The 71,877-nt window shown below is 43.5% G+C and overlaps 5 protein-coding genes and 1 pseudogene across 5 annotated transcripts; 4 read left to right on the plus strand and 2 right to left on the minus strand.

Annotated features, from left to right (window-relative positions):
- The first annotated feature begins 12,150 nt into the window (after positions 1-12,150).
- Positions 12,151-15,401, plus strand: LOC125546667. The gene is made up of 6 exons (XM_048710841.1): positions 12,151-12,161; positions 12,790-12,882; positions 14,534-14,586; positions 14,804-14,913; positions 14,979-15,183; positions 15,277-15,401. Exons 1-6 carry the CDS (start codon positions 12,151-12,153, stop codon positions 15,399-15,401), a joined length of 597 nt encoding a protein of 198 aa, XP_048566798.1.
- A 1,698-nt stretch (positions 15,402-17,099) lies between these two features.
- On the plus strand, positions 17,100-20,773 carry LOC125542902 (F-box/LRR-repeat protein At4g29420-like). Its single transcript, XM_048706129.1, has 2 exons — positions 17,100-17,637; positions 19,592-20,773. Exons 1-2 carry the CDS (start codon positions 17,145-17,147, stop codon positions 20,431-20,433), a joined length of 1,335 nt encoding a protein of 444 aa, XP_048562086.1. The 5' UTR covers positions 17,100-17,144; the 3' UTR covers positions 20,434-20,773.
- A 1,256-nt stretch (positions 20,774-22,029) lies between these two features.
- On the plus strand, positions 22,030-25,092 carry LOC125547982 (annotated as a pseudogene).
- A 177-nt stretch (positions 25,093-25,269) lies between these two features.
- Positions 25,270-26,379, minus strand: LOC125546668. Its single transcript, XM_048710842.1, has 2 exons — positions 25,640-26,379; positions 25,270-25,561 (listed from the first exon to the last, which is right to left on the minus strand). The coding sequence occupies exons 1-2, from the start codon at positions 26,377-26,379 to the stop codon at positions 25,270-25,272; spliced, it is 1,032 nt and encodes a 343-aa protein (XP_048566799.1).
- A 23,146-nt stretch (positions 26,380-49,525) lies between these two features.
- LOC125547983 (cysteine-rich receptor-like protein kinase 6) lies at positions 49,526-53,256 on the plus strand. Its single transcript, XM_048711705.1, has 7 exons — positions 49,526-50,360; positions 50,993-51,130; positions 51,356-51,486; positions 51,817-52,027; positions 52,118-52,355; positions 52,438-52,588; positions 52,663-53,256. Exons 1-7 carry the CDS (start codon positions 49,526-49,528, stop codon positions 52,966-52,968), a joined length of 2,010 nt encoding a protein of 669 aa, XP_048567662.1. The 3' UTR covers positions 52,969-53,256.
- Positions 53,257-58,082: 4,826 nt separating this feature from the next.
- Positions 58,083-59,611, minus strand: LOC125547984 (dof zinc finger protein 4-like). The gene has a single exon (XM_048711706.1). It carries the CDS (start codon positions 59,594-59,596, stop codon positions 58,505-58,507), a length of 1,092 nt encoding a protein of 363 aa, XP_048567663.1. The 5' UTR covers positions 59,597-59,611; the 3' UTR covers positions 58,083-58,504.
- Positions 59,612-71,877: the final 12,266 nt, after the last annotated feature.

Consider the following 71,877-nt stretch of genomic DNA (forward strand, 5'->3'; position numbering starts at 1 on the left):
AGCGCTATCGTTTAACGCCCCTAGCTAGGCATAAAAGCGAAGATAGATCTAGGTATTGTCATCTTTAGTTGGAAAATCTTTAATGAGACATATATCACCCTTAGGAGTTTCTTTATTTTTATTCATTATCAAACTTCTAGGCACAAAATCGAAAAAATCATTTGTAGAAAATGGTTCCTTAATGATAGCAAAAAGATTGGGATGAATACTTAGAGATTTGAGATCCGCAGTTTCCTTGCTAGAGGATTCACCCTTATTTTTAGGAACATGCATAAGCTTGGCAATTTTAGTTGGAGGACTTGGAGTATTCTTTACGGAAGAAAAAGTGGTTCCCAAGTTGGTAATGATACCCTCAAGCTTATCGATTCTAGTGGAATCCTGATTTATTCTTTCATTAACTATGGGCCTTCTCCTTAATATTTTTCAAACTGACTCCTACTTTAGATCCATATTGGGTAATTTGGTTGTGGATCTTTTATCCAAATTTTCAATTAACTCTACGGTAGCAACTTTATTTTCAATAATTTCAAGTCTTTGCATTACATGCTCCAAAGTTAACATAGTTCCATTAACCGAAAGAGGGGGTGAGCCAAACAAATCTATCATAGCATTATAAGAATCAAAAGTATGGCTACCCAAGAAATTCCCTCCGGTAATGGTATCAAGGATATATCTGTACCAAGGAGTAACGCCTACATAAAAATTGCGGAGAAGAACGGAAGTAGATTGCTTCCTGGTAGATCTATTTTGAGCATTGCAAATTCTATACCAAGCGACTTTTAGATTTTCTCCTTCCCTTTGCGTAAAATTAAGAACTTCATTTTTGGGAGACAACGGAGAAAATAGGGGACTAGCCATAACGACAAGTAAGCAATCAACACACGAGCAAACAAGAAGCACGCGAAAAAGAGGCGAACGGAAAAGAGAGGGCGAATAAAACGGTAAGGGTGAAGTGGGGGAGAGGAAAACGAGAGGCAAATGGCAAATAATGTAATGCGGGAGATAAGGGTTTGTGATGGGTACTTGGTATGTTGACTTTTGCGTAGACTCCCCGGCAACGGCGCCAGAAATCCTTCTTGCTACCTCTTGAGCACTGCGTTGGTTTTCCCTTGAAGAGGAAAGGGTGATGTAGCAAAGTAGCATAAGTATTTCCCTCGGTTTTTGAGAACCAAGGTATCAATCCAGTAGGAGGCCACGCACGAGTCCCTTGCACCTACACAAACAAATAAAATCCTCGCAACCAACGCAATAAAGGGGTTGTCAATCCCTTAACGATCACTTACGAAAGTGAGATCTGATAGATATGATAAGATAATATTTTTGGTATTTTTATGATATAAAGATGCAAAGTAAATAAAGTGAAATAAAAATGGCACCAGAAATAGCTTGTTGACGGGAGATTAATATGATGGAAAATAGACCCGGGGGGCATAGGTTTCACTAGTGGCTTCTCTCGAGAGCATAAGTATTACGGTGGGTAAACAAATTACTATTGAGCAATTAACAAAATTGAGCATAGTTATGAGAATATCTAGGTATGATCATGTATATAGGCATCACGTCTGAGACAAGTAGACCGACTCATGCCTGCATCTACTACTATTACTCCACACATCGACCGCTATCCAGCATGCATCTAGAGTATTAAGTTCAAAAGAACAGAGTAACGCTTTAAGTAAGATGACATGATGTAGAGGGATAAACTCATGCAATATGATATAAACCCCATCTTGTTATCCTCGATGGCAACAATACAATACGTGCCTTGCTGCCCCTACTGTCACTGGGAAAGGACACCACAAGATTGAACCCAAAGCTAAGCATTTCTCCCATTGCAAGAAAGATCAATCTAGTAGGCCAAACCAAACTGATAATTCGAAGAGACTTGCAAAGATAACCAATCATACATAAAAGAATTCAGAGAAGATTCAAATATTGTTCATAGATAAACTTGATCATAAACCCACAATTCATCGGTCTCAACAAACACACCGCAAAAGAAGATTACATCGAATAGATCTCCACAAGAATCGTGGAGAACTTTGTATTGAGATCCAAAGAGAGAGAAGAAGCCATCTAGCTAATAACTATGGACCCAAAGGTCTGAGGTAAACTACTCACACATCATCGGAGAGGCTATGGTGTTGATGTAGAAGCCCTCCATGATCGATGCCCCCTCTGGCGGAGCTCCGGAAAAGGCCCCAAGATGGGATCTCACGGGTACAGAAGGTTGCGGTGGTGGAATTAGGTTTTTGGCTCCGTGTCTGGTAGTTTGGGGGTACGTAGGTATATATAGGAGGAAGAAGTACGTTGGTGGAGCAACATGGGCCCCACGAGGGTGGAGGGCGCGCCTAGGGGGTAGGCGCGCCCCCTACCTCGTGCCTTCCTGGTAGCTTTCTTGATGTAGGGTCCAAGTCCTCTGGATCATGTTCGTTCCAAAAATCACGTTCCAGAAGGTTTCATTCCGTTTGGACTCCGTTTGATATTCTTTTTCTGCGAAACTCTGAAATAGGCAAAAAAACAGCAATTCTGCATGGGCCTCCGTTTAGTAGGTTAGTCCCGAAAATAATATAAAAGTGTATAATAAAGCACAATAATGTCCAAAACACAATATAATATAGCATGGAACAATCAAAAATTATAGATACGTTGGAGACTATCACTGCTTCCCTTCAATCATAAGAGCCTTGTCTACCAGCTCCTGGTAGTTGTTAAATGTTGCCACCATCAACTGCATGCTCATCTCATCATTAAGCCCTTCCATAAACTTCTCTTGCTTCACGGCATCTGTGGCCACATCATCAGGGGCATAACGAGATAGCTTACTAAACTCATCTACGTACTGGGCCACAGTACGATTTCCCTGGCGCAAGTTGCGAAACTCACGCTTCTTCGTGCTCATAGCTTCAGTTGAGACATGGGCGGTGCGGAATGCTTGCTGAAACTGCTCCCAGGTAACATTGGCTATGGGAAAAGTGACTGTGTAATTCTCCCACCATGCGGCTACAGGTCCATCCAATTGGTGTGTGGCAAAACGCACCTTCTCAGCATCTGTGCAACCGGCAGTGGTTAACTCCCTTCCAATCCTACGTAGCCAATCATCCGCAACTACAGGCTCGGTGCTACTGGAAAACACCGGCGGCTGTAACCTCAGAAAGCGGGCTAAGTTGTCAACTAGAGGTGGTGGCGGTGGGTTGTTGTTATTGTTGTTGTTGTTGTTGTTGCCCTGATTTTGAACTAGCAACTGCATCAGTGTATTCTACTACTGGATCAACTGAGTGAGCTCCGGTGGGAAAGCAAAACTGGGGTTACGTCTCAGAGGCATCTGATGGGTTTTAGGGGGGAGAGATTAGAATAGAATGAGGTCTAAGGAGAAAAGCACTATCCATATGCACATGAGACAAACACAATCATATCATATCACTCAATCAAGCAAGCAAGGGCATACAATCGATCTAACTATCGTTACAGTGCTCGGACTATTCTATATACATGGGGAAACACTACTGATCATATGGTGGTCTACTAGAAATTTTGATCGGTGGAAGACTCCATGATATCTGCTCCAGCTTCGTCTTCATAATGATCATCACTATCGTCGGGGTCGGAGTCGGTGTCGTTGATGATGATGTAGTCTTCAGAACGAATTTCCTTGGGTTCTCGTCTTCTCCTCCTGGTGCGAGGTCTCCCATGAAAACTCCTAGCTTCCTTGTCATGTCATCATTCTTCTCCACAAGTCTCATCATTTCCTCCTCATATCCATCGCGTGTAGACTTAAGCTCCTCTTCTAGCTATGTGATCCTGGTCATCGCCTTCTTCAAATCTATCATGCTTGCACACATCTGGTTCTCCTGGCGACGAATATGATGGTTTAACTCCTGGATGAAAGCTGCTATGGACCTGTCCCTCCTGGTGCTGACTATCTCCCATTGCTCATCTCGGCGCCCACATATCTGGTAGATAGTGTCCTTAAGCTCCTTGTGGTAAACTTCGCCGATGCGTCCTATGGCGATGTGGGCTGCCATGCTCTTGCCTAGACTCCAGGTTGGTGCGTCAAACGAAAACTCTATGGGGTTAGTGACTGGCGTGAATGTCCTTCCTGGAACTTGAACTCGAATCAACCAACGCTCCTCTTCTGGTAAAGTGGCGGTGTAGGTCCCGGTGAAGCTTGGTATTCCGATGTTCAGGTACCTGGTGACTTCCTTCAAATGTCGTCCAAACGGGGTGTCTTCATCCGGCTGTGTATACTTGTTCCTCGAGTCCGCCATCCTAAAGAGTAGAAAATGGAGAGGAGTCAGAAATGAGTAGAGAAGAGTGTCATATGGTTCATCTTAGTGGTCGTGTCCTACATTCAGCGTGTGCTCTGATACCATCTTGTAGCGACCCGACCTCAGGCGGTCAAGTCTCTGTGTTTAGTGTCATCCCTGGATCGGTAATACTGACACACACAGTACTCGAAGGATTTATAACAGAGTAGCAATCACACACTTATTACATCGAATGTCTCACAAGAGAACTTATTATAATGAATATGGCTTAAGGCCATCTAAATAAGATAACAGCGGAAGACTTGGAAGATAAAGTGAGTCCATCAACTCTAACGGCATAGCTGAGTGCATGACAAACGACCTATCGCATCTTACTCCTCGTCTGAAAAGTCTGCAACATGATATGTTACAAACCGACAACGGGTCAGCACATGGAATATGCTGGCAATATAACACAATAGAGCAATGAACAGGTAAATGCTATCACTACATGCATTTTTGGCTGGTGGAGGCTCTATGGTTATAATGTTTTTGCAAAAAGCCAATTTTTTCCTACAACAAAGGAATATACTTTATTTAACTATCATGATGGTTGAAACATTGAGAATGGTACCCCCATCTCAATCCTAATTAAAAGTAATTATCAACCCAACAAATTAATTTAGAGTGATGAGATCCATATGATAATCCAAGAACCAGATACTCAAGTTGTCCATAACCGGGGACACGGCTAACCATGATTAGTTTGTACACTCTGCAGAGGTTTGCGCACTTTTCCCCACAAGACTTGATCTCCTCCATTGGATTTCTCACACTACATGGTGTTTGAGAAACGGATGACCGAGACACAGTCTCTCAGAAGCATTAACTCGAACCCCGGGTAGACAGTACCAACCTACATCCCCTACATCTGCTAGCCTACCACTGGAAGAGGTCATGCAACCTACTCAACTATGCTAGAGCCCATAATAGCTTGTGGCTGCACATGGAAGTTTCTAGCATGAATAATCTAATGATCCCTTTGTGCCTGGGCGGCGGACCATAGGAGGATCACACGATATAACCCCGGGATCTCCTAGGACAACACTGGTATAACCCCAGGTGCCCAAAACCAACAATCCACTCAGATGTGTATTAAAGTTGCCATCTTAGAATTGAACCATTAATTATACACTCACATATGTCATGGATACACTCAAACCCAATCCACGTCTACTAGCATAGCATAACAATATAAGTATAGCGTAGAAGTAACTCCCAAGGGTTTGATAATGAAACAGGTAATAGGTTCTACCTCATCAACTACTTCCCAATACCCACATGTTAATCACATCCTAATCATGTAGTGTTTGAGGATTGTAACTAATGCATAAAAACTGGGTATGAAAGAGTATGATCAATGTGTTACTTGCCTTGCTGACGATCTGCAAAACCTAGTGACTCGTAGTAGCACGCTTCGCACTCCGGGTGTTCTATCGCAAACAAATAATAGCATACATAAGCAATCAAGCAAAGATGCACGGGGAAAACTCAAATAAGAAGATCTAACCAGAAAGTTCAACTGAAGAACTCCGATTTGCAAAAAGAATCAAATCAAACGGAGCAACGAAACTCAAACTACGAAAGAAACAAGACCCGATTACTAATCTGGACTAAAGTCAAATTTTACAGTATCAAAGTCTTGTTCAAGTTGGTTAAACAGAAAGAGGGCTTCGAGACGAAGATCTAGGCGCTTGTTTCACCTCATTTGGATAAACGAGCGAAAAGATATACTAAAACGAAGATTGGGGCAGAAATCGTGATCGGAAATAATCCCGAAAAAACCCTGGAAAAAACTGACGAACAGGCTAGCGAACGAATGTTCGCTGTCTGCGACTAACCGACGAACAAGTTCGTTACAACGAACGTACGGACGGACGTCCGCTAAATAAATAAGCCGACGGAAAACCGAACGAATCGATCTGTTTAAAAAAAACTAGATCTAGGGTTTTCTAAAAACACAACGGTTTTCCCGAGAAAACCAGACGGCGGCGGCGGCTACCTCGGCGTCGGCGGGCGGCGGCTCCGGCGGCGGGGTCTCCGGCGGCGGCGGACGAGGTCGGCGGCGGCGGGATCGGCGGCGCGCGAGCGGCGCTAGGGTTCGGGCGGGGCTGGCAGCTTCGCAGGCCTCGGGCCTCGCCTTAAAAAGCCGGCCGAGCAGTGTCCTAGTCGGACACGGCCCGTTAGGTTGGCGCTCTCTCTTTTTTTAAAAAAACCTGACGTAGCAAAACAAATAAAAGAAATACTAAACGGACTCCAAAAATTCTGAAATAAATTTTCACGGTCCTCTAATAATATTACGGACAAATTGAACATTTATTTGGGCCTATAATGCAATTTTGAAAAACGCATATTTTTTTCCTAATTCAAATAAAATTGCAATAAGATCCAAAAAAAATTATTCATTTGATTTAATATTTTTACTCCAATATTTCACTTTTTTGGAGAAGTCGTATTATCTCCTCTCATATATTTTAATATGAAATATTTTCGGAGAGAAAAATTATTAAAACCAAAATGATCCTTGCCTCAATATTTGATAAAATTCAAATATGAAGAACGTGAAATCCCCTACTCTCCCTGCGGGTCCTTGAGTTGCTTAGGATTTTCAAGGATCGCGAAACGAAATGCAATAAAATATGATATGCATGAATGATCTATGTATAACATTCCAAATTGAAAATTTGGGATGTTACAAAGTGGGGCTTAATTCCATATTGTTCGGCCGAAACATCAGGTAGTGTGAATGTTGCATGCATAAAGTTCTCATTTGGACCAGTAAATTCTTCAAGTTTTGGTGCCATGATATTTTTTATTTTTTTCCGATACAACACAACTAGAAAAACAAAGAAAAGTCAAGAAAAAAACTCAAATAAAAACTTTAACAATAACTCTACTTCAATGACTAGTGACACGACGCCTCCCCGGCAATGGTGCCAGCAAAGGTGATTGATGCCCTCCGCGATCCGGTTTGGATAGCAGAAGGTTCTCTTGCCTTTTCCGCCAGGAGTGACCCTGGGTTATCAAACCCATAAGGGAATGTGCACTACAACAAAGAGGTCTGCCAAGTTATTGCTAATGAATTAATTTTTGTGAACTTTTCTTAAAAAAATCCTAGAATTCATGAACTTTTCCCCCTCAAATACATGATTTTTTCCTTCAAATTTGTGAATTTTTTCAAACCCGCGGAACATGTGATTTTTATTTTCAAATTCACGATCTTTTTTTTAAATACACAAGCTTTTTAAAATTCAAGAACACATGAACTTTTTTCAAATTCACAGAATACACGAACTTTTTCTGAAAGATCAACGGCCAAGTCAACAGTCAATGGACTTTTGAAATTTACAATTTTTTAGATTCATATATTTTTTCCAAAATCAATGGTCAACCCTCAACTGGTCAACCAGTCTTTTTTTAGGGATAACTGGTCAACCAGTCAACCGGTTAACCGAGCGAGCGATGCGTAGTGGCGACCGTTGCTGGGCCGGCCCACATCGACGTGGCTTTGAAATTGGTTTCAGGTTTAATTCGAGTCGGTTTACAAGTCGATGTTGATCTCGATTGTTCGCCGCTTCCTATCCTTCTCTTCCCTCGCTATATGTAAGAAGATCCGTCTGTATAATATAGAGACAAGTACGTCTCGTCGACTAATCTCGGTATAGAAACACATCGCATTGATTCGACCAGTGACCAGCGGGCTAACGATCGATGGAGCAGAGACCTCGTCGTCGTCGTCGAGCTCCACGTCCACCAGCTATGGACCAAACGCTGACTCCTTCATCTGCTTCCAGCATCCATGTCCCTAATCCAAGGTACTCCCACCTTGCCAAATTACATCACGTTTTAGTTTCTACCAAGGTTGAGAGAAGTTGTTTTTCTTCGTGCATTGGCTCATGGAGCCGCTCGTTATAGACGTTTCTACGTGTACCGGCTTGTTTTCTCTTGATTCTAATACGTGGTGCAATATAAAAAAGTACTCCCTCAGTCCTATAATGTAGGATGTTTTTTGACACTACACTAGAGTCAACAAACGTCTTACATTATGGAACGGAGGGAGTATTTCATTCGTCTTTGAATACAAGGCCACTTTATATTTGTGGCGTGCTACGTCGTCGTCCATCTTCACGTCACCGCCATCCCCAAGGGATAGGGGCGTCCATGGCTATCGCCTCCTTGAGCACTCAGCTGCATGCAACCACGGATGCGGCTAAGTAACATTTCATGCAACACTCTCGTTGTTTGCATAAATTTTCTGCAACATGACCTTTTGTCGCAAAAATAAAACTACGGATGTTCTGGAAAAATTTCTGCAACACAACCAATGTTACAAATGTTTCTGCAACAATCTCTCTTGCAAAGAGTTCTATAACAATACTTTTGCTGCAAGCTTGTCCCCCCAATCTCTCCTCCACTGAGCGGAGCCGGGACGGGGTCGTACAAGAGTCGGGCTTCGGTACCCCCAAGCTCTTCAAGCTTGTCCTCCTCTCGACGCCCTTCATCGATGTTGCGAGCTCTCCACCCACCACCAATGTTGAGAGCTCTGCGAGCTCTTCTGTTCCTTTTGCAACAAGGATCCTGTTGCAATGAAGGTTTGTAACAAGGGTCTTGTTGCAAGCATGACTGCGAGGCGGACATCCTTTTGCAACAAGGGTCCTGTTGCAATGCGATGACACGGCCGTGAGCCGGAAATGCTTTTGCAATAAGGGGTCATGTTGTAGTTGCAACAATGCAACACCGGGTCTTGTTTCAGCGGGAAAAAATGGTTCATAGATGACTCTATTCGTTCATTACTGTTGTGTGAGCCCCTTGCCCCTTTTACGAGCAGCTAAAAAAAGTATCTTTTGATCATAAGGGCAACACAACACCAGCTTAGAGATGATTTTCTTTTGATTAGTTAGGTTGCACATGTGTGCGGAGGATTAAAGAAAAAAAGTTAGGTTGCACATGTGTGTGTGTGGGGGGGGGGGGGGGGGGGGGGGGGGTTAAAGAAAAAGTTTTGGTGGTCTCTTTCCAGGCCCGTATGTGGGCAGGTGCAACCGGAGCAGCTGCACAGGGCCCCCCAAATCTTGGGGCCCCAATTTTTTAAAGTACTGCTACGTTATCACTACTCATCAGGTGTATTAATAAGAGACTAAGCAAGTCATGGCCACACTTGCCCACGGCCCAGTCATGTCACAGCCTCACCTTCACGGGAGTCAAAGCAGTCTGCATGCGTTGCAACCCTTCGTCTCCTCGGCTCGTCCCTCGATTCTTCTCCAGTGGATTCATAATTTTTTGGAAACAGAGCCATTGATGGCTATGAACTGCTGCTTCGTTTGGCTATACGGTGCTACTACCTCATAGGAGTACTTATAAATTGGGTGGATTTGTATTGATTCCGCGTTCTCTCTTTCAAAGTCTCATCCCTCAGAGCAGATCAACCAGACTTTCTTTTCTTTCTCTTGGTTGAGGTGCAGAGCAATCGGAGTATTTGTCCCTTTTTGTTTTGTACACCCCTTTTCTTAAGTTAATTTGCTGCTCTTTCATGAATTTATTCATCCGGCTGGCATTATAATTTTCTGAGACATCTTTTAGACATGTAGATTAAGGCCATGTTTGGTTCATAAGTCCTAGGACTTTTTTTAGTCCCAACTTATAAGTCCCAAGTCCCTAAAAAGTCCCTGCATGTTTGGTTCCCGAGACTTATAAGTCTCTATAAGGCCATATTACAATTATAAGTTCCTATAAGTCCCTCCTTGAGAGTCTTATTCCATAAGTCCCAAATACTCACTTTAAGTCCCTATAAGTCCCTCCTGTTTGGTTTAGATGGGACTTATAGGGACTTATTTAAGTCCCTAGACCAATAAGTCCCTGAAAACAAACACCCTCTAATAGTTCAAAGTAATAAAGATTTTCTTTTGGCCTGTAAATGGGGCCTAAAATGTGATTACGCACCGGGGCCTGGATTTCTGAGGTACGGCCCTGTCTCTTTCTCATATATGTTTTACATCAGTGGGTTAAAAATACATACCAATCGCAGTTCCTATAATTATGGGGTGGTGATAGCCTACCAACTATACATCAATAAGATCTTAGCAAACCTAACTTCAGATCTTTCAAACTTTGCAGGTCACCCGCAACGGCGAGAGGACGAATTCGTCAGAGCCTTCTCTATTCAGATCGCCCCAGGCGATCCAGGATACCTACTTCAGATAAGCTACCGTAAGTGTGACTCTAGATGTTGTTTTGTCTGTTTCCATTATGGTTATCACAAATGTGTCTATTACTAGTCGGTAACATATTAGCTATTTAATATTTACACTAGCCTTCTGTCCTTGTAGACAAACTAGAATGCCATGGTCATTGTTAGCTATTGCAGCACCTCACATCATTTCTAATCAGTGATGAGTGAGCATATTGCCGTCCTTGTTTTGTTTAGGGTTGAGGAGCATGCGGATGAGGTAAGAAGCAGGGAGTTTGAAGCCCTGAAACTTGATCAATCACGCCCTACACCTGAGTCAACTCATAGGTATGACTAATTTATGTTGGTACTTCTCTTAATTTAATGATGGGTGCTTGCTCCCATGGATTTCTGTGCAAGTGTAATCTATAAAGCTTGATGCGCTTCCAAGGTTTAGAAAAATCTATCTTGGAACTCTTGAGTAATTTTTATTGCTAACACACGCATAAGTTTTCCAAATTGTCTACATCTACATTAACATGCGTGGAGCTCCTTAGAACCATGGCTTAATATATCGATTTGTTTTTCTTTTTTAAATCTCCAGGTTTATCTTGTTTATTGTTACCACTTACAAGTTATAAATTTGCAAATGTAGCATACGCCACATATATATTAATCAAGTGTGATACATGAATGGAATAATGGAGAAATTGGCAACCGATCAATATGTAATTAGTGTGCCGTGAGCCTGTGGCACCACAATGTGTAGGCGTTATGAATTGACATTTAATTTATAGATAATATTTCGGGGGGATTTGCATCAACTGCTATTACATTTAGCAAATTAAATTTATAAACCCATAAAGCACAATATAATGATCTAGGTTGTAACTCGTAACACCACCCGCACATGAGTAGCCAAGAGGGTTGCTGCTGTTCCTTTAGGGTAACCAAGGTATTTTTCTTTCTTTAGAGAGATGAATTCACCCATTCAATACTTGCAGGCAAGCTGGAAATGTAACCCATGTTCAGCAAAGTGTTCTATATTCAGGCCGCCTCAGGCGGTCCCGTGGCAGACGAGAACAAGAACCATCACCGAATGAGCTACTGTAAATTTTCTTAGTTATTTATGATATTCTTTGTGTGCCTTTTTTACATGAGCATTTGATAAAGGACCTGTTTTAGCTATCATCTGTACTCTCATAGAATAAATAGTTTTCTATTGCTAGTTTCTTTTAAAGAAGCTGGCAATTCTTTCCCTTACTTCCGTAGTCACTGACCAAAACATGTTTTAATCCGGGTTGAGAAGAATGCTAGCAAGGTGAGTGGCGGTGAGGGATCTATAGTTACAGATCTACATGAATTAACTCATAGGTACGACATTGTTGTTTAGTTATTAACTTATTATTAATTGGGATCTGGTTAGTTGAAATGAGAGGTGCTTATTATGACCTGCATACATTCTGCATATAATTCAAATACGTTTGATTCCTCAAGTTGATAAAACTTGTTACGGAAGATTATTTATGTAAAATATCTGTTTTGGCTATTATTTGTACTGCAGTTCTCATTGAAGAAATAATATTGCATGGAATGCTACTTTAGTTTATAGATGCTAGTATAATTATTCCCACACTTCTATAATCACCAACCAACATGTTTTGGTCAGGGTTGAGAAGAATGCTGGCAAGGTGAGCGACATTGAGGGTCCTACAGTTAAGGCTCCACCATAAGTGTGCCTCTAATAAATACAACATATCATTTTTCCACGTTGCCTACATTGGTCTCTACAGAGCTCCTTAAAATGAAAAACGAGAATGCGTGGTTATTATTGCAATACCTCCATCATAATAGTCACTAGCTAATGAGCATATTGGTTTGATTATCAGTTTGCTTAGGGTTAAGGAGGATGCTAGTGAGGTGCGCAACAGGGAGTTCAAAGCACCGACACTCGGTCAGTCACTTCCTACATGTAACCCAACTCAAAGGTATTGCGTTGCCCTCTTTTTTGCACAGCTCGAACCGTCAGTCAATTATTGATTGATTTTTATTACTTCTAGCTTTATCGTGTTGTTTGTTACTCCCTCCATCCCAAAATGTAAAACGTTTGCATTTTGGGACAGAGGGAGTACCATTTACTGTTTAGAAGCCTCGAAGCAATAAAAATGGACCTATAACATTCTTTCATGAGTTTTAATATCATTCAAATATGCTTAATTCATCATCAACTTCACAAAAAATTGCCGAAGAAGATTATTTATGTCAAGTAATGATAGCTTTGGAATAACCATTGGTTGTGTGGACATTTTTTTGCTCTAGGTCCAAGGAATGGTGTGATTATTATGCTGCCGACGACAGTGAGACTCGCTCAGAAATTTTTGAGGAGATGCTCAAAGATGTATCAGAGCCTTGGTATGTATGATGATTTTGCTTTTGTTCGTCTCATATTATATTTGTTTTGTACTTTGTAAGTCTTAAATGCATTTCTGTAGCAAGACGCCTCAAAGTACCACAATTTTACTTATTTATATATACATGGATCAAGTAAGGAAACAACAACAAAACAACATGTCATTAGTGTAGTGTGGCGTATAAACCTAGATGCATGACGAGATAACCACTGCATTGAAGATAGCCAGACACCATGGCCGCAGGAGGCTGTACAGACATATACTAGCTTAGAGAATATGTGCGGCAATATATTTATTCTTTCTTGCTTGATTCAAAGTTTCAAACATAGATCGGGGAATCACACCTGAGAGGCTGAGATCGTGGAATCACCCCAAAGACAGAGCCACCTACACATTCTCCTCACTCACCCAATCTCTCCCCGTCGCCATCCTCCACTAGACCACCACCCTCCATGCTCTACTTTGTCTCTTCCGTTCCTACCATATCAACTCAGTCACAACCAAGCGCTATGGCTCATGGATGTCTGGAGGTTCCTGTGTCACCGACCCTGGCACCTGCTTCCTGCACATCTTGGAGCTTCCATTTATTTTGATGGAGGATTGGGAGGTGTGAGATTGAGATTTTATTTTTGACAACCAAGGCAGTCTTGCTTGATTATGAAAATCTATATCGTTGTTATTGGCTATGTCCTTCCCCTTCCTAAAATGATGGCATGTGATGGTTCTCTCAAAGTGTAAGTTGGTCTGGGAGAGAGAATTTGACAACCTAGTTTCTCTCACCCGGATAACTTGTTATGTCCATTCCTAAGATACAAACAATGCTAGATTCCTAGGGGTGTCCGTTAGTTCTTGTTAAGTTACAAAAATGTTTATACAATTTTGTTTGTGAAACTCAGTAACTATTACTCCTCCCGTTCCACAATTCTAGTAACTACATATTCTAGTAAAACTTAGTAACTATCACGGAACGGAGGGAGTACTACATATTCTAGTAACTATCACTACATATTCCGGATAACTTGATATTTTGTTGGTAATTGTGTATTGGATATATAACCCGGTAACTGTTACTAGACCAGTTGTTGGTTATTAATCATGTGTTGGATGTATAACCGGTAATTGTTACTCCCTCTGTTTTTAAATACTTGGAAGTTTTAGGTTTGTTCTAAGTCTTATCTTTAAGTTTGACAAAGTTTTACAGAAAATATACCAAGATATACAACGCCAAATTAGCTTCATTAGATTCATCATAGCATATGTTTCCATATTATATATACTTGATGTTGTTGACATTAGCAATCTTTTCTATAAAGTTGGTCAAACTTACATAAGTTTGACTTAGCACAAACCTAGATGAGTAGAGTATTTTGAAATGGAGGGAGTACTAGACAACCTGGTTACTAGACAACCCTAAGTGCGTGTAAGTCATCAGGACTCATGATCAATATATTGATCATTTAATGGCATAATTAATTAGAATTTTACTCGTTGCACTTGCACTTTAGAGAACAGTGTATATGTATATGGAGTTCAATGCTATTTAACAAATTTTCAATATGCATGACAAAACGTTTGCTGTATATTGTTTCTTAGACTCATGTGTGTGGTATTATTCTGCAATTTGTTCATCCTTTGGGTTTTTTCTGATTCAGGGCACAAACATGTCGTGATATACATAAGAACTTGGAAGAACATACATACACCTGTATGGTGGAGGCTATGATTGCAGCTAAACATGGCTTTAGCAACCCGGCCCAGCATAAACTGGATGCTCAAGCATTTTTGGCATCAGAAGGGGCATTTGTATCTCCTGAAGTCCCTGAGTCCTTTGCCTCTCCAAGAGAGAATATAGCGCAGTATGTTCTGATATGATTTTCATATAAAATTTTGAAGCATGCAACAATTTTAATGTATTATTGCAGGGGTGAAGTGTCTACCGAAGAAATCATTAAGAATGGTAAAAAGTGGATGGGTGAGGAAGTCATGCTGGCTTTTGAGAAGTACAAGGAAGGAAAGAGCCAATTCGAAGTACGTGTGGTTTCCTGCTATTTTGTTCTTTTATCTGAAAGCAAGTTTGTTTATAAGGTGCTTTTTCAGGACATGGTGGATTATGGCCTAGATGAGCTTCAACATCAGTGCTTCAGCATGGATAGCGATGGCCATACCTTCCATCACTTCAACTTCACCGTTAAGATGAAGAAGTCAGACGGTGATTGGTCATCCACGCCCTTTTTTGTTGAAGTGAAAGAGATCTACGGAAGAAAATATTATTCCTGCTACGAACTAAGTTCATATGATGATGGTATGTGCCCTTACTGTCTTCTCTTTCGTCTTATTAAATATGAATCTTGTTTAGTTTGCTTGCTACAAAATTACGGTTTTGATCTTTGTTTAGGTCACTGCAACGCATGCAAAAATCAAGGAATGCATGCACTGAAGCACCCTATTTATCTAATGGGGTATGCCAGTGGTCATGCTGATATGGAGTTCTCCTTTATTTATCTTAGTGATGACGAATAATCTGATCTCGAGTGGGTGACAGTATTGGCTTCGATAGCGGGGAGAAGTATGTGGTTTGTTTATGGTTATTACATCTTCTGATCTGCATGTAGTCCAGTAGTGCAGTTGTGAATTATGTTGATATTGGACATGTACTAAGAAGTTCTAAGGAGCGAGTTTTTGCATTGATGACCATGCTTTTCAATGTTTCTATAAAGCAGACTATATTTTTCTTGGAGTAAATTGTCAAACACCACCATAATTGTGGTCTCGTTTTAAGAAAAACATTATGCTACATGTTTTTGTTGAAAATATCACTGGCATCGTTTCATCGTTGGCCGTGTACCGAAAAATGGAACAAGAAAGGCAGGTGGCTAAACCTTCCACCAGTTACCAATGTAGAATAGCCATTTGTTGCTTCGTTCTCACACACGTCTGGGTACAACCATGTGTACGGGTATGTGATTCTTAAGACAATGTGTGGTCATGAAGACGATTTGTAGGCACCATAGTCAAACTTTCATCCCTGATTAGCAGAAGATGTGACAAGAAGGGCGGATAGTTAAACCTTGTGTAGATTCCCAACGCGGAAAGCCATAATGGCCTTTTGGCAAGCGAACCCCCAAGGGATGGAATAATGACAGGTACTTGCAGTATTTGTCAGCCGGCCTGGCGAAAAAGTGAACCCCCCCCCCCCCCCCCGCGGTTGTACCTAATGCACTAGTCGGTCCTAAGGAGGATAGATCAATCAAGTCTGGCTCCATTCAATACATAATGAGAAATGCTGGTCGTTTGTTGATTGAGATGAGAGGATTGCTTCGAGCGGATGCTTGCATTGCTCATTCCCAGGGTGTGCGGTTGTCAAGAAAATATAATGTAGAATATATGCACGGTTGTTTGCGTTGTTTAAAGTTTTCAACACAAGTATTTTAAGATTGGTAGCGCGTGGTGGGCCAACGAATAATTAAGCATGTATGTCGGTTGCTTGGTGATGCTGGTTGGCAGCTGAGCTTTGTAAGCCATGCCATGGTCTTTTCTCTGGACCATGGCTCGGTCTTTTCTCTGGACAATGGCATGATCTTAGCGGCGTAGAACTACCAGTCTTCTATATGAAGCTAAGCAACTTATGAACATCACGTTTTATAATGACCTCGAAGGTTTTCTGGTCCTTGTATGACTTGTTCATATTGGTCGGCCACGCGCTTCCTCTTACCGGCTTGTTCATGCTCGGCACCTACCCACGACCTGCATGCTGGAAAGGCCAAACACAACACCCCTTAAACCATCCTTAACCAGGACCTTGGGGGTGAGGAAGTATCCGAGCTTGGAATGGGTCCATAGGAATTAAAAGCACACGAGAACAATTAGACCAAAAAAACGTAAATATAAAAATTCTAAGGAAGAAGAAAGATGACAACAGGAGCCAACCTCCAATGTTCATAAATATAAGATGTTCTAATTTTTTTTTGTGAATCAGATGTATATAAACACATTTTAGTGTGTTTAGTCACCCATTTTACTTCATATGTAGTCCATGTTGAAATACTCAAGACATCTTATATTTGCAAATAAAGGGAGTAGAATACACTGGAACTAGTTGCAGATATTTTTGAAACATTTAGAGTATCTCGAGATTTTTTAGAAACTCTTAAAGTATTTTAAAACAAGTGGAGCTGCTTTGACGCTTCTGCTTATCAGAGTGATGAAAAATAAAAATCTTTAAGCATTCACTCACCACACCAGTCTCTGGCTCTCGGCATCCACATGTCGGACGTCGTCGATCCCCTCGACTCCCTCCCCTCGGCGATCCTCGCCGATGTCCTCGGCCGCGTCGCGGACGCCGGGGACATCGCGGCTTCCCGCCTCGCCTCGCGCGCGCTGCTCGCCGCCTCCTACCACTGCCCCCGCGTCCGCCTCAGCGCGGCCGCCCGCGCGCGCCGCCTCCGCGGGCGCGGGGGCGGGGACGGCGCGACCGCCTTCCGCTTGGCCGCCGCGAACGTCGCCTCGCTCCTCGGGACGCACCTTCGCTCCCTCGCGCTCGACGCGTCCCAAGGGCATGGCTGCTCCGATCAAGCGATTTGGGCGAAGCACGCGGAGTTCGACGAGGCCAACGACCTGCACCTCACCAGCGGCGAGTCCGTGGCGGCGTGGGCGGCCACTGCCGCTGGCCCCGTCCTCCGCGAGGTGGACATCGCCGACTTCTGGCCGCAGTCGTGCTGGCGGAAGGCGGAGGCGCTCCCCGTCATCTCCCGTTTATGTCAGTCTCTCCATCTTATCTCAAAATTAGAAGTACATTTCAGTTGCAAATCCAAATTTGAGCTAAGTTAACCTGTTTATATGTTGTATGATACGCCGAGTTGCTCTAAAAACTGGTTTCTTAGAGATCAGAAAGTTGAGTGAGAAGTGAGAACATGTTGAAGAATTGATTTGCTTGATTAGTAAACTCTGTTTCTGGCTCAATTGTGTAGCTATTTGTGTTGTGTAGAAATAATGCGGGCACTGGGAACAGGAGAATTTTAGTCTTGTATAGTGCATATAATCACGGAGCCGAAAAACTAACCAAATGGTTTAGAAATACGGAAACACTAACGCCCACACGTGTGGAACGTCTCCAACTCGCCCACACGCCTGGATCGTCGTTGGTTGTTTTTTGCACGAATCCTGACACCAAAAGATGGATTTGGTGTGCCACGTAGGACAAGCCCGGTGTGTGGTGTGTAGGTAGTTCGCCCGCACGCTGTTTCTCCCTCGGACGAGACCGGTTGCGACTCGGGGCGTGCGGTGGAATTGCTGTCGCGCCCGCACGCCGCGCACGACTTCTGTTCCCCATCTCCCATGACTGCCCTTTTTCCCACTCTCCCACACCAAGTTGTCATTTGCCATGTTTTCTGCAGGGTACATGGCAACTGCCCTATTTGTGATTGTAAACAGATGGCAACTCTCTTTACCCCGAACATGTTATTGTTGCCACGTCTGTTTTTGTAGCGCTAAATGGCAACTGTCCAGTGCTAGTGCGTGGCAACTGCCCTATTTGTGATTATAAGCAGATGGCAACTCTCTTTACCCCGAACATGTTATTGTTGACACGTCTGTTTTGTAGCGCTACATGGCAACTGTCTAGTGTTAGTAGGTGGCAACTCCTAAAGATACCACCGTCGCCCACATGCCCGTCTCCTCTCCCACACACCAACCCTAGTGTGCTTGTAAGCAGATGGCAACTCTCTCTTTTACCCGAACATGTTTTTTGCCATGTTTTTGTAGTGCTACATGGCAACTGTCTAGTGTTAGTAGGTGGCAAATCCTAAAGTTTTCAAATCATGGCAACTGTAGTAGACCAGACCATACATGGCAACAGCTACAGTTGCCCAAAAATGGCATCCGACACTTGACCTGAGATGGCAACTGCAGTTGAGCAACCATGGCAACTGTAGTTGTCAGACATGGCAACTGCAGTTCAGCAACATGGCAACTACAGTTAAACGAACATGGAAGAGGGTTCGGACCATGGCAATCGCGGCGGGACGCGTGGTTACTGCCACGCGGGGCGTGTGGCTCGCAGGCGGGGAGGGGCGAGGGCCGAGACGGGTCGTGCGGGCCATGAGGTCGCTCGCCCGGACGTGCTAGTGTGGGCGATTGCGCCGCACACCGAACGTGCGGGCTGTGGTGGGGTGCGCGCGGACGTGCTCGTGCGGGCGGGCATGTGTCGATGCCACACGGGGCGTGCGGCACATACCCCCTAGATGCCACACGTGTGGCAGTTATCGTCGTCCTAGAAATAAGGAGATTTGGTGGAATCACCTCTCTTGTGCAATATGAGGCGAGCAGTTTATGTTAAGACTGTTGATCATTGATTTGAGTCTTGTAGGCTGTTAGTTTCAGTCAAGGACATTGCTTGATTTTGATGTGACACTGATGTGACACTGGAGTAGTAGATAACATTGGCAGGAATTTAGCTTATTCACATCCATTCCCAGTTTTAACCAGAAAGTAGAACTTGTTTGGTTCGTCGTAGCTGTATGGGAATTCCACTAACTAAGCAAATGTTGCTTGTTTCAGTATCTAGTAAATCATGATGTAATCAGATATATATGCGATTCGCACATTCAAGACGACACCCGCCATACGCACAGTCTTATAATCTGTTTCATTCTACATATTTAACTGTTTAGCTTGACACTGCATGCATCTCAGACTAAATTTTGGCTACGCAGGTCATAATCTTTCAACACTGAGGCTGAGAAAGGCATGGCTATCTGTTGATGGGCTCAGGATAATGCCAAATCTGACTCATCTGGCACTTGAGTCCATTAGATTAGATGACGAGAACCTCAGCACATTGAATGAGTGCTTCCCTTGCCTTCATACTCTCAATCTTATTGGAGTTGGGGGGCTCAAGGACCCCAAGATTCACCTTCCTCAGCTGAAGAATTGCCACTGGGAGGTATCAGATGTTCCACGGTCTTTAGCTATCCATGCCCCTAACTTGGTTTATCTTGAGTTGAAGTGTGTTCGACCAGGAATCCTCATTCTAGATACTCCATCCGTGTCCACTCTCAAACTCACCATAGATAAACTTGGCCCTACCGTCCAAGTCGATGGCCTTGTGAATCTGAAAAACCTTCGGATAGAGTCATCGGATCTAAATTCCCTCTTGAGGCTGTTTTCAGAGAGTCGAGATGTCAGGACACTAGATCTTGAGCTACCTGCTTCTGCAGGCCTCAGTGAGCTTTATGAAGCGGTGGAGCCTGAGCTGTTTTCAAGAGCCACCGAAGTGAAGCTGTCGCCGAGGTTTTCATATGAACTGATGAGGCGCATTGTGTTCTCCATGACCAGTTATGACTGCCGAAGCTGTCTGAGGAAACTTCTGGTTCATATGCCGCCATCCATCCTTACTGCTTGCCCGTTCATACCCTTGATCAACAACTGCGCGCCGTTGTGCGAGGTGACTGTTCTTTTCCATGCGGATTCCAGTGATGCCACTCGCCAAGCTGCTGCATCCTCTTGGCCGCTGCGTTTTCCAGACATCACTTGGCAATGGGGTACTTGGCAGTAATCCTGTATAGATACTTCGTTTCAAGATGATCAAGAGTCACAGAACTAGAAGTGTCTGAAACTGAGTTTGGTCATGGCACATTTGTTGATGGCCTAAAAATGCCTAATGTGTGCATATGTATGTTATGGTAGAAATTACTCCCTCCGTTCCGAATTACTTGTCGCAAGTATAGATGTATCTAGATGTATTTTAGTTCTAGATACATCAATTTCTGCAACGAGTAATTTGAAACGGAGGAAGTAGAAACCATGGATATGCTTATGTACTGGGCCTGTTTGGCACCACTGTGTACAGATGTTCCAAGATAAGGAAATATATATAGTTTCTGGGTGCTAGCTTATGGAACAGAAACAAAAATGATCGGTATCATGCTTTGTCCTAACCAAAACCATACATATTTGCACTTTGACCCTAAATCAGCTGCTAAGCTGGTGCGAGGTTAAGGTACGCTACTACCGTTACTTCCAAAATTCCTGTTACTTCCAAAATTCCATAGCAGGCTCTGGTGTGCCGGTTTTCTCACAGCCGGAGGTGGAGGCACTAGTTGTGGCTTATCATTTGGTGCACCACTTAATGATTCTTTCGATTTCGATCGTTCACACGACATAGGTCATGGAAAAGATCCCAGGCAACTCATCAAAACATGAAAGCCAGTTAGGCAATAAATTCTTGATTGTCACTAGTTACCTGTTGATATCAAGCAATATAGCTCAAGATGCTTGATTGATGCTGGTTCTTTTCTGAATTGTTTTGTAGGCAAGTGTAACCCATGTATGCAAGGATACATTTGGTCCATGTCCCATGTAGCCCTACCAAATCAAATGTGGGGCAGAATTGTTCTTTTTTTTATCAAGCAATCCTTCATCCTCACTTGACCAACTATTTGGTGAGAATATGTGAGAGGGATGAGTAAATACGTAAATGCTAAATGAAACTTGGGCTCCAATGTTAAACAATTAAAAAAATCATACTTTTTGTTTCAAAAAAATCCGAAAACACATATACCCAGATATGTAATGTACATGTGTGTAAGTTACTAAGTTTTAATGATGAAATAAGTTAAAACGAGGGCTACAAAAAAACAAAAACAAATATGTGAACTTTAGCACATGCATTGTTCATTCTCAAAGTTCACGGTTTTGTTTCTCAGTGTGCACAACTTGCAATTCAGGGTTTTTCATCATGAAATTTACACATATAACTACCTCCGTCCGGGTTTATTATGCCTCCTTTCAGTTTGGGTTAAAATTTGACCATAATTTTAACTAATACTCCGTAAAATGTAAACGGTATACCATAAAAATTATACTATAAAAGCTATTTCAAATACAAATCCCACAGTATATTTTATGTATCATATAATTTATATCGTGTTAGTTTTAGAGATGATCAAAGTTTACCCCAAAATACGAAGGGGCACAATAAACCCTGACGGAGGTAGGACATTACATCCTACATACATTCATATTGTTAATGGATTGAATACGCGCCTCCTTCCCAAAAGAAGTTTAGGGTCCCTCCACCTCCCGCCGGCGCCGCCTTTGGTCCACCTCGTCTCTGGTTGCCTTAGGGCCATGTGGGCACGGTGGATCCTTAATGGCAGCCGACATTTCTGACGCTATTTCATCGCTCGTGCGCAACTGCCAGACTGATGTGGATGCTTCTTCCCGTCAAGTTCGAGACCAGCTACATCCTGTTGGTACAACTGAATATCAAGTTCCACGTCCTGATCAAGCTCCTGTCGATCTGGTCCGAGATCAGCAGAATCCTGCTGTTGCATCTGAAGGTCAGGTTCCAGAGGTTGTTCTAAATTCAATGGATGCTAAAGAAAGTCAAGCCAGAGTGTCGGATGATAATGTACATGTCTCTCCTGTTCTAAATTCAAAGGATGCTCAGGACACTCAAGTGAACGAGAATGTTGGCACCGAGGGTCTAGTCTCGGGTGATATCGCACGTGTCTCTCCTGATCCTATTGAAGATCAGTCTCCCAACTTTTCAAGAGGCATATGTGCTACTATCAGCGATGATCCTTCTCACTCGGAGAATGTTGCCGCTCCAACACCTACTGATGCTAATCTCATTGGTGGATCATTTGTAACACGAACCGTTGATAGAAACTCAAAACGGAAACATGATGAAACGGGAAACGGAAATGATGGGAAATGGAAAAGAAAAAAGAAAAGAAGCTGTTCAGCAATCCCACTTTGCAAACCTTCATCTGATCCCACCCTATCCGATACCTCCATGGCCCACATGTCAGAGGCTGGCGACCCGTTCGAATTTCTCCCGCTATCAATCCTCGCCGACATCCTCGGCCGCGTCGCTCATACCAGAGACATCGCATCGTGCCGCCTTGCCTCGCGCGAGCTCCTCGCTGCGGCTTACCAGTGCCCCCGCATCCGCCTTGACGCCTCTGGCCGCGCACCCGGTCTTCGGAAGGGTGGGGGAGGGGTCGAGGGCACCGCCTTCCACACACTCGCTGGAAACCTCGCGTCACGCCTCGGGTCGCACCTCCGCTCCCTTGTGATCATTGCGTCTGAAGGGCAGGGTTGCCCCGATGAAGCGACGTGGGTGGAGGAGGGGGAGTTCGATGAGCCTGATGATCTGCATGTTACCAGTGGAAACTCCGTGCGGGCGTGGGCTACAACAGCCGCAGGACCTGCCCTCCGGGAGGTGGAGATTTGCTGACTTCTGGCCACAGTCATGCTGGCGGAAGGCGGAGGCGCTCCCTGTCATTTCGCACTTCTGTCAATCTCTCTCTGGCAGTATTTATGTTCTCTGCATTGAAAAGTTGTTTCATTTCAAGGAATGTATTATCCTGCTAGAGTTAGCTTGTCACGTCGGAACAAGTTATTTAGCTGAAGTTATGCTCCTTATTCACAAAGCTTACTGTTTCTTCGTTGAATTATAATCTGTAATGCTCTAAAAAGGTTGTCTTTTAACCTGTGCTGTTCTAGAAACTTACCCGTTTGCTCATTTATCAATTTTGGGCTCTAGAAATAATAATTACATTAGGGGGCTTGGTTTTTGTTAAAACTCTATTGCTCATTGGTTTGAAGTTCTGGGTCTCTTAGATGTCAGTTGTAGATTTTACATTTTTTTAGGGGATCATGTTGATTTTGCTTTGTCTAAAGCTTGAAACCGATATTTCGGTAGATTACAGTGGCTTAAGATTTGGCTTACTCTCGTCCTGGCAGAACGGCAAAAACACAATTTTAATTAGAGAGAACTTTCCAACCATTTTATTATCTTTGAATGAAGATACACAAGTAGAACATTTTGGGGTCATAGATGAAAACATTTTTGGGTGATAGCGCTGCAATGTGGAATCTCACCAAGTAGTGCTATTATCAGTTTATCACCATATTCAGATATAAATAATTTGTGTAGTTAAGGCTGCATCTGTCACGCTGAGTTTATGATGGTCTATTTGGTTCCAGATATTTACCCAGTTAATTAAACCCTGCTTGTAATGATCTGAGATTAAATTTTGTGTATGCAGGTCATAATCTGCTCAAACTGGGGCTGAAAAATGCATGGCTGTCTGTTGATGGGCTCGAGATAATGCCTAATCTGACCCATCTGACTCTTGAATTCATTAGACTCGATGACGAGGACCTGAGCAAGCTGAATGAATGCTTCCCTTGCCTTCAGATTCTCAATCTTATCGGAGTCGGGGGTCTCGAAAACCCCAAGATTCACCTCTCTCAAGTAAAGACTTTCCGCTGGGAGGTATCAAATGCTCCGTGGTCCTTAGCTATCCATGCGCCGAACTTGGTTCATCTCGAGTTGAAGTGTGTTCAACCAGATATCCTCATTTTAGACACTCCTTCCGTGTCTACTCTGAAGCTGACCATTGATGAACTCGGTCCAACTGTCCAAGTTGACGGCCTAGCGAGTTTGAAAAATCTTCGAATCGAGTCCTCGGATCTGAAGTCCCTCCTGCAGCTGTTTGCAAGTGATCGGGATATCAGGACATTAGATCTTGAGCTACCAGTTTCTGTGAACTGCGTAGACCTTTACCATGAGGTGAAGCCAGACTACCTTGTCCAATTGTTCTCCAGAATCACCGAAGTGAAGCTGTCACCAAGGTTTTCATGTGTACTGATGAGCCTCCTATGCCTCTGTACGAATCATGCGTCTGCAGGCCGTTTGGAGAAACTTCTGGTCCATCTACCGGCATCGGACATCACTGCTTGTCCGTTCGTGCCGTTGCTTAGTGTGAGCGCGCCGTCGTGCGAGGTGGCTGTTCTTTTCCATGCTGATACCAGCGATGCTGTTCGTCAAGCTGCTGCATCAGTCTGGCCATCATCCATTCGGGGACTCCCAAGGTTTCCGGAGATCATATGGCGATGGGGTACTTGGCAGTAACCCTTGTACCCATACTTCATTCGAGGCTATCATGAATCGCAGAGCTAGCAGTGCCTGCGACACTTTGGTCGACGCATCACCGTCTTCGACAGTTTCTGAAGGCTGTTGGTTTGGTCATGGCACATTTGCCGATGGCCGGATGTGTGCCTACTATGCGCCGCAGCACTGTGGAAAAAATGTTCCAACATGAAGAACTATATATGGTTGTCTTGCTAGATTATGTGCTTGTATGATGCATATGACCTGCTAAATACTTTCTGAAAATCCTTTTGCTTTGTCCTAACAAAACAGTACATGTCTGCACTTTTCATCCCCTGTCAACAATGTACTACACTGCATCTCTGAATCCCTTTTACCCCGCTGGTTCCCTACTCATCTACTGTTCCTTCACAACACCTATGGTTTTTTTGAAAGATCAGCTCTGTGTTCTCTTCCCGCCATTTCTAGTGTGGCTCTCGCCACCTCTCAGAGGCACCAGCTGCACTGGCAGCAGGTCGGACAGGAGCACGAGCAGGAGCAGCACCGCCACCGCCATTGGCAGCAGCAGGAGGGCCAGGAGCAGGCGAACCAGCAGCAGCCGCAGCACTCCCCGCACCAGCACCACCCGGCCTTCTGCGGCCGCCGCTCCTCCTCCGTCGTCATCTCCTCGAACTGCGACCTGCGGTTCGAGGGCGTCGGCGGCGACTGCTCGTGCTCCTTCTGCAGCTGCTGGTAGCCGCCCATGCTCTCCTTCGTCCCCGTCGACGGCTCCGCCAGTCTGCGTATGTAAAGGTATCGATCAAGCACGGTCGGTCATGGCAGAGAGAAAATCGTGCGTGCGGCGGGGCGTACGTACATTGGGAAGGCGAAGGAGAAGTTGCTGGAGCTGCCGATGGAGCCATTCTCGTGCCGCCGGATCGCTCTCCCCTCGCTCGCGTCCGACATCGCGCTGCCCGGCACCTCCTCGAGCGGCGGCAGCTTGCCGTCTGGGTACCCGCCGCCGCCGGCCGCCATGGCCTCGTCGTAGAAGTAGTCGAAGTGGGACCTGCTGGGGGCGTACAAGTCGTCGGAGATGCTCAGGCTGGCGCCGTGGATGCTGAAGAGCGACTCGTTGGACGCGATGCTCCAGTCCGCCTGCGCCCCCGGCTTGGGCTGGAAGATGGACGCCGGGATCCTGTCCGGGTTGAAGCCCTCGACCGCCGGCTTGGCCATCGTCTGCGCCTCCGGCGCCGCCGACACCGTGCTTCCGCCGGTCGACCGCTCCGAAAACGACGCCCAGTCGTCGGGCAACTTCGGCGGCGCGGCCGGACCGGCGTCGGCATGGTCGTCGTCGCCGTCCGCCGCCGCCACGACCAACGGGGTGCGCATCTCGGACGCGTCGACCTGGAAAACGCACCCGGGCGAGGACGCCCTCGACGAAGAAGAAGACGCCGATGACGTCCGCCGGTCGGGCTTGACCGCGGCGTCCTCGTCCGGCGCCACGTCCAACGGCCGCATCTCCGCATAAGGCTCGGGCAGCTCCGGCGCCGACGGCTTCCCCGGAGAGGCCGGCGAGCCGCGCGACTGGGGCTCCATGAGCACGTCCTGCCGAGCCATGCATGGCGATTATGCGAATTGAGTTCTCTGCCTAAGATCAAACGAAAAAGAAAGGAAATTGCAACAAAAATCCAAGACCTGGAGATTAAGCGGAACCCCAATTCGAGATGGAGCTAGTCGGATGCAGCCGTTGCGGCAAAAGAGAGGGCACTGCCGCCGTGCCCCAATTCGAGATGCTGCCTCGTCTATTTTTGGTTGACTCGCTGATACACTGCAACGGGAGGCGCGAGGAGGCCGGGAAGCCACCCAATTGGGAGCACGAAACCACACCAAATCAAGGCATGCGTGCATGCCCAAGTGCAGAGTACCGGTGATCCAGAGCACGGCCGCAATGCTTGTATGCTAAGAGCATCTCCAACAGCCGCGCTAAGCGCCGCGCGCAAAAAATCTGTTTACCGCGCGCGCTGCGCTGGCTCCAGCAGCCGCGCTATAATGCAGCGCGCGCGCGCCGCTCCAGCAGAGCGCAAAAATACAGCACGCGTGACTCGCCGGGCATTTTGCATATATGATATTTTAAACAAAAATAAACATGTGAAATTTGACACAAACAAGTTGATGAATAAAAGTTCATGCCCACAAGTTCATCCAACCAAGTTCAAATGCAAACTAAAGTTCAAGACATGAAAGACACATCAATCTTCATCTTCCTCGTCTTCGTCTTCGTCCTCATCTTCCGAAGACGACTCTTCCGCCTCCGAAGATGAATCTTCCTCCATCTTCTCATCACGCACCGCATCATGTGAAGCTCCGACGGTGTTGGCAAGATCTTCAACGGCATCTTCATAAGAATGTGTGTGAGAAGGCACATCGAAAGACATTGCACCCATGGCGGCCGGAGGTGCACCCATGCCTCCCATGAGAGAAGCAAAACTCATGCCTCCCATGGCGGCCATAGCGTCGGAGGGTGCTCCAAAGCCACCCATGCCTCCCATGGCGGCCGGAGGTGCACCCATGCCTCCCATGGCGGCCGGAGGTGCACCCATGCCTCCCATGGCGGCCGGATGTGCACCCATGCCTCCCATGGCTCCGAAGCCACCCATGCCTCCCATGGCGCCGAGGCCACCGCCACCGCCACCCATGGCGCCGACGGCACCGCCACCCATGGCGCCGAGGCCAGCGCTTCCCGCGCTAGGGTTTCCGGCGGCTGCGGCGGCGGCGGCGGGGGGGGGGGGGGCGGGGGGGGGGGGGGGGGGGTCGCGGCTGTACAGCGGGGTGAGCGGGGCGCCGGTGTGCGCGTCCATGGGTGGGTGGCAGGGCGCCGGCGCCGGCGTGCGCGGGGCGTAGGACGAGGAGAGGAGAGAGTGCGGTGCGAGCGCTCGAGTGTGCCGCGCGCTGTAGCTGACGCCCGAAATACGCCACGCGGGTAAGTGTTTTCAACCGCGCGCCCAACCCGTTATAGCGCGCGCGCCGTTTTTGTGCGCCCGCTGGAGCGACCCGCCGCGTTGCGCGCGCGCTAAAACGGCCTAATTTGCGGCGCGGCGCTAGTTTAGCGCGGCTGTTGGAGATGCTTTTAAAGCGTGTTTTGCTAGCACGAGTGGTTTTTTGGGGGTGACTGTGGCTCAATCGATTTAGAAATAGTTATCACGTTTGCTAAATCACGTCTACTAGGTGTGAAATAAGTATGTCAGAGGATTTACCACTGGAGCTCTCAAAGCTGTCCCCAAACGCCTGGGTGGGCTGCCTAGTCAGTGCCCAGACGCGAAATTGCCACCCAACCGAACCTCGCAAATCCGATACAAACGCCTGGACTAACCGACAACCCCATACCTGACTCATATAAGACGGATAGGGGGACACTCGAACGCGCCCGCCACTTAGTACTGACCTCTAGGGCCCACACGGTCAATAGCGTAAAGCAGCCCGAGCGCCTCCTTCGTTTGTTGGTAAGGACACATTCATGGTGCCTATCAAGTTGGGCTATTTAAGTCGGATGAGAGCAGACCAACCCTAGCCCGCTCCAATTTCTTCCTCTTTCTCACCTCCGCTGCTCGCCACTTCCAATCCATCCGCTGCTAGCCACCTATGCAATGCTTACTTTGGAGAGGCGGATGCAGCTGCTGGAGGAGATCTGGACCAGGCGCGAGGCTCGGTTCGCAGCCGACCTGCTTCCAGATTGCCCGCGGCCATCTATCCAAGGATGTCCAAAAAAACACTATGTTCAACATAGGGTGTGTGGGTAGGTTAGAAGGCTCCGTTCGAGAGCACGTTTTTTAGACATCCGTCAAGTGGCCTCAATTTTTTCATGGCCTTATATGACCAATTCAAGGCATCCTGCCAAGCTGCTTGGGTTTTCGCAAGTTTTGTATTTTTTGAAGTTTTCTCGGTAAAAAAATCAATAAATGTCCAAACATGCCGTAACTTGCATATGGTGTTAGAAGTCATTCAAACCTGACATGGATGCCTATTATGGGCATGCTCTTGCAAAAGTTGGGGTCATTTCAAGAATGTCCAAGACCATGTTCAACAGAGAATGTTTGTGTAGAGGTCAAAAGGCTCTGTCTGAGAGCACGCTGTTTCTCGACATCCGTCGTATGACCCCAATTTTTTTAATTGGCTTGTATGACAAATTCAAGGCATCAAGCCAAGTTCTTTTGGTTTTCAACAAGTTTTGCATTTTGGAGTTTTCTGTGTCAATAAAGACTGATATTGGTTGGACGTGTCGAAACTTGCAGACTGATGAGTGATATTTTTACACTTATTCACCATTTGTTTAAACCGAGATATTTTATTAAAATTGAGATATTCGCTCTAATATTGCTACTAATGACTAATGAATACAAATGATTATACAAACCCTCTCTTTGATGTGTTTCCACAGGAATTGGGCTAAAAAGGGAAGAAATTACGTGTGAACATGAAAAGGAGTGGAAATGAAGAAATAAGGAATCACCCATTTATGATCTTAATTTATGCGCTTGAAGTCACCCATCAAGTCATCCTCCACTTTGGTTTGTAACAAGCACATCTTGATGGGTAACTTCAAGCGCATAAATTAAGATCATATCTGGTCTCAACACAAATGCATGGTTGTAAGCATTAAGACCTCATACTCGTACCTCTTTTTATTACAAGTGTTTGAATCACTATTTGCTTGATTGATCTGGTCAAAAGCTAGAATTGATCCTTTAATGAAAGCTTGCTAGAGACCATCGCTTCAAGGGAACCTTCTCTCATGGGTTCGATAATCCAGGGTCAGCTCTGGGGAAATAGGTGCAAGATACTTTTCTGTTCCTTTATCGGATCACTAAAAGGAGCTGTCACAGACATTGTCGGAAATCGTTCAAACATGGCATGGATTCTTACCATGGGCATGCTCACTCGCTTGAAAATGCCGGGGGTCATTTTAATAATGTTTCAAAACAGACCATGTTTAACACAGGGTGTCTCGCTATACCAAAAGGCTATGTGTGAGAGCACGTTGTTTCTCGACATCCTTGAAATGACCCTAATTTTTTTGTCATGGCCTTTATGATCAATTCAAGGCACCATGCCAAGTTGTTTGATTTTTTTTGACAATTTTAGCATTATCAGGAGTTTTCCTGGTGAAAAGGGCTGATAAATGACTGGACATGTCGCAACATGCATACGATGTTAGAAGCCGTTCAAATCAGACATGAATGCCTAAGATGGGCATGTCCACCTGCTTTCTAAAGTTGTGGTTGTCTTGAGACTTAAAAAACCATGTTCAATGTAGAGTGTTCGGGTAGGCCGAAAGGGTCTGTTTGGGAGTACCTTGTTTCTCGACATCCCTTAAATGACCCCAATTTTTTTTCACGGATTTTATGATGAATTCAAGGAACCATTTCTAGTTGTTTAACTTTTCGACAAGTTTTGCATTTTATGAAGTTTTCTCGGTTAAAAAAGATAGATAAATGATCGACGTGTCACAACCTGCATACACTGTTCAAAGTCATTCAAACCAGGCATGGATGCCTATCATGGGCATGCTCACCTGCTTGTAAAAGTTGAGGCCATTTCAAGGATGTCAAAAAAACAACCATGTTCAACGAAGGGTGTTCGGGTGCCTTGACAAGGCCATGGAAAAAAATTATGGCCATTTGACGGACGTCGGAAAAAATGCTCTCCTACGAAGCCTTCTAGCCTACCAAGACACCTCACGTCAAACATGGTTTATTTTTGGACATCCCTTAAATGACTCCAACTTTTGTAAGAAGGTGGGCATATGCCCATTGTAGGCATACATGCTAGGTTTGAATGACTTCGATATCTTATGCATGTTGCGACGCGTCCGGCCATTTATCAGCCTTTTATTCACCGAGAAAACTCGAGAAAATGCAAAAAATTGTCAAAAAACCCAAACAACTTTTGAGGAGTTTCAAATCATGTCTGTGTTATCAAAATTTGTTTGGAATTTACAAAATGTTCCGGTTTTCACAAAAAATCTACACAAATACAAAAAATGTCTGGGGAAATTTTAAAATATGTTTCAAAATTTCTTCGTATTTTTTTAAATTCCAAAATTGTTAGTGTTTTCTTAAAAATGTTCGAGAAAATCAAAAAACTATTGTGTTCAAAATTTTAGTCGCTCATTTAAAAAAATGTTCGTGTTTTGACATCCTGAGCAATTTTGAGTGATGGCATTTTTTTATATTTCGGTACAATATGAAAATGCAAATATTTTTATTTTATTGACAATATAAAAAACATTTTTTTGAAACTTGAAAAAAATTAAAAGCCCAAGATTTTTTAGAAAATGAGAAATAAAAAGAAGAAAAAAAACAAATTAGAAATTAGAAAAGGACCAATTCAACAATCGACCGGCCCAGCGAAACCGGGGGCTTCCGCAAACTAAAGAAGAAGTAAAGAAAAAAAGTAAATAGGTACAAAGTTGTTCTAGTTAGTTAGTGTGGTTCTCTTTAAACGAATGGTTGATTTGTAAAGGTCCATATTACCCTTTGTACGTTTAACGATGTACCGACGCGGAGCTCATTTTGCATTTAGAGATGCTCTTAGAGCATTTTCAACAGATGCGCTAAATAAGCCGCGCGCCGGATAAAACGGCTATATAGCGCACGACTGAAAGTAGCGCTCCAGTAACCGCGCTATAATCCCGCGCGCGGTAAGAAAGCGCCAGCGCACTAGGAAAAACTGCATCGCGCGCCAGCTCTACCGCGCTGGGTATTTTGTACTCCTGCTCCAAGCGCGGGCCAGGCGGGCGTGCTGGGTTTTACCACGCCAGATGAAGCGCTACAGCGGCGCGCTAAATTTACAGCGCCTCGAAAAGCAACCACCCTTCCACGCGCCTTAAAACGCTATTTTGATGCTGTAAATTTTTTTTAGCGCATCACGCTAGTGCGCATCGGTTGGAGATGCTCTTACGTGACTGTTTTAGTACTCCCTCCGATCCTTTTTAGTTCGCATATAAGATTTGACCGAAGTCAAGCCTCGTAAAGTTTGACCAACTTTATAGAAAAAAGTACCAACATTCACAATCTGAAATCAATATCAATAGATGTGTCATGACTTAAAGTTTCATACTGTATAACTTTAGCATGTCAGATGTTGATATTTTTTTATATAAATACGATCAAACTTTGTAAGTTTGACTTTAGAGAATTCTAATATGCAGAGTAAAAAGGAGCGGATGAAGTACTAAGTTACATCAGCCTCCGGTGGACACGCAACCGCCGCAGGTTCAGGAAAGGGTCAATATACGGCCCGTGTTGCCGCAGGCACTCCTGGCGGCCGTCGTGACGTGGTTGATCCAGGCCCATAATAATCGCAGGGGTGCATCGGCCGCGCCGGGTGGCCTCGGTCCAAGACCACGAGACGGCGTTCCGCGCGGCCATCAACAACCGCGGGCAGCTCCGGTGGCACTGCCGGGGGAGTACTTGGGCAACTCCGTCGGCGCCGTTAGCAAGGAGCCCGCGCGTGCGTCATTCCCGCTGGCGTGCGGCGAGTCCCGTTCCCGTCCAATGGAGTTAATTGCACAGAAGTACCACAATTCGGGCATCACATGAAGATTGGTACCATGATTCCTAATTTTTGCGTGTCAGTACCAACATTGGTCTAAATTTTTACAAATTAGGCTAAAACGCGTATTTATACATATTGACGGTGTATCTGACCGATGGGGCCCGCCCGTCAGGTGCCGATGTGGCATGTTTTTTGCAGAAAACCCCCTTATGTTATATGTAATCACAAAAATGCCCAAATTTTTTGCGGGAAAAAGGCTCCAGGAGAGGATTTTTTTTGTTCGCAATTTCCACCATCGAATCTGGACTGGTTTGAAATTTTCCGCCACTTGAACAAATAAATAAAAGGAAAGTAAAATTTTCCGCCACTTGAACATATAAGATTTGACCGAAGTCAAGCCTCGTAAAGTTTGACCAACTTTATAGAAAAAAGTACCAACATTCACAATCTGAAATCAATATCAATAGATGTGTCATGACTTAAAGTTTCATACTGTATAACTTTAGCATGTCAGATGTTGATATTTTTTTATATAAATACGATCAAACTTTGTAAGTTTGACTTTAGAGAATTCTAATATGCAGAGTAAAAAGGAGCGGATGAAGTACTAAGTTACATCAGCCTCCGGTGGACACGCAACCGCCGCAGGTTCAGGAAAGGGTCAATATACGGCCCGTGTTGCCGCAGGCACTCCTGGCGGCCGTCGTGACGTGGTTGATCCAGGCCCATAATAATCGCAGGGGTGCATCGGCCGCGCCGGGTGGCCTCGGTCCAAGACCACGAGACGGCGTTCCGCGCGGCCATCAACAACCGCGGGCAGCTCCGGTGGCACTGCCGGGGGAGTACTTGGGCAACTCCGTCGGCGCCGTTAGCAAGGAGCCCGCGCGTGCGTCATTCCCGCTGGCGTGCGGCGAGTCCCGTTCCCGTCCAATGGAGTTAATTGCACAGAAGTACCACAATTCGGGCATCACATGAAGATTGGTACCATGATTGCTTATTTTTGCGTGTCAGTACCAACATTGGTCTAAGTTTTTACAAATTAGGCTAAAACGCGTATTTATACATATTGACGGTGTATCTGACCGATGGGGCCCGCCCGTCAGGTGCCGACGTGGCATGTTTTTTTGCAGAAAACCCCCTTATGTTATATGTAATCACAAAAATGCCCAATTTTTTGCGGGAAAAAGGCTCCAGGAGAGGATTTTTTTTGTTCGCAATTTCCACCATCGAATCTGGACTGGTTTGAAATTTTCCGCCACTTGAACAAATAAATAAAAGGAAAGTAAAATTTTCCGCCACTTGAACATATAAGATTTGACCGAAGTCAAGCCTCGTAAAGTTTGACCAACTTTATAGAAAAAAGTACCAACATTCACAATCTGAAATCAATATCAATAGATGTGTCATGACTTAAAGTTTCATACTGTATAACTTTAGCATGTCAGATGTTGATATTTTTTTATATAAATACGATCAAACTTTGTAAGTTTGACTTTAGAGAATTCTAATATGCAGAGTAAAAAGGAGCGGATGAAGTACTAAGTTACATCAGCCTCCGGTGGACACGCAACCGCCGCAGGTTCAGGAAAGGGTCAATATACGGCCCGTGTTGCCGCAGGCACTCCTGGCGGCCGTCGTGACGTGGTTGATCCAGGCCCATAATAATCGCAGGGGTGCATCGGCCGCGCCGGGTGGCCTCGGTCCAAGACCACGAGACGGCGTTCCGCCGCGGCCATCAACAACCGCGGGCAGCTCCCGTGGCACTGCCGGGGGAGTACTTGGGCAACTCCGTCGGCGCCGTTAGCAAGGAGCCCGCGCGTGCGTCATTCCCGCTGGCGTGCGGCGAGTCCCGTTCCCGTCCAATGGAGTTAATTGCACAGAAGTACCACAATTCGGGCATCACATGAAGATTGGTACCATGATTCCTAATTTTTGCGTGTCAGTACCAACATTGGTCTAAATTTTTGCAAATTAGGCTAAAACGCGTATTTATACATATTGACGGTGTATCTGACCGATGGGGCCCGCCCGTCAGGTGCCGATGTGGCATGTTTTTTGCAGAAAACCCCCTTATGTTATATGTAATCACAAAAATGCCCAATTTTTTTGCGGGAAAAAGGCTCAGGAGAGGATTTTTTTTGTTCGGCAATTCCACCGTCGAAATTCTAGACTGGTTGAAATTTCCGCCACTTGAACAAATAAATAAAAGGAAGTAAAATCAGAAGTACCACAATTCGGGCATCACATGCAGATTGATACCATGATTGCTAATTTTTGCGTGTCAGTACCAACATTGGTCTAAATTTTTGCAAATTAGGCTAAAACGCGTATTTATACATATTGACGGTGTATCTGACCGATGGGGCCCGCCCGTCAGGTGCCGACGTGGCATGTTTTTTGCAGAAAACCCCCTTATGTTATATGTAATCACAAAAATGCCCAATTTTTTTGCGGGAAAAAGGCTCCAGGAGAGGATTTTTTTTGTTCGCAATTTCACCATCGAATCTGGACTGGTTTGAAATTTTTCCGCCACTTGAACAAATAAATAAAAGGAAAGTAAAGTCAGAAGTACCACAATTCGGGCATCACATGCAGATTGGTACCATGATTGCTTATTTTTGCGTGTCAGTACCAACATTGGTCTAAGTTTTTGCAAATTAGGTTAAAACGCGTATTTATACATATTGACGGTGTATCTGACCGATGGGGCCCGCCCGTCAGGTGCCGACGTGGCATGTTTTTTGCAGAAAACCCCCTTATGTTATATGTAATCACAAAAATGCCCAAATTTTTTGCGGGAAAAAGGCTCCAGGAGAGGATTTTTTTTGTTCGCAATTTCCACCATCGAATCTGGACTGGTTTGAAATTTTCCGCCACTTGAACAAATAAATAAAAGGAAAGTAAAATTTTCCGCCACTTGAACATATAAGATTTGACCGAAGTCAAGCCTCGTAAAGTTTGACCAACTTTATAGAAAAAAGTACCAACATTCACAATCTGAAATCAATATCAATAGATGTGTCATGACTTAAAGTTTCATACTGTATAACTTTAGCATGTCAGATGTTGATATTTTTTTATATAAATACGATCAAACTTTGTAAGTTTGACTTTAGAGAATTCTAATATGCAGAGTAAAAAGGAGCGGATGAAGTACTAAGTTACATCAGCCTCCGGTGGACACGCAACCGCCGCAGGTTCAGGAAAGGGTCAATATACGGCCCGTGTTGCCGCAGGCACTCCTGGCGGCCGTCGTGACGTGGTTGATCCAGGCCCATAATAATCGCAGGGGTGCATCGGCCGCGCCGGGTGGCCTCGGTCCAAGACCACGAGACGGCGTTCCGCGCGGCCATCAACAACCGCGGCAGCTCCCGTGGCACTGCCGGGGGAGTACTTGGGCAACTCCGTCGGCGCCGTTAGCAAGGAGCCCGCGCGTGCGTCATTCCCGCTGGCGTGCGGCGAGTCCCGTTCCCGTCCAATGGAGTTAATTGCACAGAAGTACCACAATTCGGGCATCACATGAAGATTGGTACCATGATTCCTAATTTTTTGCGTGTCAGTACCAACATTGGTCTAAATTTTTGCAAATTAGGCTAAAACGCGTATTTATACATATTGACGGTGTATCTGACCGATGGGGCCCGCCCGTCAGGTGCCGATGTGGCATGTTTTTTGCAGAAAACCCCCTTATGTTATATGTAATCACAAAAATGCCCAATTTTTTTGCGGGAAAAAGGCTCCAGGAGAGGATTTTTTTTGTTCGCAATTTCCACCGTCGAATCTGGACTGGTTTGAAATTTTCCGCCACTTGAACAAATAAATAAAAGGAAAGTAAAATCAGAAGTACCACAATTCGGGCATCACATGCAGATTGATACCATGATTGCTAATTTTTGCGTGTCAATACCAACATTGGTCTAAATTTTTGCAAATTAGGCTAAAACGCGTATTTATACATATTGACGGTGTATCTGACCGATGGGGCCCGCCCGTCAGGTGCCGACGTGGCCATTTTTTTTGCAGAAAACCCCCTTATGTTATATGTAATCACAAAAATGCCCAATTTTTTTGCGGGAAAAAGGCTCTAGGAGAGGATTTTTTTCGTTCGCAATTTCCATCGTCGAATCTGGACTGGTTTGAAATTTTCCGCCACTTGAACAAATAAATAAAAGGAAAGTAAAATCAGAAGTATCACAATTCGGGCATCACATGCAGATTGGTACCATGATTGCTAATTTTTTGCGTGTCAGTACCAACATTGGTCTAAGTTTTTGCAAATTAGGCTAAAACGCGTATTTATACATATTGACGGTGTATCTGACCGATGGGGCCTGCCCGTCAGGTGCCGACGTGGCATGCTCCAGGAGAGGATTTTTTTTGTTCGCAATTTCAGAAGTACCACAATTCGGGCATCACATGCAGATTGATACCATGATTGCTAATTTTTGCGTGTCAGTACCAACATTGGTCTAAGTTTTTGCAAATTAGGCTAAAACGCGTATTTATACATATTGACGGTGTATCTGACCGATGGGGCCTGCCCGTCAGGTGCCGACGTGGCATGCTCCAGGAGAGGATTTTTTTTGTTCGCAATTTCAGAAGTACCACAATTCGGGCATCACATGCAGATTGATACCATGATTGCTAATTTTTGCGTGTCAGTACCAACATTGGTCTAAGTTTTTGCAAATTAGGCTAAAACGCGTATTTATACATATTGACGGTGTATCTGACTGATGGGGCCCGCCCGTCAGGTGCCGACGTGGCATGTTTTTTGCAGAAAACCCCCTTATGTTATATGTAATCACAAAAGTGCCCAATTTTTTTGCGGGAAAAAGGCTCCAGGAGAGGATTTTTTTTGTTTGCAATTTCCACCGTCGAATCTGGTCTGGTTTGAAATTTTCCGTCACTTGAACAAATAAATAAAAAGAAGTAAAATCAGGCGCTGGCGGGAATCGAACCCGCGACTTGCAGTGCACAGGCGCCACGGGCTAACCACAACGCCCCAGCGCAGATCACGTTCTTCTACAGGCGTCTCCTTTCTTATAGTATGCCTGAAGCGCTGGGCCGGCCCACCGAGGCCTGCATTTTTTTTTTGTTTCGCACTTAACTGGCGCGCGTGTTGGGCTCGTTCCTTGCCCCGGTTACTATTCGTTTCATTTCTCTTATGCTTTTATAATGCGCGGTGAACATTTTTTTAAATATACGCTGAACAAATCCTCAAAAAAATATACGCTGAACACTTTTTCTGCTTATAGTGAACATTTTTCAATGTACGATGAACTTTTCTTTACAAATGGTGAACATTTTCTTAATATAATAAACTTTGGTAATATCCGTTGAACATATTTGAAATGCAAATTGAACATTTTTGTACTATAGGTTGTTCAATTTTCTTACGACAAGGAACATTTTACTTAATTCGAGGTAACTTTTTTGTAATTTATGGTGACATTTTATTAATACATGGTGAGTTTCAAGATTATTATGTTGAATATTTTCTTAATACATGATGAAATTTTTGTATTTCACAAAATGTTCAGTATATATTAAAACTTATTGTGTAAAATCAATTTGCATTTCGAGAAACACTTGATTATTTTAATAAAAATTGAAAAGTTTTAATGCATTTCTAAAATTTATTATGATTACACAATTATTTTTAATACATGTTCTGCGCCATGTTTCGAAAATTTAATGCATTTAAAATTATATGTTCAACTTTTAATGCATTGATTGCAAGAATGATTAAGAAACCGGGGCAAAAAGTTCTTGAAACTCTTCATGTATCAAGAAAATGTTCACCATAAATTACAAAAAATTCACCGCGCATTACGTAAAATGTTCATCATATCTTAAGAAAAAGTTCAAGATATATTACAAAAATGTTCGATTTGCATTTAAAATATGTTCAACGTTTATTAATGGAGAAAGTATTAATCATTCGTAAAGAAAATTTGACAACCTGTATTAAAAATAATTGTGTAATCTTAATAAATTTTAGAAATGCATTAAAACTGTTCAAATTTTATAAGAAAAAATTGACGTGTTTCTGGAAATGCAAGAATGAATTTTACACAATAAATTTTTAATACATGCTGAACATTTTTTGAAATGCAAAAAATTTCACCATGTATTAAGAAAACATTCACTATAAATAAAAAATTGTGTGATCATAATATTCTTGAAACTCATCATGTATTATGAAAATGTACACCATATATAGATTACAAAATGTTCACCGCGCATTATAAAAGCATAACAGAAATGAAACGAATAGTAACCGGGGCAAGGAACGAGCCCAACACGCGCGCCAGTTAAGTGCGAAACGAAAAAAAATGCAGGCCTCGGTGGGCCGGCCCAGCGCTTCAGGCATACTATAACAAAGGAGACGCCTGTAGAGGAACGTGAGCTGCTCTGAGGCGTTGTGGTTAGCCCGTGGCGCCTGTGCACTGCAGGTCGTGGGTTCAATTCCCTCCGGCGCCTGATTTTACTTTCCTTTTATTTATTTGTTCAAGTGGCGGAAAATTTCAAACCAGTCCAGATTCGATGGTGGAAATTGCGAACAAAAAAAATCCTCTCCTGCAGCCTTTTTCCCGCAAAAAATTTGGGCATTTTTGTGATTACATATAACATAAGGTGGTTTTCTGCAAAAAACATGCCATGTCGGCACCTGCAGGCCCCATCGGTCAGATACACCGTCAATACGTATAAATACGCGTTTTAGCCTAATTTGCAAAAACTTAAACCAATATTGATACTGACACGCAAAAATTAACAATTATGATACCAATCTGCATGTGATGGCCGAATTGTAATACTTCTGTGCAATTAACTCCGTTCAAGGACACGGTGTTGAACAGTCGGTCAAGCAGGGTCATTGAAACCAGTCCAGATTCGATGGTGGAAATTGCGAACAAAAAAATCCTCTCTTGCAGCCTTTTTCCCGCAAAAAATTTGGGCATTTTTGTGATTACATATAACATAAGGTGGTTTTCTGCAAAAAACATGCCATGTCGGCACCGGCGGGCCCCATCGGTCAGATACACCGTCAATACGTATAAATACGCGTTTTAGCCTAATTTGCAAAAACTTAAACCAATATTGATACTGACACGCAAAAATTAACAATTATGATACCAATCTGCATGTGATGCCCGAATTGTAGTACTTCTGTGCAATTAACTCCGTTCAAGGACACGGTGTTGAACAGTCGGTCAAGCAGGGTCATTGAAACCCGAGTTGGAAGTTCGTCGGCTCCATTCTGCAACTCTGTGGACAAAAATGAACACGCGGTGCACGTCCATGAATCTCCGGTGCAATTGACCATTTAGCTTCTTCATTCACACGCGGTGACCACTCAACTGTCCACTGGAAGTTACTGGAATCCCCTCCGTTCCGCCGGTGCGATCGCCCATCGGATCAGGGGCTTGGCAATATCTCTTCTCTACTACTATAATGCATCAGTTTTGAAATTGGATTTACACTTCACTCTTGTTTTCCGCCAAGTAACACAAACTCACTTCTAGCCGTTGATTTCATCACATATCCCCTTATCCACCCTTCATCAGCCTTTAGCTTCACTGAATCGGACGGCTGCAATCAATTGGATTCGTCACCACTCCCTTCCCGCGCTGTCTCCCGCGCGCTCGCGCGTTCGGAAGCTACTCGCACCTTCCCGATAGCTCCACGGCTCACGACGTTTGGAATAATTTAATTGAAACAGAGCCCCGCGCGCGCGCACTGCTGGAACGGAAAAGACTGCATACCTTCAAGCTTCATCCCGATTTCAAAAGGAAAAAACAAAAACCTTCATCCGGGGCTAGCCCAAGGCTATCATCCTGCCACAACTCCATCCCCGTTGTCTCCCATTGCCTGTATCTCCCCGCTCACATCTTGCTAAAATTCCATTTCCATCTGCTTGCAGAGTACCTCAACTCTTTGACGACCTTGCTATTGAGATCGCAGGGCTTGGTTATTCTGAAGTGTGCCACTCTTGCGCCCCGTCTCCGTTCATTCAGATTCGCGCGTCTTCGTCTCTTCGCTCTCTCCAGCCGTGCCGTACACCGGCAAGCCGCCATGTACAATACACATTCTTTGTGCGGACAGCCAACAGCACGGGAGGAAAGCACAGGTGAGTTGCTCCTTCTCTACATTCCCGTTTTTCTTTTTCTGTTGATGGTTATGAGTTTGGAGAATTCCTTTATGTCAGATTGCTTCCTGTCATTAGGATTAGCTGGTTATACCTTGTTGATTTTCTTGGCTATTTCTTTGCGTGCAAGGTGTTTGTGTTTTTGACTAAGCCAGTGTAAGTTGCAGATTCTGTACGTAGACTACAAAAGCTACTATGTTTTGAGATAAGTGTGTCACGAAAGACGATTTGGTTATTTTTCTTGATTTTTTATGACTCTGCTATTTTATTTGGGCCATTTCGTTGTTCACATTTAAAATATTTATTTTGATAGAAATATGATTGACACTCATTACTGACGGACATCAACTGCGATAATGAATTCATATTTTCTGTTTACCCATGAAAAATGATTGTTGGCTAAAGAACATTCTCTCTCTCTCTCTCTGCATGCCCTGAAATGTAAATTCCAGTTCAGTACCAATCTTTTCTTGTGTGTGTCTCATTAAGCTGATGATTGTAGATCAATATCGTCACCTAACTGAACAAACTGGTGCTGTACCAACGGATCCTTCTCAACGCAAACGTTACCGTGATCGGGTTAGGTATATGCAGATGACGCCACAACAGAGAGAAGCTTATTTGAAAAGGAATCGTGAGTACAAACGAATCAAGCGAGGTGACAGTGCAATTAGTAAGACTGTGCAACCCGTAAGAGGGGAGACCAGTATGAGTACCAACGATAACACACACTTGCCAACTGAATCTTCTACGAGCCAGAAGGTACTTTGTTGTGTGATGATAAGTAAAATAAGCATCTTCATTATACATGATTAGGTGGTGACATTAGTCTGCAATTTGTGTGCCAGGGAAAGAAGTAGCTGTGACTATGTTACAAGAATAAGAAAGCCTTCCATTTTCAGGTTCTATGACACACAGTTCAGGGGTCCATCAAAGTAGGTGTCTGACAAAAAGGAAACGAGGTTGATAAAAATATATTAATTTAGTACTAATACATTTCTGTTTACTAATGCATACGAACTACACGATCTAGTGCTATGCTTAGGATTGGGTCTTGTCCATCACATCATTCTCCTAATGATGTGATCCCGTTATCAACGACATCCAATGTCCATGGTCAGGAAACCGTAACCATCTATTGATCACCGAGCTAGTCAACTAGAGGCTTACTAGGGACATGGTGTTGTCTATGTATCCACACATGTATCTGAGTTTCCTGTCAATACAATTATAGCATGGATAATAAACGATTATCATGAAAAAAAAATATAATAATAACTAATTTATTATTGCCTCTAGGGCATATTTCCAACAGCCAGAAGGTACTTTGTTGTGTGATGATAAGTAAAATAAGCATCTTCATTATACATGATTAGGTGGTGACATTAGTCTGCAATTTGTGTGCCAGGGAAAGAAGTAGCCGTGACTATGTTACAAGAACAAGAAAGCCTTCCATTTTCAGGTTCTATGACACACAGTTCAGGGGTCCATCAAAGTAGGTGTCTGACAAAAAGGAAACGAGGTTGATAAAAATATATTAATTTAGTACTAATACATTTCTGTTTACTAATATTACAGACTAATTTGTTTGTTGTAATGTCAAAAACAGTGACAACAGTCGATAGTTATGATGTGTCTGCATCTGACCAAAGCGTCCTTGTTCAGCCAAACATGTGCCACCCAAAAAAGGGTACTCGGCTGAAGATCAGTCCATCTGGAATTTCTGTATCTCCTATTGCTTCGGAAGGCCAAGCTGTAATTGATGCGCAAAAAAATAACAGTGGATGTAAGCGGCGACACGGCACTAGCTGGTATTCCCAATTGGCACCTGAACAAAAAGAAGCATATTTACAAAGAGGCCGTGAGTATAAAAGAAGAAGAAAGTCTCAAGACGCAAGTTGCAGCCATGCACAAGATACATCTGATGGGGCAATCAGTAGTAATTTACAAAATACAGTTGGATATACTCATGTGCAACTACAAGGTCATACCAGCCGTCAACATGAAGATCTCATCTACCTGCCAAAGGATTCTTTTCCTGCCATTCAAGGTAATCTCAGTACCAACTAGCATTTATCTATTATATTGGTCCATATAAAACATTGTGTGACGTATATGATGATTCGACAATCAACAGATAACATTGGGGAAACAGGAGAAATGCTTGGATATAATGATGACCCTGATGAAGAAATTCGTATGTTTAGTGGGCATGGTAAGTATTACTGTACTTAATCGACAATATTACTTTTAAATATGATTTGTATTTCTAATCTAGCCTAATAAAAAATGCAGGTTTTGAATTTCAGTCGTATTTAGAAAATAATAATGCCCAAAGTTGCATTCAGGCAGATCCATATGATCATATATATCAAAATTTACCCACTGATTATCATCTTCTAGATCCAGTTCCTGACTGTAGGCATTGCAATGCAAAAAGGTTCCAGTATGAGAAACCAACGTTTTGTTGCATGGGTGGAAAAGTTAAAATAGTAACTCCACCAGTCCCTGATGAATTACGTCGACTGTACAGCAGCCAAGATCCAGATGCGAAGTATTTCCGGGATAACATACGTTACTTCAATTCTCACTTCTCCTTTACATCTCTTGGTGTTGTCTTGGATCAACGTTTTTGCAATAACAGATCTGGAGTTTACACATTCCGCGCACAAGGTCAAATTTATCATCGAATTGACCAATTAGTGCCAAAGGATGATGGGCCCAAGCATCTACAACTGTACTTTTATGACACTGATGCAGATTTACAGCAAAGATTTTGTCATTCACCTAACCTTGATAAAGATCTCATCAGAAAATTGTTGGGCATACTCTCATCTAATCCTTATGTCCATATCTTTAGAAGTCTCGGTTCCATTCCAAACCTTTGCGAGTATAGGATTGAGCTCAACACAAATATTGCTTTAGACCAGAGAGTATATAATGCTCCGACAGCATCACAGGTGGCAGCCATTTGGGTCGAGGGAAGCGATCCTCGAGGTCATTTTGATAGAAGTATCATGATTTATGGTGTATCAGACCGTCCACAATATATAAAAGCATATCATGGTTGCTATGATCCACTATCATATCCGTTGTTTTTCCCAAACGGAGAGGTCGGATGGAACTTGGATCTGCCCAGATTAAGTCGACATGCTAGGAAAATAATAGACAATCAAGCAAATGATTTTGATATAGAAGGTAAGTTTCCATCATACATTAATTGGTTACATGCTCAAAGTTTTAGTTTCTAGAACTATTTAATAATCATATATTATTTTGGATTCTGTAGGAATGCTAGAGAATAGTTCTGGTTCTTGCATCTCACCAAGAGAATATTATTGTTTCAAGCTGCAAATTAGACCTGGGAAGTTTAACATCTTACTCTTTGGAAGGCGATTGACTCAACAATATATAGTTGATATGTACATTAAGATTGAATCAATAAGATTGGCATTCTTGTCAAAGCCATCAACTCAGGTTCTCATCAGAGCAGATTTGTAGAACTATTTAATAATCATATATTATTTTGGATTCTGTAGGAATGCTAGAGAATAGTTCTGATTCTTGCATCTCACCAAGAGAATATTATTGTTTCAAGCTGCAAATTAGACCTGGGAAGTTTAACATCTTACTCTTTGGAAGGCGATTGACTCAACAATATATAGTTGATATGTACATTAAGATTGAATCAATAAGATTGGCATTCTTGTCAAAGCCATCAACTCAGGTTCTCATCAGAGCAGATTTGTAGAACTATTTAATAATCATATATTATTTTGGATTCTGTAGGAATGCTAGAGAATAGTTCTGGTTCTTGCATCTCACCAAGAGAATATTATTGTTTCAAGCTGCAAATTAGACCTGGGAAGTTTAACATCTTACTCTTTGGAAGGCGATTGACACAACAATATATAGTTGATATGTACATTAAGATTGAATCAATAAGATTCGCATTCTTGTCAAAGCCATCAACTCAGGTTCTCATCAGAGCAGATTTGTATCAAGGATTGGTCGATAGCATTGTTGCCGGTGAAACACGTGGGTGCATGACAGGTAGGCGCATTGTGCTTCCCCCATCATTTATCGGAGGACCAAGAGATATGCGTCGAAGATATCTGGATGCAATGGCTTTGGTCCAACGGTTTGGGAAACCAGACATATTCCTTACAATGACTTGCAACCCACATTGGGAAGAGATAACTAGAGAACTAGCAGAAGGTCAATCACCACAAGACAGGCCGGACTTGGTAGCACGAGTCTTCAAGGCAAAATTGGAGGATTTAAAGGATCTTTTGTTTAAGAAGAAATTCTTTGGTGAAGTTGCTGCACATGTGCACGTAATTGAATTTCAGAAAAGAGGTCTACCACATGCACATTTTTTAATAATTCTGAAATCAAACTACAAGATAACTAATCCGGACCAATATGATGAGATAATATCAGCTGAAATTCCTGATAATGATAAATATCCTATGCTGCATGATTTAGTTATTAAGCACATGATGCACGGCCCATGTGGAGTTCTCAACATAAATAATCCTTGCATGGAAAATGGAAGTTGTCGGTATCATTATCCTCGACATTTCGCAGAGACTACACAACAAGGAGAGGACTCTTATCCAATTTATAGGCGCAGGAATGACGGCCGTCGAGTGCGCATCAGGGGTGCAGTTTTGGATAATAGATGGGTTGTCCCATACAATCCCTATTTACTTATTCGATACAATTGCCATATAAATATTGAAGTTTGCTCTAGCGTCAAGGCTGTGAAATATTTATTCAAATACATCTACAAAGGTCATGATCGTGCCTCCATTGTCATCGAAGCCGCAGAAGATGATGCAGTTATTAATGAAATTCGTGAGTATAGAGATGCAAGGTTTATTTCACCTCCGGAAGCAATCTGGAGGATTTACTCTTTCAACCTTAGTGAGATGTATCCATCAGTTATACAGCTACAAGTCCATCTGCCAAATATGCACCTTGTTCACTATAAAGATTCAGAAAAATTAGAGGATGTGGTCTGCAAAGGATCGTCTTCGAGAACAATGCTAACTGAATACTTCAGAATGAACTCTATTGATAGTTATGCCAGGAATTTCTTATACAAGGAATTTCCAGAATTTTTTGTATGGAATAATAGTACCAAGAGCTGGAAACGTCGCAAACAGAGAATACAAGTAGGGAGACTTGTCGTTGCACACCCAGCTGAAGGAGAACGCTATTACTTGAGGATACTGCTAAATCATGTGAGAGGGGCTACATCTTTTGAGGATTTACGGACTGTCGATGGTTTTGTTTTTGCCACTTTTAGAGAGGCCGCAGAAAGAAGGGGTCTGATTGAGGCTGATTGTAGTATTTCTGATTGTCTGAGCGAGGCTGCGACATTTGCAATGCCTTCTGCCTTTAGAAGGCTTTTTGCTACAATATTGGTTTTCTGTGAGGTAAAAAATGTCCGTGAATTATGGGAAAAGCATTTTGAGGCCATGGCTGATGATTTTCAGCAGGGCAGCGCAACTGATAAAGAATCTATAGAGCAGATGGTACTTAGAGATATTAGTGATATCCTATATTCAATGGGGAAGGACATCAGTTGCTTTGATCTTCCAGAAATGCTAGATGGCACTGAGTTGGCTGGCTCTAATTGTAGAGAAGTAATAGAAGAGATGTCTATTAATATTGATCCAGAGCATCTGGACCTTTATGCAACACTAAATTGTGAGCAAAGACTTGCCTTTGATGAGATAATGCATCACGTCCTACAGAAGAAGAGTAAGGTATTCTTTATTGATGGTCCAGGAGGTACAGGAAAGACACATCTCTATAAAGCTTTACTCGCTAAAGTGCGTTCCATGGGGCTAATAGCAATTGCAACTGCAACATCTGGAATTGCAGCGTCCATCATGCCGGGCGGTAGGACAGCACATTCGAGATTTAAAATACCAGTAAATATTCATGATGACAGTTTGTGCAGCTTCAGTAAACAGAGTGGGACTGCAGAGTTGCTTCGGAGAGCGTCCTTGATAATTTGGGACGAAGTAGCCATGACAAAACGTCAAGCTGTGGAGGCACTTGATAGATCCTTGCAAGATATTACTGGTGTTCTATCTCCATTTGGAGGAAAGGTCATAGTGTTAGGAGGAGATTTCAGACAAGTTCTCCCTGTAGTGAGGCGAGGCACAAGAGCACAAATTACAGATGCTACACTAAAGAAATCGTATCTTTGGCGGTGTATAAAACAAATAAAACTATGGCGTAATATGAGAGCACAATCTGATCCATGGTTCTCAGATTTTCTGTTAAGAATTGGTGATGGTACAGAAGAATCAATCGGCCAAGATTATGTGCGCCTACCAGATGAAATTGTTGTACCATACATAGATCCAAAACACTCTGTCAGTAAGTTAATTAATGATATCTTTCCTTCACTTGGCCAGAATGGAATATCACCATCTTATATTAGTACTCGCGCCATTCTCTCCACCAAGAATGAATATGTTGATGAACTAAACGAGAAGCTTATTGATCGGTTTCCTGGGGAAGAACAAATCTACTATAGTTTTGATTCAGCAGTGGATGATCCACATAACTACTACCCACCTGAATTTCTAAACTCACTCACACCTAATGGCCTGCCTCCACATGTCCTTCGACTGAAGATTAATTGTCCTGTGATTTTACTTCGCAATCTAGATCCTTTTAACGGATTGTGCAATGGAACAAGACTTATTATCAGAGCATTTCAAGAGAACGCTATTGATGCAGAAATAATTGGCGGGCAACATGCTGGGAAAAGAGTATTCCTTCCACGAATTCCTCTATATCCTTCAGAAGATGATGTACTCCCCTTCAAGTTTAAAAGAAAGCAATTTCCAATTCGACTCAGCTTTGCAATGACAATCAACAAAGCTCAAGGTCAAACTATTCCAAATGTTGGCATCTATCTTCCAGAGCCGGTGTTCTCTCATGGTCAACTCTATGTTGCTTTATCAAGAGGGATGTCAAGACAAACAACAAGAATACTTGCAAAGCCAAATAAGGAAATTGATCCATCGGGAAAAAGCACCAAAAATATCGTCTACAAAGATGTCTTGATGTAATTTACATACAGGTATTGGTGTATTAGTCATTGTTACTTCTAATACTGCAAGTTTCTTTATGTTTACAAGCATAAAAATTACACATGTGCATCCATGCTTGATTCCATGACATTAGAAACATGCAATCTTGTGCGTGTGAATGTAACTTAAGGTGCTACCTGCAAGCATAGAATTGTCTCTGTTCCTCTTGCATTTTTTTGTCCAAGTGCATCCTTGTGGTATAATATTTTTTTCCCTTACAAATGTAATTACTGGGCAGGTTTGCAAAGCACCAAGTCCATGCGGATGCCTATTCTAGAAGAATGTCAAGAGCTGATCATGTCTACAATGGTGCAGTAGCAAATGGTTTTTGAAGGGAATGTCTCTGAAAATTGGGGAATGTCAGCTGTCTAGGGAAATCTGTTTTGCGAAGAAGTTTAGCCTAATCAAAACTGAAACTTTTATGTTGCAATTTGTAAATATGTTGTTACACATTAGAGTATATTTTTTATGCTGTTCTGTAAAATCTGATAAGAAGGACAAAGCTTGAGCTTTGAAGTAGATGATATATGTACAAGTACCAAACACAAAGAGCACATATTTTTCCTCTGTTTTTTCTTTTTGTTTGAAGACAAGTGTGTCAAACTATGAATTTCAGGAAACTCAAAACTATTCCAAATGTTGGCATCTATCTTCCAGAGCCGGTGTTCTCTCATGGTCAACTCTATGTTGCTTTATCAAGAGGGATGTCAAGACAAACAACAAGAATACTTGCAAAGCCAAATAAGGAAATTGATCCATCGGGAAAAAGCACCAAAAATATCGTCTACAAAGATGTCTTGATGTAATTTACATACAGGTATTGGTGTATTAGTCATTGTTACTTCTAATACTGCAAGTTTCTTTATGTTTACAAGCATAAAAATTACACATGTGCATCCATGCTTGATTCCATGACATTAGAAAGGAAATGTCTCTGAAAATTGGGGAATGTCAGCTGTCTAGGGAAATCTGTTTTGCGAAGAAGTTTAGCCTAATCAAAACTGAAACTTTTATGTTGCAATTTGTAAATATGTTGTTACACATTAGAGTATATTTTTTATGCTGTTCTGTAAAATCTGATAAGAAGGACAAAGCTTGAGCTTTGAAGTAGATGATATATGTACAAGTACCAAACACAAAGAGCACATATTTTTCCTCTGTTTTTTCTTTTTGTTTCAAGACAAGTGTGTCAAACTATGAATTTCAGGAAACGCAAAAAAAAAATCCTTGGGTGTTCCTACATTGATGGTTTGCTATGTTAAAGGCCAACCTCAGGAAGCCGTCTATCCGGTCTTAAAAAGAATATACTCCATCCAATACGAATTAACTGACGCAACCTATATACAATGTAAGTAAGACATTGCATAGAAGTCATGTCAATTAATTCGGATTGGAGCGAGTAACTATTTATTCCCTTTGTCCTATATTAGTTGTTGTTGATACATCCGTTGTAGCGATAACTAAAATATGCGACAGAGGGAGTATTTTATTTATTTTGAGTTGCAAAGTTCACTTGGTGATGTTGGTCTACATTCATAAAGCTACACGTGCAAAGCACGTGCCATTTACTAGTAATATACAATGTAAGTAAGACATTGCATAGAAGTCACGTCAATTAATTCGGATTGGAACGAGTAACTATTTATTCCCTTTGTCCTATATTAGTTGTTGTTGATACATCCGTTGTAGCGATAACTAAAATATGCGACAGAGGGAGTATTTTATTTATTTTGAGTTGCAAAGTTCACTTGGTGATGTTGGTCTACATTCATAAAGCTACACGTGCAAAGCACGTGCCATTTACTAGTATAGCAAGCTGGCAAGTTGATGATATGGTTAGGTCGACGGTTCGCACTGCCATGTCCACCGGCGGTCAAGCCAGTCTCCGCTCGCGTCTGCTTAAAAACGATGGAGGAGGTTGCCATTCACAGCAAAAATGGAGGAGGCTGGATCTCACAGCCACATCGTCCTCGTAACCCTCGCTCTCGCCCTCGTGCTGCTTTCGCCGTGCGCCGCCGCGTACCCGTTGCTAGTGTGCGGCTCGACGGGCGAGTTCACGGCCAACAGCACGTACCAGGCCAACCTCGGCATCCTCGCCGCCGCGCTGCCGAACAACGCGTCCTCCTCCCCGGACCTCTTCGCGACAGGCGCCGTCGGCGCCGTCCCGGACCAGGTCTCGGCGCTCGCGCTCTGCCGCGGCGACGCCAACGCCACGGCCTGCTCCGGCTGCCTCGCCGCGGCCTTCCACGACGCGCAGAACACGTGCGCCTACGCCAAGGACGCCGCCATCTACTACGATCCATGCACCCTCTACTACTCCAACACCCCCTTCCTCTCCTCCGTCGACAATGTCAGGTCCAGGACGCAAATGAACGGCCAGAACGTCACGTCGGACCCCAGCCGGTTCAACCGCCGGGTGGCCGCGCTCGTGGACGCCACTGCCGACTACGCGGCGTACAACTCCACGCGGCGGTACGCGTCCGGAGAGGCCGACCTCGACGTCGGCAGCGAGTTCCCCAGGGTCTACAGCTGGGCGCAGTGCACGCCGGACCTCACGCCTGCGCAATGCCGCGTTTGCCTCGCCGGCATCATCAAGGGAATGCCGCGGTCCGCGGACCGCGTCGGGGCCAAGTTTCTTGGGGTCAGGTGCAGCTACAGATACGAGATATACACCTACCTCCGCGGCCCGGTGATGGTGCGGCTGGCTGCGCCGGCGCCTGAGCCCGCCGTAGGGCCAACGGCTCCGACTCCAGCAACCCTCGCCCGACGAGGTGAGCGTGAGCCCCATGGAAGACTTGCTACTTGCTCACCCTGACCTTTCTGTTGACATTACGCAATGAATTATATATATTTTTAATATTTAAATAGCTAGTCCCCGCTAACTGTTTCTCTCAACATGCAAGCATGCCACGTCATCGCATAACGTGCATGAGAAAAGATTCATCCTCACTATCATATGTCTCTTAACATGCAAGGGTACCACTTCATCATGACATGTATAAAAAAATCCCATCTCAACATGCAAACACACATGAGAGTTTTCATTCTATTATGCTATATATACTTAATAAACATTTTACAATGATATAGTAATTAATCATAATTAATTATATGAATTTTAGTTTTAGTTTTTATATTATTACTTCAAACATTTATGTTTAATACAACTAATTAATTACATTGAAATATGTTACAAAATATTCCCACAACATTGTGCAAGGTATTTCCAATGGGAAACTAGTAGCACTACATAATGTTGAATGGATTTTTTTTACTCTAATATAGCTCTATATGCATATATTTACAGAACAAAATTGATTACAGCAAATGTACTATTAGCTACCAGCGCCATCTTTCTCAGAATACATGATGAGCCGTTAATTACTCTGGCATCTATCTACAGGAAAATGGGGAAATAAGACGGTAGTTGTTCTAGCAATTACGCTACCTCTGGTTGTTGCAATTCTAGCTATCACTGCTGTTTGTCTCTGTTATTCGAGGAAGAGGAGGACAAGACGAGCAAGCAGTGAGCAACCAGCTTGTATGTTGTCTTACACTTCTTTTCCTTTCTAGTTTAATTGAGTCTTTTCTCTTTGACATTTTTGATTGAGTCACTTAGATGTGCAATATTTAGGGTATATCTAAATGTGCTTTCGCAAAACTGTTAAGAAAATATACTTCTTATTAGAAAACATCGGTCCTGAAACATATATATGGTGCTTATATGTAATGCATCTCTATGGGCTCTCTTCCTGCTTTTTTACAGATTCGGCTAATAGTGAGGACATTGCAAACATTGATTCACTTATCGCCGATCTATCAACATTACGTCGTGCAACGGATAACTTTGCCGCGGCGAATAAGCTTGGAGAAGGAGGATTCGGTGCAGTTTATAAGGTACTCCATCTGTTTCTTTTACTTTGCATATAAAATTGGGTCAAAGTCAAATTAAACAAAGTTTGATCAAATTTATATCAAAAAACAACAACATCTACAATACTAAAGTGATATGACATAAAAGTTAATTTCATGATGCATATAATAATATTGATTTCATATTGTGAATATTGATATTTTTTCCTATAAAGTTAGTCAAACTTTATAAAGTTTGATTTTGACCAAATTTTATAGGCAAACTAAAAAGAAACAGAGGGAGTACCAGCCCATACCAATTCATTACCATACTCTTTTGTGCTACGACAACTGATCATGGCTACACTTATGCAGGGAAACTTTCCTGATGGCCGGGAGATAGCGGTGAAGAGGCTCTCAAGAAGTTCAGCGCAAGGAATAGGAGAGCTCAAGAATGAGCTTATTTTGGTCGCCAAGCTTCAACATAAGAATCTTGTCAGGCTTGTTGGGGTATGCGTGCAAGAGCATGAGAAATTGCTTGCGTATGAATACATGCCCAATAAAAGCGTTGACACTATTCTTTTTGGTAATAGTTCCAATCATTATTTCAGCATTAGCATATTTTGGTTGTAAAACTGAACCTCACCGATTCACGATTCTCCTGTTCAAATGCCAGATCCAGAGAGAAGTAAGGAGCTAGACTGGAGAAAGAGATTAAAGATAATAAGTGGGATTGCTCGAGGATTACAATATCTTCATGAGGATTCGCAGCTGAGAATAATCCACAGGGACCTCAAAGCGAGCAATGTTCTGTTAGACTCCGATTACACTCCTAAGATTTCAGACTTCGGCTTGGCAAGGCTATTTGGAGTAGATCAAACAAGGGAGGTGACAAACCGAGTTGTTGGGACGTAGTAAGTATGGTTCGATTGGTGTGATGATATTCATACGGTGTGCCAACTATAGTGACATTATGCTCCTGTTAATTCATTGCAGTGGATACATGGCCCCGGAATATGCGGTGCGTGGCCAGTTTTCTGTAAAATCGGACGTGTTTAGCTTTGGCGTTTTGATGTTAGAGGTGGTGACAGGAAGACGAAGCAGTTGCTCCTGGAACTTCGACGAGTCTGTCAATCTCTTAAGTCTGGTGAGTTTCCTACTTACCCAGGTCTTGAACTATTAACTTCAGTAAAAATATTGAGTGCTGCTAATTCGATACAGGTATGGGAACACTGGACCATGGGTACAACTGCAGAGATCATAGACTCATCTCTGAGAGGCCATGCCCCAAGAAACCAGGTGGTGAAGCTTTTTCACATCGGCCTGCTCTGTGTCCAAGATAACCCAGCAGATAGGCCTACGATGTCCACTGTAAATTTCATGCTTAGCAGTAACACTGTGTCTCTCCGGTCTCCATCCAAGCCATCATTTCTCATGTGTATGAGCCCTACTTCTTCCGAATCGACCGGTATGCCAGGTATGGCATCACCAAATGAAGTTTCAATCACGGAGCTTGAACCAAGATGAGCAAAAGGATGGCATAGGATAATTGGGTTGTTGTCTTCAAAGCCCTACTACTGGAATTTTTTGCATTTTTGTCCATTCATTGAGACAATTTATTATTTTTTGTGAAATAAACCAGCTCAGTGCTTTAGATTATATGTTTATAGTTTTGATAAGTTTGGAACATAAGCTAAAGCCCTACTTGTATAGCAGTTATGCATTGAAAATAGCCAAATACCTCGGCAATTAATCGAGAAGTGGGTTTGGAGACCGGCCTCCAGGTAGCCCTTCAGTTTCTTTTCTTCAAAAAATTGTTTTTGGTACCCAAACTATTTTGTAAAAAGTATGCATATATTGTAACATCCCAGATTTAGGGGTGACTGTCACCTATGTACACTCAAGATAAAACTTGGTGTGTGAAATTCAACATGGATCTTCCACTTCTATTTGGATCTTCTTTGATTCTTCTTGCCTTAATAACTAACGTTTTCTCAAGAAAGACTTGAGGAACTAAAACTGAAATAAAAGTTCACAAAAAATGCTACTCCCTCCATTCCGGATTACTTGTCGCAGGTATGGATGTATCTAGATGCATTTTAGTTTTAGATACATCCATTTCTGCGACGAGTAATTTGGAACAGAGGGAGTAGACGTCACCATGAACCCTAAAATATATTTTTCTTGGATTATTTCTAGGCCAGGGCTTGCTCAAATTGTTTTTACCACTGCAACCCTAGAGCATGGGTATAACTAGAAGTGCAAAAAACTCACTTAACATATTACTGTTAAAATATGAACTGTAGGGCTTACAACATCCTAGGACATCACCAACCAAAAACTTTATTTTTGGAGATGGTCGAAGTATTTCCTTTCTGCCATTTTAAAAATTAGACTTTAGCATGTAAATTGCTAAAATTAAGTTCTGGTTTTTGTAGAAATACTAGAAAATTGTATTAGCCATTTCTTGCCATTTCCAAACCTTTGAGACCAAGAAATTCATGTTCATGAGCCGTGTGACTTCTGAGTCGACCAGTATGCTAGGTATGTCAGACACCAAATGAAGTTTCAATCAGAGCTTGAACAAAGACGAGGAAAAGGATGGCAAAGGATAACTGGGTTGTTGTCTTTAAGGCCCTAGTATATTTGTACGGTTACATTTTTTGTATTTTTCACCATCCATTGAGAGAATTATTATTATTCTAAAATAGACCAACTCATGCTTTAGATTATATGTTTATATATATATTCCAATTTTGAAAATTTTGGAACAAAGCCTTAAAGTATACATATACATATATTGTAAGATCTCAGATTTAGGTGTGTGGCTGTCATCTATGTTATATTCATGGTAAAACTTGGTATGTGAGATTCAACATTGATTTTTTATTTCGATCTGGGTCTTCTTTGGTTACTTTTGCGTTAACAACGCATTTTTCGACAAGAAATACCTGATGAACTAAATATATGAAATAAAACGTTCCTAAAAATACTTGAAGTCAGCCTGAACCCTAAAATAAATTTTCAAGAATTATTTGCGGGGCAGGGCTGGCTCAAATTGTTTTTAGCACTCAAACCCTAAAATAAAACAAGGGTATAACTAGAAATGCTAAATCTTATGTAAAAAAAAATACAAATTTGGGTTTACAACGGCAGAACCAAAATTTTAATTCCGGAGGCGATGTGAGTATTTCTTTTCTGCCATTTTAAAATTAGACTCTTTTCTAAAAAAATAGTTGTAGTTTTGGCAAAAATCCTAGAAAACCATATTGACCTTTTGTTGGTGTTTCCAAACTCTTGAGAGCAACAAACCTACCTAGTTATGTTCAAAATATTACAAATCAAGTCAAACTTGATTTGATTTAAATCTTGCTCAAATAATTCCTTCGAATCCTAGTGTCCCTAGTGTCCCTAGCCCCCTATGACCTAATCTTCTCTAGCATTAGCATGTCACGGACTTGGATGCTGCCTTCGTGTTAGCCAACAGTCATGCGCAACCTCTAGCACACCCTACTTTAATAAGACGTCGCGAAAATTGACCTCCAGCCCGACCCCACGGTGAGAATCCAACAAACCTCTAGTCAAGCATCACCATCTCCCCTTTGTAAGGTTAGAAACCATACTGTTTCGTTTAAACTAACCGGTGGGCCAGAACCCACATGTCAGGTTAGTGATTTGATCTGAGTCGTAGATCCAGTAGGGCTAGATCTGGACTATGTTTCGTGCTCCTTTTAATGTACTTATAATCTACATTGGCTTTTGACAAGACCAAATCGTTCAATTTCGAATCCTTCAGCTTCAATTTCCCAAGAAAGTTTTTGACGTCAACATGCCCTGTCTTGCCCTTATCCCCCTCTCTTTTGGAGTAAGAACTCCTCACCGATCTAATCTGACCTTCTTGCGGTTTGGCCGCCCTCCCTACCTTGGTCAACTTAGGCAGGAAAGAGTAGCAAGGATACATTAGGCGGAGGTCATCGGGCCAAAATCCATGCCAGAAGATCACCGGTAAAGTCGTTCAACATTAGAATAAAACCTATATAAAATCATTTTCGTTGTGTTTGATGTTGAGTGCTAAGGCCAACTCCAACCTGGTTCATCAAAACAGACACAATAAATGTCCATGGACACTAGATAGGGGTGGCCATCCAACTCTATGCATCACATGTATGCTTCTTTTCCAATAGAAAAAGTGAAAATAAACAAAATGCCATCATGCAGCTTCACTGTGAATCATCGATTGATAGCACTTTAGCCATACATTTAAATCCTAATAAACGCACCAAATTTTCAACAAGTTCTTTAAATTCATTGAAAATTTCATTTTATACGTGCATTTTGCATCATAGTTTAGGGTATAAATATTCTAATTTTATGTCAATTTAGTCATCTCTGCATAAATTTAATTGTGGTTTATCTTATTATGTAGAGAATTGAAGGTTTAATTCTGTGAGCTGCTTTCAGGATGGAATTTGGACCTTTGTGAAGAAAGTACGATGTCAGAGCTCCAAAAAAAAGCTTACGGAGTTTGGGACCAGAAGAGGCCAAGAGGCAAAAGAGGTAGCTAGGTGGGCCCTAGGGTTCCTAGGTGACAACCATGCCAGCACACCTACAGGGGCGCCAGGGGCCTACATGCACCCTTGGTAACCCCCAAGCCTTTTAGGGTATCTCTCGATGTGATTTAGCTATATGCATTCTTCATTCATTTTTTTCTGTCGCCACTACGAAGCCGAAACCTAGTTCTTCCCCCGAAGGTTTTTCTGGCCTAATTTGCCCCTCCGTCCTTAAGAATGTTTGATCATCATAAGTAACACAACCATTTTGTCCTTAGCATTACTATGGATTGGGTCACCTACAACACTTTTTTTACTTTTTATTGTTAATCATGTTTCATTGCTCCATTACCACCACAAGAGAAGACATGGTTACATCTTTTAGTACTTGTAGTGAAACCTGGCTGTTTTTGCACTTACCATTTTCTTCAGCTCCTCATGGGATCGATACTCTTACTTATCAAATAAATGTACAATTGACCCCCTACACATGTGCAACATTAGCCTTCATCTCAAGCTTTCTCTCCTCGAGCTTGAACTTCTTCCTCGACACATGTTGTTCATCCAGATGTTGTGCCCCTTGAGCTTCATTCAACAATGCATCAATGTGAAGGGATTTGCATCAATGTGAAGGGATTGCCCTCCATCCTTTGGTACAACGCGGCATCACGGCCGGGATATACAATGACGTGATCATCAAGTTGCAACATTCAGTGAATCCATGAGTTGGTCAACATTAAGCAACAAGAGGCAAAACTTATGATCTCCATGATTGATGCGCCCGGTGGCCATCTTTTTTCCACTTGTGCAAACCGCGATACTTTGTTATGATGTTTGAAATGGTGTACCACCAATGAAGTAGCGACATTGTGATCATGGATCACATCCAAATTGTAGGGTGCAACAACGGAGGTCCAAGAAGAATTAGGCGGCAGATAGAGTGGTATAGCGGCGACTGCGGTCTTGATTGGTGTGGATATAGAGCAAAGGTTGAGGGTAAGGGCCCCAGGAGAAGGGTTTGTGGAGGGCCAGGTATGTTGGAGTCTGACATGTTTGCACTCCCCCAAACCTTCCACGAGATTGTTTATGGTTTGCGAGATTTCAAACGTACGGACCGGTCCGCGGATGTAGTGTATGAACCATGTTGTACGAATATTTAGGGGCTTCTTGATACACGGCATTGGAGTTTCCCTAAGCTTGAGGGTCTATGGTGATGATCCCTTTCAAGAAAAGAAAGGGAAAACCGAGTGCAGTGATTCGGTGCCCAGGCTCATCTACACCTAATCAGAAAAAAAATTGAAAAAAATACTAGAAAATTCAAAAAATTCTAATTTTTCCCATGATAGACAATTTATTGCGTGAGGTTCGGTCTAATATTAGCTCATTTGGACATCTGAATAACTCTCAACAAAAAAGACAAATTGAGTCAAAACAGTACATGAACAGTAAACTATTTTAGAGACCCCGAATTTGTCTTTTTTTTCGAGAGTTGCCTCAGTTGTCCAAATCATATGAAAATTGGGTCGGACATCACGCGCCAAATTGTCTACCACGGAAAAAAGTGGATTTTTTTTGAATTTTTCTAGTATTTGTTTTAAATTTTTTATTTAACACATGTGCAGATGAGCCCGAGCTTAGAAAAAGGACTTTCGGGGAAAACCCATCAAAAGAAGAAGAAAGGGAGAAGAAGTAGACACCAGCCCCCCTGTCCACTCGGGGTCATATAGCCCATGGACTCCAAGCCCAGTGGGCTTCAAGGAAGTACGAACAGTCAAGCACTAACTAATAAATGGTCTCATCCCCTAAAAAAAAAGATGGTCTCATGGCCCTCAATCCTCATAGATCTGGTGCCTCAATTTCCTTTTGTGCACAGATAAGGGGAAGAATGGCCAAAAGAAACCAATACCAAAATAGACACTGTGCGTCGTGCCATTGATCCCAAAAGAACGTTAATCCAACTTTGAACCGGTGGAAAATCTTGAGCAAATGGTCAATCCGGAGCTCCAAAATCGCATCGACAAAGAAATGGAGACAATAATGAAGTGCTATAATGAAGGGCATTCAACTAGTGAAATCACAAGGAAACAAGACTTGCATTTTCAACATCAATAAGCTACCATCGTCGATCGTTCCATCAGTTCCAGTTTCAGCTCTACGCTTGGCACCATCAGCAGACTGCAGACCATGCATGCAGTCGCGGACACAGTACAAAACACACGGATTAACATGGGTATCTTCACCACCATCCTCAGATCGACTCTCATAACCGCACCATTTCTCCTGAACGAACCTAACTAACAAAATACTCATCGCTAGCTCTGACGGATTGATCAAGATCGCTTCGAAAGCTCTCAAAAAGATAACCATGGAGGATGGATGGATGGATGCAGAAGTAACACTAATTAACAAGCTACCGTCAACGAAAGAAAATGCTAGATCGATTAGAGCTTGGCCGCCGTCATCCATGATCTTGGCGATGCGCGCGCCGGCCGGTGGGGAGGTTGATGGAGACTCTAGATGGACAGGTCCGGCCACCCCATGCCCCAGAAGCTCTCCGGCAGCGCCTGGGATGCCACCGGCGCCGGCTGCGGCAGAGCAGGTACGTGAGCGTGGGCCATCGCCATCCCCGCGCCGGCGCCGCCGAACACGAAGCTGGTGGCGAAGTTGGGCAGCAGCGGCGCGGGCGGCGCGAGCAGGGAGCTGAAGCTGCCGCCGAGGTCGAGCAGGCGGCGGTCGGGGTCCACCGCCGAAAGGGACGGCGGCAGGAAGGTCAGCTCGTACTGCTGCGGCTGCGGCTGCGGCTGCGGCTGGAGCAGCGGCAGCGGGAGGGGCGCGGACGCGGAGACCGAGAGCGGGACGACCGGCGCGGCCTGAGAGGCGGCGGCGGCGGGGACGGCGTGGTGGGAGTGGGAGTGGGAGGGGCGCTTGCGGCGGACGGCGGCGGGGCTGCCGTTGGGCTTGCGCGTGCCGCCGCCGACGGGCACGTTGCGGAGCGCGCCCCCGCGCGTCCAGTAGCGGCGGCAGCCCCTGCAGAAGTGGCGCGGCTGCGAGAGGTTGTAGTTGTTGTAGTAGCAGAACTTGGTGTCGGTGGACTCGCAGCGCGGGCACGGGCACTGCGCCAGCCTCTCCGGCTCCCCGGCCCTCCTCACCCCGCCTGACGCCCCCGTGGGCGCCGGCGCCCTGACCACCACCTCCTCCCCCTCCAGCTGGTCCATGGCCGTAATACGAACCATCGCTCCAAGAAACCTGAACAACCTAAGCTGGACGCTGGATCGAGCTCTCACTTGCCGGTAACTGAGATTGCAAGAAGATGGCGCGGGACGGTGAGCCAATATGTAGCGGGGGGTGCAGGAAGAAGACAATGGAAGTGGTGGGGTGGCGGTGCAGGACGACAGTGGGAGTACGACGGGAAGCAGCAGCATCTCTGGTGGGTTGGCAGAGCAAGCTGACAGGCGGAGGGGCAGTTTGAACAGGAGTGGGGGTCTGAGACTTCTATTCTGGGGAAACGGACAAGGGCGCAGCGGCGGCGAGCGAAAAGGCTGTGGTTTGTCCCGGACGGGCGATCCGTTGCTCGCCCTGCCGTGCCGACCGCCGGAGCTCAGCATCCCAGACACTCCAGTCAAAGACGAGAGGTGGCATCCTGCATGCGGCTGGGCATCTTGCTGCAGCCCTGACCTATCTGTCTGACTCCTCCTGTTCATCTCTCTCTAATCTCTATCCTCTCCTCTGCGTGGTTCGGCCTGGCTCTGGGGACCGTGCATTGCCGAGCAGCTCGTACGTTGAGCATTATTTACATCCTGTAGATTGTAACAATGATTGTGAGTAGCACAAACACGAAACATCTGGCTGCTCTTTTTGTATAGTAATTATACTATTTTTAACCCCATTCCGTTTTGTTTCTCGTAGAACTGCACATGGATCAATGCACAAGTGCATGGCAAGTTTCTTTTTTTTAGAGTTCGCATGGCAAGTTTCTTCCTCTTGACTGTTGGTGAACTTTCGTTGCAGCGTCCCGGAGCGACGAATCCAGACCGATGTTGATCGGCACACGGCGGCTTGATCGAGGCTACTCCTAGCTGGACAGTGGCAGCGCTAGCTCTATTGACTACCAGGAGTGGTGCAACGGTCTGCGTCAAGCCGGTCAGGTCAGGTGAGTCACACGCTGCGAAACTGCTGGAGGCCTTGGAGACCAATCCTGCTCATGTTTTGCCATCATCAACAAGCCAGGCATAGGGTCTCATTATTATTTCCACACATCAGTCTAGGATCGGTTTTAGGCCCCTGAAAAGTCGCGATGAGCACCGAACTACTCGACTCTACTCCTCGAGTGGTACCTATTCTTTTCACACCGTCGATGATCTTCCCCGGCGAGCGGTTCCGTTGAGATGCATGACGAGACACCCTAGCCTACGCTTGAAACGGTGGGCTAAATGTTGATAGCTGCTGCAGGCGTGTTCGACACTCTGAGACGGGCGGGCCCTGTGCACCGACGGGTCATTGCCATTGCCTCCTCGGCGCAAAACCTGCATGCACGCAGGTAGATGGATTGAAGTGGAGGAAGACGCTTCGTGATCGGTCCCGTCGACACGCCAACGGATGGTCAAATCTCGAGTCCGATCGGGCGAGGGAGACGGAGGCGTGTCGCGTGCAGCGGCAGGCCGGCAGCGCAGGCGCAAGCAAGACCCAGCAGCCACAGCCCATCCCCAGAGGGCACCGTCCGGCGCCGCTGGCTGACAGCGTGGGGACCCTGGACAGCGTAGGCGTCAGTGCAGGACGGGCAGCAGCTGGGCGGTCTGCGCGCAGTGCAGAGGTGTCAGGCGGAGGCGGGGTTTGTTTTGGACTGGGCAATTGCAGCGGACCGGGCGCAGCATGCACTGTTTGTCCCCTTGCGTGCAACTCCAGTGCGGTACCGCTACCACCGCCTGCCTGCCACCGCCGCAGGAGGCCGGGGCGGGACCAGAAGCAGCCACCACGAACGGCCCCCTCCCCCTCCCCTTTGGTTGGGTGCCTCTCGGAGCATCTGGAATCGACCGACGACCGGGCAAACCTACGCGCTCTGTACTGCGCCGGTCCATCTTTCAAATATCATACCCAACGAGTTTGAAACTTTTTTTATTTCGATGAGAGTTTGAAACATTTCTAATGCCCTCTTCGCATTATTACTAGCACCTTCTTGCATTTGTGCAAAGCGACATTATTTTCTACCGCGAGGATCGGATATAGTTTTCGCAAACATCGCCGATAGAGGATACTCCCTTCGTTCCTGAATGCAAGTCTTTTTAGAGATTTCAGTATAAACTATATTTTAGAGTGTAGATTCACTTATTTTGCTCCGCATGTATTCATATTGCAATATCTAAAAAATACTTATATTTAGGAACGGAGGGAGTAGATATCATCAGCAAAGTAGTACCCCGTGTTGTAGTTATGCCTGTCGGCGGTATATAGTTGCACGTCGGAGCATCCTTGATGGTGTCTCGGCTGAGGGGTCCCTCACCATGTCGGTTTCCCGGCCTCGTAATATCTACGAATACTGCGAAAGACTTGATATACAATCCGAAGATACCAGAACCGTGAAGGACTCTACTTCCACCGACATAGCCGACTAGAACTTGTAACGGTAGGACCCTCGGTATGATACATAAGTTAGGGGTCAGACAGTCGATAGGACAACACACGGTTCCTTGATATTGATCTGTAATTTATACATACCCCAACACAATATACAGGAGCGAGAATAGGGTATTTATATCTTCCTTGAGAGCGTGAACTTGAACATGCACCTGTTACCATCCAACTAAGTTGTCTATCTAGGATACCCTATCGACAGATCTGTCAGATCCTGCTCCAACAGTGGTGGCCCATGCAGGTCTTATTAGGTGAACGTCGCGGCTCGATGGGAGTTCAGACCAACGCTCAGATCAATTCCGGGCACGACCTTCGTGTTGGGTCAAATGCTCGTCTTAGGCGCCACCGACTCAACTGGTCACCTTGGCCTGGTCAAGATCTACGCGCTAGATCGAATCATCATATTCGGTAGCCTGTACTATTCAGAAACATAGTAGAAAAAAAATCGACCAACGATCACCCAGGAACAATATGAAGATTTGTACAGGGCTTGGATTAACGATTGTTACCAACTCCGGAGTGCAGCGGAAATACACGAGTCAGTGTAGATCGTACTTGCAATCTCTCGAACGGAAGACCGACGGCACGACCTCTCTACTTGGTTGCAAACATACGGTCTTCACGATTCGGTAGCGCTTCGCCGTCCAGAGCTAATAGTCGCCATAGAATTAGAGGGAGGAGATTAGAACCGCATCGGACTTCTAATTATGAGGATTAGAGGAAGTAGGTCTAGCTTTAATTAGTCAAGTAGGACCTCTCATAAAAGGATTTGCTTCTGCCAGAGCACAACCGTAAAATAAAAAAAATGTGTTTTCTTTCTTTTCTTCCACGATACACATGGTTTTTTTGTCCAATTTTTTTCAAGAAAATGTTTCATCAATACCTATCAATATGGATGTAGTTCTGAAAATCTCGACACGAGGAATCCAACGGTGCAAACATTCGAGATTTGGACGCACGGTTTAAAAGATAAACCATTTCAAATAAACGGATCTACGAATAAGGGAAAACTCACAGGTTGCGACGAATGGCGCACATAAGAGCACAATGATCTTTGGAAGGAGTACATCTCAATTAGTGATTTTGCTTCGCTTATATTGTATTTAAAAAGCACCTACGATGAGATGGAGTACCATCTCGCTTGGCAAACCCTAATTGATGCCCGTGGGCGTCAACTAGTCATAGTTTCACCCACAGCAAGTTGTTGTGGGCTTGTAAGTGCATCTAGTGCCATCCCTAGTTGGTTTTGGAGTATTGACGACAAACTTGGTTGAGGGACTAATGTGTTTGTGAGAATTGCAGGATAACACAAGTAGTAGTCCCTCATTGATTCGGTTTACCTACCAGAGATGACCCCTAAAAATGTGTGAAGACATTGAAGACAATGGTGGTCTGTGAAGAGATTCACATTGAAAACTATGACATGAGAAGACATCGCATGAAGAATATGGATTGTGAAGACATAGTTGTTACGTAGTTTCCTTTTTTTTTCTTTGTTGAGTCATAGGAACCACCATACTGTTAAGTGGGGTCCAAGTGAACAAATTCAGAGTGACTGAAGCGATGCTCAACCAAATCCTATGTCTTCGAGCGAAGACAATGAGAGCAAATCTTATCCAGAGCTGGATAAGTCAGCTTTACTTGTAGCCCAAGTCAAACTGCCGCGTGTGTTTGAAATCTAACCGTTGGACACGTGTCAGTTCCTTAGTGACCCAAGGTCATTTCAGACAAATCAGGTCAGGTTGCCTCCTGGCTATAAATAGCCCACCCCCTACACCATAAATTGGTGGCTGCTCAGAGTTAGTGCACGACTTTTATCGTTTGAGAGCAACCCACCTCCGAAGCCTTTGAGATAGAAATCCTTGCGAGGACAAAGCCCTAAGCACAGAGCCAAAGAGTGTTAGGCATCACTGAAGTCTTTCTGTCTGCGTGATCTGAAGACTTGTTACACTTGAGGATTGTGAATCCTCCAACTGGTTAGGCGTCGCATTTTGAGCATCCAAGAGTCATTGTGGATCACCGGTGAACAAAGTGTGTGAAGGTTTGGAAGTCTCCCTTGAAGACTTACCAGAGTGATTGGACGAGGATTGTGTGTCCTTAGCTCAAGGGGAATAAGGTGAAGACGCGGTCTTCTGAGTTGAATCTCAGCCTCCCTAACCAGACGTACAGTTGTCACAGCAACTGGAACTGGTCCACCAAATCCTTATCCTCGCCAAGCAACTGGTTCTATCCTCTACCTCTCTTTACTTATTGTTTGTCTTCATGAAGTCATTGCATGCTTGCACGATCTGATTGACTTCACTATGTGAAGACTGTTGTTGTTTGGCTTCATACTATCTTCCATCCTGATCCATACTACCTAGCTGTTGATAGTCTTCGTGCTTTCACTTCATTGCTTACTGGACTATGGCTTGTCTAGTGTAGTCCACCTTCCGCTGCATATCAACAGGTTCATTTCTACTGTTTGTCTTCAAAGCCCCCGTGTTTTGTAGACTTTCATAAAAATCGCCTATTCACCCCCTCTCTAGTCGATAACTAGCACTTTCAATTGGTATCAGAGCAAGGTGCTCCCTTGTTCTGTGTGATTCGGCTTAACCACCTGCAGTTTTAGCTATGTCGACTGCAGGGATAATCAAAGTCTTCGCTGCGTGCCCTGTCTTCGATGGCACTGATTACCCCTACTGGAAGAATAAGATGTGCATGCATCTTGAAGCCATTAATGTCGATTTCTGGTATGTCGTCAAGAATGGCGTTCCCAAGGCCGGTGAAGGTGTCACCTCTGCTGATGTCAAGAAATTCATTCAACTGGATTCTACTGCCAAGAACAACATATGTGGTCATTTGACCAAAGGACAATATGGTCGTGTGAGTGCTCTGGAAATTGCGAAGCTAGTCTGGGACTGGCTCTCCAAGGTCAACGAAGGCGTCTCAACCCAGAGAGACTCAAGGATCAGTGTTCTTCGCAACCTCTTCAACCGCTTCAAGAGAAATGACAATGAGAATGTTCAGCTGACGTTTGATCGCCTCACTGACATCACAAATGAGTGATGACCCACAAGTGTAGGGGGTCTATCGTAGCCTTTTCAATAAGAGTGTCGAACCCAACAAGGACCAGAAGGAAATGATAAGCAGTTTTCAGTAAGGTATTCTCTGCAAGCACTGAAATTATGGGTAACAGATAGTTTTGTGATAAGGTAATTTGTAGCGAGTAACAAGTAATGCAAGTAAATAAGGTGCAACAAGATGGCCCAATCCTTTTTGTAGCAAAGGACAAGCCTGGACAAACTCTTATATGAAGGAAAGCGCTCCCGAGGACACATGGGAATTATCGTCAAGCTAGTTTTCATCACGTTCATATGATTCGCGTTCGGTACTTTGATAATTCGATATGTGGGTGGACTGTGCTTGGGTACTGCCCTTACTTGGACAAGCATCCCACTTATGATTAACCCCTATTGCAAGCATCCGCAACTACAACAGAAGTATTAAGGTAAACCTAACCATAGCATGAAACAGATGGATCCAAATCAGCCCCTTACGAAGCAACGTATAAACTAGGGTTTAAGCTTCTGTCACTCTAGCAACCCATCATCTACTTATTACTTCCCAATGCCTCCCTCTAGGCCCAAACAATGGTGAAGTGTCATGCAGTCGACATTCACATGACACCACTAGAGGGATGACAACATACATCTCATCAAAATATCGAACGAATACCAAATTCACATGACTACTTATAGCAAGACTTCTCCCATGTCCTCAGGAACAAACGTAACTACTCACAAAGCATATTCATGTTCATAATCAGAGGGGTATTAATATGCATAATGGATCGGAACATATGATCTTCCACCAAGTAAACCAACTAGCATCAACTACAAGGAGTAATCAACACTACTAGCAACCCACAGGTACCAATCTGAGGTTTTTATACAAAGATTGGATACAAGAGATGAACTAGGGTTTGAGATGAGATGGTGCTGGTGAAGATGTTGATGGAGATTGACCCCCTCCCGATGAGAGGATCGTTGGTGATGACGATGGTGATGATTTCCCCCTCCCGGAGGGAAGTTTCACCGACAGAACATCTCTGCCGGAGCCCTAGATTGGTTCCGCCTCGTGGCGGAGGAGTTTCTTCCCGAAAGCTTGCTTATGATTTTTTTCTCGACGAAAGACTTCAATAGTAGAAGATGGGCATCGGAGGGCCACTAGGGGGCCCACAAGGCAGGGGGCGCGCCAAGGGGGGTAGGGCGCGCCCCTACCCTCGTGGCCAGGGTGTGGGCCCCCTATGGTGGATTCTTTCTCCAGTATTTTTTATTAATTCCAAAAATAACTTCCGTGAAGTTTCAGGACTTTTGGAGCTGTGCAGAATAGGTCTCTAATATTTGCTCCTTTTCCAGCCCAGAATTCCAGCTGCCGGCATTCCCCCTCTTCATGAAAACCTTGTAAAATAAGAGAGAATAGGCATAAGTATTGTGACATAATGTGTAATAACAGCCCATAATGCAATAAATATCGATATAAAAGCGTGATGCAAAATGGACGTATCAACTCCCCCAAGCTTAGACCTCGCTTGTCCTCAAGCGAAAGCCGAAATCGAAAAATATGTCCACATGTTTAGAGATAGAGGTGTCGATAAAATAAAATACGGACATGAGGGCATCATGATCATTCTTAGAACAGAAACATATATATCTCTTATGCTAAAGTAACAATTCAATCACATACTCAAGTATGAATCAGAAACTTCATTGAAAACTAACAAACTATAATCTCAGCCATTGAAGCAATTGTAATTTATCATAACAAAGGAAAGAGTCAATATAAGAGCTTCTCAGCAAGTCCACATACTCAACCATCTTTTAATCTTTCACGATTGCTAACACTCACGCGATATTTATGGTTATGAAGTTTTAATCGGACACAGAGAAAGACAGGGGCTTATAGTTTTGCCTCCCAATGTTTTACCTCAAGGGTAATTTCAACAATAATAGTTCATGAAAACCCACACCCAATTAGACATATATATCAGGATCCTTCCAACACATTGTGCTTGCCAAAGGATAAAATGTAAAAAGGAAAGGTGAAGATCACCATGACTCTTTGCATGAAGTATAAGACAAGAATAAAAGATAGGCCCTTCGCAGAGGGAAGTAGAGGTTGTCATGTGATTTTATGGTTAGATGCATGAAATCTTAATGCGAAAGAATGTCACTTTATATTGCCACTTGTGATATGGACCTTTATTTTGCAGTCCGTCGCTTTTATTTCTTCCACATCACAAGATCGTATAAAGCTTATTTTCTCCACACTAATAAGTCATACATATTTAGAGAGCAATTTTTATTGCTTGCAACGATGCCAACTTATTTGAAGGATCTTATTCAATCCATAGGTAGATATGATGGACTATCATGGCAAAACTAGGTTTAAGGATATTTGGAAGCACAAGTAGTATCTCTACTTGGTGCAAAGAAATTGGCTAGCATGAGAGGGAAAGGCAAGCCCAACATGTTGGATGATCCATGACAGTATAATTTATCTCATATGTAAGAAAACATAACCCAATACGTTGTCTTCCTTATCCAACGTCAACTCTTTAGCATATCATACTTTAATGAGTGCTCACAATTATAAAATATGTCCAAGATAGTATATTTATATGTGAACCTCTCTTTCTTTATTACTTCCTATTAATTGCAACGATGACCAAAACTATGTTTGTCAACTTTCAACAACTTTTATTCATCATACTCTTTATATGTGAGCTCATTACTCTCCATACGATCCATATGATCTCTTTATTTCTTCTCTTTTATTTTATTCCCTCAACATCGTAGCAAAATAATCAAGCCCTTGACTCAACACTAATCTTTACTATATATAGCTCACAGACTCGATTACATAGGAAGGTCATAAAGCAAAACTCAAAACTAGATCATACTAAAACTTTATTCTATTGGATCAAGATATTACCAAAAGGATCGAACTAAGAAAAGCAGTAAAGATAAAAGTGATGGTGATACGATACCGGGGCACTCCCCCAAGCTTGGAGGTTGCCAAGGGGAGTGCCCATACTCGATGCTCAGTTCTTCTTTGTTGGTGAAGAAGGTGTTGGTGATGATGTGCGCTTCTTCCTTAATTTGCACTTGAGGACAGAATTTTGCTCCTTTAGGTCCTCGATCTCCCGCTCAAGGCTTAGTACCTTTTTGCATAGTTCTTGTTTGTTCTCCTGCAAGAGACAAAAAGGGATAAACTCGATCTTAGGTTTCTTTGCTCTATTGGGGAGGCTTGACTTTTTGAACTCCACATGCATGTCCCCAGGTTGAGGTAATGGGACTTCATCTTCATCTGAGCTCGTCTCCTCCTTTCTCTTAGGCTCATAGTCTTCTTATTCCTCCATGGTCCAACCACAATGCTCCAAGTCCCCGTAGACCTTATGATCTGCAAGGTAGTCGGCCACATAGGTTTATCCCTCCAAATCTTGGGATGACATATTGCTCTAATCTGCAGCAGAAACAGCTTGAACAAGAACAGGAGATTTCTGCGTGATACGGTGGTCAAAACCTTCGGGAGATTATATAACGAATTCTTACCGACCAAAAGAAGTATCGTGCAAGAAAACGGAGTCCGGAGAGCACACGAGGTGCCCACAAGGCAGGGGGCACGCCCAGGGGGGTAGGGCGCGCCCTCCACCCTCGTGGAAACCTCGTGTCCTTTCCGGTCCGCTTCTCATTTTCCTATTTTCTTAAATATTCCAAAACGAAGAAAAATTGCCATTAGAACTGTTTTGGAGTCAGTTTACTTACCATACCGCGTATCTATTCCTTTTCGGAGTCTAAAACATTCCAGAAAGTGTCCCTTATGTATTCCTCCGGGGTTACGGTTTCAATAACATTAGTTTCAACATTTATGGGATTACCTGAGATATAATGTTTGATTCTTTGACCGTTTACCACCCTCGGATTTGTGCCTTCGAAGTTGTTGATTTTTATGGCACCGGAACGATAGACCTCCTCGATGACATAAGGACCTTCCCATTTAGAGAGAAATTTGCCTGCAAAAAATCTTAAACAAGAGTTGTATAACAATACATAATCACCTACATTGAACTCACGTTTTTGTATCCTTTTATCATGCCATCTTTTAACTTTTTCTTTAAACAACTTGGCATTTTCATAGGCTTGGGTTCTCCATTCATCAAGTGAGCTAATGTCAAAAAGCCTCTTCTCATCGGCAAGTTTGAAATCATAATTGAGCTCTTTAATAGCCCAATATGCTTTATGTTCTAATTCAAGAGGTAAGTGACATGCTTTACCATAAACCATTTTATACGGAGACATACCCATAGGATTTTTGTATGCAGTTCCATAAGACCATAATGCATCATCAAGTTTTTTGGACCAATTCTTTCTAGATCTATTAACAGTCTTTTGCAAAATTAATTTAAGTTCTCTATTACTTAATTCCACTTGGCCACTAGACTTTGGGTCATAAGGAGATGCAATTCTATGATTAAGATCATACTTAGCAATCATTTTACGAAAGGCACCATGAATAAAATGTGAACCACCATCAGTCATTAAGTATCTAGGGACTCCAAACCTCGGGAAAATAACTTCTTTAATCATCTTAATAGAGGTGTTATGATCAGCACTACTAGTTGGAATAGCTTCTACCCACTTAGTAACGTAATCAACATCAACTAAAATATGTGTGTATCCATTAGAGGAAGGAAATGGTCCTATATAATCAAATCCCCAAACATCAAATGGTTCAATAACAAGTGAATAATTCATAGGCATTTCTTGATGTCTACTAATATTACCAATTATTTGACATTCATCACAAGATAAGTCAAACTTACGGGCATCCTTGAAGAGAGTAGGCCAATAAAACCCAGATTGCAATACCTTGTGTGCAGTTCTGTCTCCAGCGTGGTGTCCTCCTTAAGCCTCGGAGTGACACTTGCGTAGGATCTGTTCTTGTTCATGCTCAGGTACACAACGTCTAATAACACCATTTACTCCTTCTTTATAAAGATGTGGGTCATCCTAGAAGTAATGCCTTAAATCATAGAAAAACATTTTCTTTTGCTGTTATGTGAAACTAGGTGGTATAAATTTAGCAACAATGTAATTAGCATAATCAGCATACCATGGAGCAGTACAAGAAGCATTTATGACAGCTAATTGTTCATCAGGAAAGCTATCATCAATAGGTAGTGGGTCATCAAGAACATTCTCTAACCTAGACAAGTTGTCTGCAATGGGGTTCTCGGCTCCCTTTCTATCAATAATATGCAAATCAAATTCTTGTAGTAGGAGAACCCATCTAATAAGTCTAGGTTTAGCATCTTTCTTTTCCATAAGATATTTAATAGCAGCATGATCAGTGTGAATAGTTACTTTAGAATCAACAATATAAGGTCTGAACTTATCACAAGCAAATACAACTACTAAGAATTCCTTTTCAGTAGTAGCATAATTTCTCTGGGCATTGTCTAGAGTTTTACTAGCATATTGAATAACATTTAATTTTTTATCAACTCTTTGTCCTAGAACAACATCTACAACATAGTCACTAGCATCACACATGATTTCAAAGGGTAAATTCCAATCAGGTGGCTGAACAATAGGTGCAGAAATCAAGGCTATCTTAAGTATTTCAAATGCTTCTACACAATCATCATCAAAGACAAAAGGAATATCTTTTTGTAATAGGTTAGTCAGAGGCCAGAAATTTTTTTGAGAAGTCCTTAATGAACCTCCTATAAAAACCGGCATGACCAAGGAAACTTCTTATACCTTTGATGTCCTTGGGACACGACATCTTTTCAATAGCATCAACTTTAGCTTTGTCAACTTCAATACCTCATTCAGAAATTTTATGCCCAAGACAATACCTTCATTAACCATAAAGTGGCACTTCTTCCAATTCAATGTTGGCCCAGTCCACGCCGTCGAGTACTTTCCGACGACTGAAGACGACTAACGACGATCGAAGCTCGTTGACCAACTCGACGATTTACGTTACGCCGAGTGGAACCGCAGTACAAAGCTAGCCTTGTCCTTGATCGATCTTTCCTGGACGTGATGGAATAGTACTTTTAGCCGTCCGGGACAACAACACAGTACGTATACAATCACGCGATCGATCTCTACTTTGATCAATTCCGCACTAGCAAACGTACGCGAATACTTTGACTCGATTTGGATGGCTATAGGCTCGTGTCGAGCCTGTCGTAACTTTGTATTACTTTTTCTGGTTGTGTTTACAAGGGGCTATACAAACATATATATAGTAGCAAGATTGGCTAGCTAACCTACTCGGTTACTACTCCTAATCCTACTAGGTGATGAATACGAAACCTACACGGACACACGCACATGTCATGTTTAGTTCCAACAATCACCCCCCTAAACACGACGTCGTTACATTACAGCTCCGACGCCGATCCTTCTTGTCATCTCCAAGAACTTCTCTCGATCCAAAGCCTTGATTAGCATGTCTGCCATCTGATCATCGGTGCAACCGTAGTTGACCTTCATCTTACCTTCTTCTACGCAGTCTTTGATGTAGTGATACACCGTATCAATGTGCTTGCTCCTATCATGCCGCACTGGGTCTTCGCGTAGAAAACTTTCAGACTTGCTATCAACATTGAGCATCACCTATTTCAGATCTCGATCCATGAGATCACCGTGTAGCCTCCCTAGCCACACACCTTGACACGCCGCAGCTGCAGCTGCAATATACTCTATTGCATCAACTGCGGGTGCTTTGCTCTTCTTGCTTAGCTCAAGACGAGGTTTCATTGGAGCGTCAATAGGATTGCAATATTTCATGCCACGGATTTTAAGTACCTTCCTTACGTATGCCTCCTGGCATAGTGTGACCCCCTCTGGCTTTTGATGTACCTCTATCCCAGGGTAGTAGCTCAAAAAACTGAGATCATCCATCTTGAAAAGCTCTTTCATCTGTAGTTTGAACTTTGCAATCACCTCTTCATCTGCTCCAGTAATTAATAGACCGTGAACGTAGATGCCAACTAGTAGACGATCCCTTCCTTCACCTCTCTTGTACATTGCATGCTCTAGTGGGGCTTTCTCAAATCCAAGAGAAATCAACGTCCGATCAAATTTGATATTCCACTGCCCGAGAGCCTTGGTGTAGCCCGTACAAGAATTTCTGTAACTTCAGTACCTTGTGTTCTTCTCCCTCTTTGATGAAACCCGGTGGTTGATTCACATACACA

This window comes from Triticum urartu, chromosome 3 (assembly GCF_003073215.2).
Source record: "Triticum urartu cultivar G1812 chromosome 3, Tu2.1, whole genome shotgun sequence".
Classification (NCBI taxonomy): Eukaryota; Viridiplantae; Streptophyta; class Magnoliopsida; order Poales; family Poaceae; genus Triticum; species Triticum urartu.

Excerpts from the sequence above, each read along its gene's own strand:
- LOC125542902 (XM_048706129.1), top strand. The coding sequence starts at position 17,145 with ATGTCGGACGTCGTCGATCCCCTCGACTCCCTCCCCTCGGCGATCCTC. Across the intron at positions 17,638-19,591 it reads CCCCGTCATCTCCCGTTTAT|GTCATAATCTTTCAACACTG; the intron begins GTCAGTCTCTCC and ends TTGGCTACGCAG.
- LOC125547984 (XM_048711706.1), bottom strand. The coding sequence starts at position 59,596 with ATGCTGAGCTCCGGCGGTCGGCACGGCAGGGCGAGCAACGGATCGCCC.
- LOC125546668 (XM_048710842.1), bottom strand. The coding sequence starts at position 26,379 with ATGGCTCGGCAGGACGTGCTCATGGAGCCCCAGTCGCGCGGCTCGCCG. Across the intron at positions 25,562-25,639 it reads TTCTCCTTCGCCTTCCCAAT|ACTGGCGGAGCCGTCGACGG; the intron begins GTACGTACGCCC and ends TTACATACGCAG.
- LOC125546667 (XM_048710841.1), top strand. Across the intron at positions 14,914-14,978 it reads AAAGAGCCAATTCGAAGTAC|GACATGGTGGATTATGGCCT; the intron begins GTGTGGTTTCCT and ends GTGCTTTTTCAG. Across the intron at positions 15,184-15,276 it reads ACTAAGTTCATATGATGATG|GTCACTGCAACGCATGCAAA; the intron begins GTATGTGCCCTT and ends ATCTTTGTTTAG.
- LOC125547983 (XM_048711705.1), top strand. The coding sequence starts at position 49,526 with ATGGAGGAGGCTGGATCTCACAGCCACATCGTCCTCGTAACCCTCGCT. Across the intron at positions 50,361-50,992 it reads AGCAACCCTCGCCCGACGAG|GAAAATGGGGAAATAAGACG; the intron begins GTGAGCGTGAGC and ends ATCTATCTACAG. Across the intron at positions 51,131-51,355 it reads AAGCAGTGAGCAACCAGCTT|ATTCGGCTAATAGTGAGGAC; the intron begins GTATGTTGTCTT and ends GCTTTTTTACAG.